General features: G+C 46.0%; 1 protein-coding gene across 1 annotated transcript; it reads right to left on the bottom strand.

Annotated features, from left to right (window-relative positions):
- Positions 1–12,217: 12,217 nt before the first annotated feature.
- On the bottom strand, positions 12,218–35,456 carry LOC142465248 (uncharacterized). Its single transcript, XM_075569248.1, is given in 6 exon segments — positions 12,218–13,475; positions 13,477–15,041; positions 30,370–30,493; positions 31,111–31,314; positions 32,747–32,948; positions 35,376–35,456. Coding segments are annotated over 5 exon segments (2,049 nt in total). The 5' UTR covers positions 32,828–32,948; positions 35,376–35,456; the 3' UTR covers positions 12,218–13,400.
- Positions 35,457–67,806: the final 32,350 nt, after the last annotated feature.

Here is a 67,806-nt window from a genome sequence, read left to right as displayed (position 1 = left end):
GTTAGAGCACACCCCACAAAGTAATCATTGAATGCATTTGCAATGTCAGTGGGGTTTGTTAGAGTAATATCCTCCTTAGTGATATTACTTGGTTGTTGATGGCTAGAAGCTGGAATATATTGTTGATAACCTTCCAGAAGTTAGCTGGGTTTGATGTATTCTGGAGGAGATTGTCAAAGTAATATTGTGCTTTTGCGTGCCTTGTTTGCCTTGTGCACATATTCCGCAGGCATCTGTAGTTATTAAGATCCTTGGTAGTGCCAGTTACTTTTTAGCTTTCCCACAAGGCATCCCTGAAATGGTAGAGGGCTATAAGGTCAGTTGTAACCCATGGAAGGTTGGCCCCCTATACTCTTATTTTGCACAGTAGGGCATGGGTATCACAGCATTTTAAGAACTCAAATTGGAAATAGTCGAGCGCAGAATCAGGGTCGGGAAATAAGTTGATTCTGTTCCAAGGGCAGTTTGTAAGGTCAGCCAGAAACTGTTGTGGGTTAAAGTTTCTAAATGTTCTAGTGAGGAGAACTTTCGGGCTTGATTGGGGTGGTTTAATTTTCCTTACACAGTACACTATTGCATGGTCACTGAAAATATCAGGAAGGATGCCAGAGGATTGGATTCTGCTGGAACTAGAGGATAAAATCCAGTCTATCAAGGAATGGTTGTGCGATTTCAGGTTTGTCCTGATATGGGAGACATCAGAAATTGATGGACATGGGACAGAGAACTCTGACACGTTTCGGGCCTGTCTGGCCCTTTGTTAATCCATAGATTAAGATCTGTTCAAATTTGGACACATACAGCGAGCAAGCCGTCATATAAATGTCTCAACACAATTTGCTAAGAGGCTCATTGACGCAACCTTATCTCAAAATATCTTGCGACCATGAGATTTATTAAATGACTTTTTAGGATAATATACATTGTGGCTATTTTTAGTTTCCTATTAATTGGATTTGGTGAATTTGGTGTCATAATTTTAAATATTTACTGGATATAAAATGTATTTGTAGTATATAATATTTCTATATTGCCCCCTTTTGTCCGTGGGCTTAATGATAATATACTGTAATTTCATTTTTAATGTCTTATGTATGCTTGGTATTCACTGTCTGACACATGTCTGCAATGTTAATTTAAAAGAAAAAAGTTTTAGGTTATCAGTGACTACATCAAATAATATTTTAACTAGAAATAGGCAAAACAGTGTGTGAGATACTAGAACCCACCAGAAACGTACATTCCAAGACTAAAATCAAACTAATCTAACCCCTTATGATTTTTGGAACCAAAACCAGAACACTAGGCCAAGTGCCGTCTCTAGGTGTTTCTCAATATATGCTTTGAAATTATTTTATGTTTTCCATGTATATTAATTAGTTCCTAATTGTTTCTTAGGATTCTATGCTTATTTTAATGTTGTTCCTGCTTTTAATAGTTTTCAATAATCTGTAAAAATTAAAACAAATCAAGATTTGGAAAAAACATTCATACTTTAATACTTTTCCAGTTACTAATATGTACTGCCCTGGCTCTGTTACTGCCTGCGGAGGGGATACAGTATGTATCACTCCACTCCCTTCTTTTAGAGGGAGTTATATCCTGTATGTATATATGTATATACAGTGGTCGACAAATCACCAAAAAATCTACTTGCCGAACAAAAAAATCTACTCGCCACCTAGTACCACACGTGTGCTGCTTGGGCCAATAGGAGCTCGCCACGATGTTAAATCCACTTGCCCGTGGCGTGCAAATGTATAGGTTTGTCAAACACTGTGTATATGTATGTATATATGTATATGTGTGCAGTGGAAAGGAAGTGTAGGTCAGGGAAGTGGAAGTGGTCTGTGCCTGGTCAAAATATTTGCTAATATAATTCACTAGTATCAAATATCATTAACATGAACAAGAAATATTAACAGTCCATATTTACTATAATATTGTGTTACCTAACATTTCCATGTTTTGCTTTTATTTTAACTTCCTGCGGCATTGTCAAAATGTACAAATTGCTGTTTTCTTCAATGATTCAGTTCCATATAGTGCCAGATTAATCACTAGGCATGTGCCTAGGTGTCCCCACATTTAGGTGCCAATCGTAGGTTGCCGGGGCACTCCAACTCCCCATATAGCACTCCGGCGGTCACTGTCTGCCATACTCTCCCTCCTCCTGTTGGCGCCGGTCAGCTCAACTGGAAGGAAGTGTAGATTCCCTGAACCGGAGGTAAGGCAAGTGTGTAAGAGGGAGAGCTGTGTCTCTTAACTTCTCCCGGGAAGCCCTTCTCTGGCAGCATCACATTGTCATAGCGGCCCGACGTCAACTGGTAATGCATTGTCATAACATAGCAACATAGCAACCTAATAACACTGCAATGCTGCAGGAGGGCTGCCTTGAGGAAACCGTTCCTGTAACACTATTATAACTTACTGGAGCGCTGTATGATTCAGTTCCATGTGTTACAGTAATCACAGCCAGCAGTAACAGTTCCTGTAACACTATTATAACTTACTGGCGCGCTGTATGATTCAGTTCCATGTGTTATAGTAATCACAGCCAGCAGTAACAGTTCCTGTAACACTGTTATAACTTACTGGCGCGCTGTATGATTCAGTTCCATGTGTTATAGTAATCACAGCCAGCAGTAACAGTTCCTGTAACACTATTATAACTTACTGGCGCGCTGTATGATTCAGTTCCATGTATTATAGTAATCACAGCCAGCAGTGACAGTTCCTGTAACACTATTATAACTTACCGGAGAGCTGTATGATTCAGTTCCATGTGTTACAGTAATCACAGCCAGCAGTAACAGTTCCTGTAACACTATTATAACTTACCGGAGCGCTGCTGAGTTGTGACGAAAAAATCTAAAAGCAAAAAACATGAATGCTATTGTCACGTTAGACCAGGTCTCATCAACAAATTAATACCGGGATTCTGGATTGAGCAGTACAAGGAGGGTAAAATAAATTGTAATTTATTTCCTTTTAAGACAAACACACAATACTTCACAATTACACTGGATAAACACTTACTGGGATGGGGAAACTAAATAAAATGTCCACAGAACGAAACAGTCTCTGGGCACCCCTGCATGCATGCAAGTGGGTGCGCGATGTGAGCTGTGTGACAGTCCTTGGCTAGGGGCGCAACTTGGGAATCCTTAGCTCAAACGAATTCTAGAAGAGGGGCACGATCTTTGGTTACGATGTTGTTAACCCCCTCACACTCCGGAACCGCTGACGCTGGTATTTCGACGTTTCTTGGTAAAATCTTAATGAATCTCACTGGGACTGGGCTGCAGGCATCTTTATAGGGTTAAGGGTCCTATTCCTAACATACACACCCAATCCGCTCATGGGAAGAACTTTTCCCACCTATCCCCGACTTGCCAGGAGTTCCTAGAACGGGCAGAAGTTGCTTCCCGGTCTTCTACGAGCATGCGCTAACCTCACATCTGAGCTGCTTAGCATACCGGGCCCAACCTCTTACCTGGCGACAGCAAGTCTGGGGTTTGGCTACCAAGTGTGAAGCGCCCATACTTCACACCGGCATCTGGTACTTGGTAATAATCCGGCCACCCTGTCATGGGAGAGGGGGTTTGGCCCGGTATTAAAGTGGTTACACCCCATTTGGCCACCCCCTGCTCTCACTTGGGAAGCAAGGGGTTAACTGGACTGTGGTCCAGTAATGTGTTTTTACCTTGCTTCAGCATCCCAATGTATATTCCCCTGGAAAAATGTATTGTTTCTGTTCCAGTGTTTGCACCAACACATACACTGGGATTGATGCGGGAGGGAAAGGGTTACGGTTAACTTAGTGTTTATAGCTCTTTGTTCCATGTTCCCGCCTTTTCAGGCACCATTTTGCAGAGTCCCATAGGTCGCCATTGGAGCTCCATTCATTTCAATGGCGGATCTAGCGGTTTTGGACCTGTTCCAGCGACGACCAGCAGGTGGCATTCGAGAGGAGGAGCGGCAGTTTCCCATTGTAAGTCAATGGGGCCATTGACTTCAATGGGGATTCCTCGACGTCGACCTCCAGGAACAGGTTGGCAGCCATCCAAACCTCAAAACCGCAGAAGCGGATTCAATGTCTTTGAAAAGAGTTTTATCACTTGTTTCAAGTTCAACGACAAGTGGCGTGGGAATCTTAGGTTCTAGGGCACCTGGGAATAAAATAATTTTTTCCCCTAGCCCCTAGGAACCCTCCCACACGACCCCCATCGGGTCCGGGAATGAGGGACCCTCGTAAAGGGTCGCACTCATGAACCAGGGTTTCGCCATTGACTTTAATGGCGGAGCGGAGGTTCCATTGAATCCAATGGCGGCGCTCGCCCATGCATTGTCTATGGAGGCGCCGGCCATTGATTCCAATGGGGAAAAGCCGCGTGGCGTTAAAACGGCTAAGTCCGAAATGGTAAAAAGTGTAAACCCATATCTCCAGTTCTGCAGGGACCAGAGGGCTGGGAATTGGGTCGCATGCAGCCACCAGACGGAGTGTGGGCAAATGTAAAGATTTTTGGTTTTTCCATAGACTTCAATGGCGGCGTTTCCCCATTGAAAGTCTATGGCGGGGGACCCCATTGACTTCAACGGCGGAGTCGCTCCATTGAACGCCTATGGCGGCGGAGCCCGTTGATTTCAATGGGGAAAGAGTGAAAGGCAGAGATTCATTTTTAAAGGGAAGAACCCTGTATTTTAAATGTTTTTTAACCTGCATTTGTGTATCTCCGGTTCTGGGGGTTGCACAGGGCTGAAACTTGGCCACCATGAAGAGTCACTTCCGGTGGGAAAAACTGGCAAGTATCAGCCCACTGGGAACAACAGAACCGATTATTTTAATATGTGAAGATATTAAACTGTGAATGGTATTTTGGGTCTGGTATGAGAACGCAGAGCCCATCTGCTATGTTAATAGGTCAGGAGGGCAGACAAATGGTCTAGCATAAGCCCTCTGATCAAAGGTTGACCTCTCTGATTGTATACAATAGGGCGGAGGAACAAAGGGCCTGAGTGGTCTGTAAGTGTCATAGTTCACACTTGCAGATAAGGGAGATTCTACTTCAAAGGAATCTGCTAGCCAGCCAGGTGCCCCAAGGTTAAGGAATAGGACTGAGATTGTATATAAATGAGGCTCAGCCTATACCCATTGTCTTTTGTGCTTTTCGTGATGACTACATCTGAACATGTATTATGGAAGAAATTGTCAATCCTGTATCCTGATGGCTTTCTTATCCAAACCCCTTAAGTAAGTGTATATTTTGTCTGTTATTTGTATATCTTGTGTGTTCACCTTCATTAAGGAATAAATGATATTTTATCATATCTAGTCGTGTTCAGTTCAACCCAGGTATTTTTACTTTATTTACTAATATTATATCTTGTCATAAGTTACCGTGGCACACCCTAACACCTAGGGTCTCTGAGGCTTTTCAACTCCGGACTTCTCTAGACACTGGGGCACCATCTCAGCAGGGTGCCCTTTGAAGTACGGAGATGAAAAATCCCTCAGCTCATTCATCCATAACATATGGGCATGTTAATGGATTCATTGCCGGACTGGCAGGAAAGGGTTCCTGCCTTTACATTTAAAACACCATTTGAATAGTTTATTTATAAATGTATGTTCTGCATGTGCAAAAAATTTAAAAACCAATATGTATTTTCATGGTACATTTTTAACTAGCTGCACTCCAAAAATTAGAGTGCTAGCTCTTTCCTAGCACAAGTTATCTACTTAATTGAATGGGCTTTGATTGGTAACTGCAGACACACGCCATCAATTCACATTAAGTGGATAATGAGACCGGTATGCACTTCAGCTAGACCACAGACCACTTCTTCAATTGACTTTGTGGTTCAGACGTCTGCGGTTTAGAAAGTGATCCCCATCTTCAAAGCGGCCACTTAATCGCAGGCACGCTTCTTCACTTACCGCTTGGTTCAGTGCTAGAAGCTCCCCTTGTGTTGCAAATACAGTTAGCACATTTCTCATTCATTCATTTAACTGCAGCTAGCTTCTGAGCTGCAAAACAGGAACAATAACGGTAGTGTATGGGTCAAACATGGTGTTATGGTGACAATACATTTTAACCCCTTCAGCCACAACATGGTTTAGGGTTAACGTGCCGGGCATAATTCCTTTATTATTGGCCTGGTTAACTCCTTCACCGCCACAGCTATGTCTATACAGTATATTATATACACACAAAGCTCAATTCTTAATGATAAAAATTCAAAGCACCAATCTTATTGATAGGAATCTGGTAGAGATTCAGTACCATTGATTTATTTTAGAACCATATAATCAGAGAAAGAAAATAAGAAAATAACATTGAGCAGTATGTCTATTACAGAATAACGTTTTGTGGCGATTTCCTGAGTTTACTTAGTGTGTGTGAGTGTGAGTGTGTGTGTGTGTGTGAGAGTGTGTGAGTGTGTATATATATATATATATATATAAAGCCGAGTCATTGGTGAGTCTGGTGGGGGTCTACTAGCGTCTTCTTCCACTCATCAAATCCCTTGTGCTCGTGTTTCTCGTGTCTTAGCCACACACCTCAATGACATCAAAGAATCTCAACAGATACTCAGGTTAGCGTCCCCGAGTGCTGCAGTCATCTTTTAGGCTCCACCCAATGCATTTCGCAATGACCTCCGGTTGCTTCCGCAGGGGTATTGGCCTAAATGAGCTACCGAGCCCTCTTAAATACCCTCCATTGTTAATAGTTAAACCTCTTTACTCCTGATAATATATACAAATGTTGCAGTTTGTATCAAACAGCCATAATGATACATAACAATAGTATGCATAACTACATACAATAACAAATAAAAAATGAAAACTAGAAATTAGGGCAGACAGAGAAAAACCTCTTTAAAAAAAGTGTGAATAAGGCTTGAATCAAAAAAATTAAAGCAACAATGTGCTTCAAAAAGGTTAATCTTATAAAAGATACAAAAAGGGTCTTGAAATATTTTTCTTAGCAATATTGTTGCTAAATATACTACGTCATTTTTTATTAACAATATTTTTATTACAATTTTTTTTTTAAATCCATAAATAATTTCTTAGAGAGATAACAAACAAACACATACAGATGTAACTGCCTGAACAAAAAAATGATAAACAGCACTCACTAAAAAAGCAGTAACAGAGCAGGGTGCCAGGAACTGAAGAGGACCCAATTCCTCTAACAATAATACATACAAATCCAAAAACCTGTCCAGCACTCACTGTCTATAGAAACCAGAATGCAAGAGCGGGATAATACCAAAAAAGTATAATTTAATATATTACACAAAAAGAACCAATAACAGAACCGCATACCCTACATCCAATAAAGTGAAAATAGCAATAAATAAATCAAAATATAATAATGGGAAAATAGGGGGGGGGATTGGAAAACAAATAAAGGGGACAAGACAACACACAGGTGGGTACACTTAAAGGGAAACAGCAGGGGGGCAACGTTTCAGGGAACACCCCTTCGTCACAGACACCCTTAGCACTTGAAAGGAACAGGACTACAGAAACTCTATACAGATTGTCTGTGGTTTGCATTTTTTGCATTTACATTTCTATCCTGCTCCCTCTGGGAATTTTCTATTTTGCCATATAGCAAAGTGTACTGGTTCTATTATTTGTGTGGGGGCTGTTCAGTTTCTTTTTGGGGCCTGACATTATTTCTGTGGGTTTTGGGGACAGGGAAGTACTCCTCTGTTCCGTTGGAGCGAGGGGGAACAGGCCTGACGAAGGGGTGTTCCCCGAAATGTTGCCCCTTGCTGTTTCCCCTTAAGTGTACCCACCTGTGTGCTGTCTTGTCCCCTTTATTTGTTTTCCAATTCCCCCCCCCCCAATTTTCCCATTATTATATTTTGATTTATTTATTTATTGCTATTTTCACTTTATTGGATGTAGGGTATGCGGTTCTGTTATTGGTTCTTTTGGGTAATATATTAGATGTAGCTGCCTGTTCTGTACTGCATCACGGGGAAAAAGCATGGCCAATTCACCGAAAACTCAGCGAGATGGTCCACAGCAGGCTGTAATGGCCCATCGGATTAACACAGTGGGGGTCCATGCGTTTAAATGGGACTCACGCTGTGTGAATCCTACCGGGTTTCACCTGTCTGTAAGAGACGCACAGTAAGAGAAGACTGAAGCAGTCACTCTACCTGTGGGCCTCTAACAGAGGATTGCTGGCTTTTATTTTATTTTAATAATACAGTATTGTAGCAGGGGGTCTCCGGAGCTGAACCACATTGATTTCAGGTCCAGTGAGCCCCTGCTTCCTGAGTTATAGGCCTCGTTATGGGGTGCCGGTATCCCGACGGCCATGTTTAAATTCTCCTGCGTCACGGCTCTCATGATTGGGGGATTTAAACAAACCAGAGTGATCGTGCAGGATGCCCATTGACTGTCAGTGTCAAACCATGCCCATAGGGCATTGGTGTGACACTGTCAATCAATGGGTAGAGGAGGTGGGGGAAGTTACACAGGGAGAGTGGTTAGGCCTCCCAGGTGGGTAGCGGGAGAGGTGTTAACCACCTAATTACGAGGACAGCCTTCATCGTGGCAGGGGTAAGTAGAACTTTAATTTACTATATGCTGGCTGGTTAATGTTTTATTTTTTAATGGGGGGTTGATCAATGTATTGATGCTTGTATTGTAATGTTTATTGGGGCAGAGGAGGTGGGTGGAGGGGGTAATTGCCCCAGGGTGGGTGGTTAGGCCTCTCGGGTGGGAAGTGGGAGGGGGTTAACCCTTTAATTACCAGAGAGGTTACTACCCCTTCATTGTCTTGGCGGTTAGCCGCTAATGTTATGAAGCTGCTTTTATTTTATTTTAATAATACAGTATTGCAGCAGGGGGTCTCCGGAGCTGAATTGCATTGCTTTCAGGTCCAGGGACCCCCCGCTTCCTGAATTACAGGCCGGTTATGGGGTGCCTGTATCCCCCTCTGGTTTGTTTAAATCCCCTGATCACGTGGGCCGTGATGCGGGAGAATTTAAACAGGTCTGCCGGGATACCGGCACCCCATAATGGGGCCTGTAACTTGGGAAGCAGGGGGTCCGAGACCTGAAATCATTTCAATTCAGTTTCAGAGACCCCCTGCTACAATACTGTATTATTAAAATAAAATCCCCATGATCGCCTGTTAGAGGCGTGCAGGTAGAGTACTGATTCAGTCTCTCTTACTGCGCGTCTCTTACAGACAGGTGAAACCCGGTAGGATTCACACAGCAGGGACCCCAGCTGTGTGTTAATCCGATGGGCTATTAGTCTGGCCGCTGGAATCTCGCGGCTAGAGGTTGTCGTGCAAAACACACACAGCAAGCGTTAGAGAACAGGTAGCTACATCTGTAGCTAGATCTCACTTTGCAAATCAAACAATGAAACATATAGTAGATCTGAAATCTAGAATATTCAAACATCTATTATGAATACATTACTCCAAAATGAAAATAAAGTTTTTCATCACACAGAAAGGAGCCTGGGACACAGTCTATATTAAAACCCCCAGGAGTGAGTGTTTAAGATGGGAAATCAAATAAGATTATCTTGAAATGTGTGATTTGATTAGCTCCCCTCCAATGTACTTTCTACTCCTACACATTTTAACCCTTTCAGGTCTTGTCCATGTACTAATCTAAAGTGATTAGTAACAGTGTGTTGTTAATCATTTCTTAATGTTATAAATGTGTTCTGCAAAACATTCTTTTAACAGGTGTACTGCTCCTCCCTACATATCGGAGTACACACTTATACTCAAATAAGTAGACTACAAATCTACTCCTAAACAATAAAAGTGTTGATCGTGTATTTCTTCTTTGTGATGTCGGATTTGAATGTGTTCCAACATTTACTGTACTTGCATCACAAAAGGTATGTTTCTTCTTCTTCTTTTTCATGTTTTGTGACCCTACCTTGAATATTAGCACCAAGGAATATAGTCAAAACCTTTGATGATATTTAGATCGATATCTATTAAGGCAGGGTTTCCCAAACTTTTTTTTTTCCGTGACCCGGTTATTTTTGAACTTCTCCTTCGTGACCCACTAAAAATGTTATCGCCTATACTGGCCTATAGGGCCTGCACAGACACACACACAGCCACTGATACACACACACATGCAGCCACTGATACACACACACACACACACACACACACGCGCAGCCACTGACAGACACACAGCCACTGACAGACACGCAGCCACTGACAGACACGCACTGATACACACACGCAGCCACTGACACACACGCAGCCACTGACACACACGCAGCCACACAGAGACACTGCTACACACACACACACACACACACACACACACACACACACACACACACAGACACAGACACAGACACTGATACACACACACAGACACTGATACACACACACAGACACAGACACTGATACACACAGACACAGACACTGATACACACACATACAGACACTAATACACACACACACACACACACACACACACACACAGACACTGATACACACACACACACACACACACACACACACACACACACAGACACTGATACACACACACACACAGACACTGATACACACACACACACAGCCACTGATACAGATACACACACACTGATACTGATACACACACACTGATACTGATACACACACACTGATACTGATACACACACTGATACTGATACACACACACGGATACTGATACACACACACTGATACACACACACACAGATACAGATACACACACACTGATACACACACACACACACACACACACAGATACACACACACTCGCTCTCCCCTATACGCACACAGACACAAACAGTGAATTACAGGCAATGACGGATGTGGGTGGGCGGGAGGAGGGGGCCAGGGACTGGGAGGCCAGGGACTGGGAGGAGGGGGCCAGGGACTGGGTGGGCAGCAGGAGGGGGCCAGGGACTGGGAGGAGGGGGCCAGGGACTGGGTGGGAGGGACACTTGGAGGGGGCCAGGGACTGGGTGGGTGGAAGGAGGGGGCCAGGGACACTTGGTAGGAGGGGGCCAGGGACTTGGGAGGGGGCCAGGGACTTGGAGGGGGCCAGGGACTTGGGTGGGAGGGAGGAGGGGGCCAGGGACTTTTGGGAGGGAGGAGGGGGCCAGGGACTGGGTGGGTGACAGTGACTGGGTGGGAGACAGTGACTGGGTGGGGTGACTTACCTTGCCGCCGGACGCTTTCCCCTGCTGCCCACGATATCCCCTGCTGCCCCCGATATCCCCTGCTGCCCGGGACGGGAGGTGGGCTTGGGGGCACGGGAGATGGGCTCGGAGGGGGTGCCATGGGAGGTGAGCTCTGGAAGCTGGCCGCGGGGGGAAGCAGGCCGCAGTAGGAGCTTGTACTTCCCCCTCCGTCCCACATAACGTGCTGGCCGCAGAGGAGCTGGTACTTCCTCCTCCGTCCGACGTTGGGAACGGGGGGGGGGGCAAAGGGAGCGAGGGGGGGAAGGGAGCGAGGGGGGGAAGGGAGCGGGGGGGAAGGGAGCGGGGGGGGGGAGGGAGCGGGCCCTGCGCATGCGCGCGGGGGGAATCGCCGCCATTTTTTTTACTTGAGCGGGGGGGGGGGGGGGGGGGGGAGGGGGGGGAGACACCACGCGGCCAGCCTCGCTGCGACCCGGCAATTTTGGTGCCGTGGCCCGGTGCCGGGTCGCGACCCACCATTTGGGAAACGCTGTACTATGGGATACTATTTAATACATCACCTTCCAGAACTGGAACATACCTTACAACCCATTCATGTGAATTGCACCACTCAAATAAGGGAGCCAAGAGAAGGGGCCAAAAGAAAAGAGGGAGAAGGGGGCCTCAGACAGCAGGCAGAGACTGGACGCCAGAATACAAAAACAGCAGGTCAATGGTACACTGAGTCTATCCAGACTCCGCCTGCCGGCAAAGTGCCTTGTTCCTACTGACCGCGAGGTATTCCCACCTGGGCTAGGGCAAAAAAACAGACACTGACCCAGTTGTACACTGACTAATCCTATCCTACACTACTAGGATGGTAGAGCCACTACCCAGGACCACTAGGGGGAACCACCCAAGAGCTATGCTCTTAAACCTGGGGTACGTCCCACCCACTCCTGGGAACCACAGGCTTTCAGTGGGAAACAAAAGCTTACTACTATGCCTTTGTGGTTTCTGTGGGCAATGGGACCTCCCCAAATGCAAGGGGTCTCAGGGCTCCCAGAAGCAACCCAGAAAAACTAGGCAAAAACACAGTGCATACAAAGTAACAATCGTAGTCTAAACTCATTAGGAAGTTGACACTGATCAGGCTATGAGGGGCAACCCACCCAAGAGCAACGCTCTTATATAGGGGCACACTCCCAACCACTCCTCATAATCACTGACTCACACAAGGAGTCAGTCCTACTTCAAAGATTAGCATCAGTCTATATTATCCTTCAGTGGTTACAGAGGACAATGGCACTCAAGCGACAGCCAAGGTTACAGAGCTCCAAGAAAGGACAATAGCAAGTGCCACACAATACATTATACGACAGGATAACCAAGTACTAAGAATCACATGGGCCAATACCAAGGCATGAGAATAAATTTAATAGAGGTACAGTACACAAAGGTTTAACATACAATTCAGCAGCAAGCAGTAGTAAAATAAATTGGAGGGTAGTAAACGTTCATACATATTACAGTATGAGAGGTTGTAGCCGGTATGGACAAAAGGCTGGGTGCTGAGGCAGGGGGTTACTACATGGTCCAGCGTGTCCAAGGAGGGACAACACAGCACATAAATGGCTTCCCCACGTGAGTCTTTAAGCAAAACTGCCAGGAAGGGAATTGTAAAGATTTTGTTCCTAATTGTTCCCTACAGTATAGGCTTTTTTGACCTACAGGGACATCTAGGGCAGTTGCCTGCACATAACAGAAATGTGAAAATAAAAGGGAATCCAGACAGGAAAGGGATAACAATCCCCTAAACAAGGGTGCCACTTTGCCCCAGATCTAGGATGCATCAAAGGCCCCATCTCAGCAGGGGTCATGCAGGAAATGGCAGCAGCCAGGCACAGGACACGGGAAACACTGCAGCGGGCCTTTGCTGGATTTGAGTGGGGGGAGGGTATACAGTGTACCAAAAAGAAAACCCTATGTTAAATACATTTTTACTTCTATTTCTCTCCAAAATGAAGGTACCTAATGGGCAAATTGGCTGCAGGCTCTGCATAACTTTAATTTAAGGGCCTCTTCACTCACATAAGGCCCTTAATGTCTTGAACTTTCCATGATACTCACAGTGACATTTTTAATGTTATATATTTAAACTCTGGTGTCTCTGATCATTATCAAGCTTCAAAATGTGGGTAAAACATTTTCTATATTATGAGCAATCACGTTTCTTTCATGTGTGTGAATTTTCGATGTTTAATTTATGGAAAAAATATTTTCCACATTCAGAGCAAACAAATAGTCTCGGTCTCTCCTGCGTGCATTCTATGATGTGTAATAAGACTTGAGAGCTGAGAAAAAGATTTCCCACATTCAGAACAAACATATGGCTTCTCTCCTGTGTGAATTCTCTGATGTGCAACAAGATGCGTGTTATGGATAAAACATTTCCCACATTCAGAGCAAACAAATGGTCTCTCTCCTGTGTGAACTCTCTGATGTCTAATAAGATGTGAGCTCTGACAAAAAGATTTCCCACATTCAGAGCAAACATATGGCTTCTCTCCTGTATGAATTCTCTGATGTGCAACAAGATATGAGCCCGTAGAAAAACATTTCCCACATTCAGAGCAAGCAAATGGTCTCTCTCCTGTGTGAATTCTCTGATGTGAAACAAGAGATGTGCTCTCAGAAAAAGATTTCCCACATTCAGAGCAAACATATGGTCTCTCTCCTGTGTGAATTTTCTGATGTTGAACAAGATGTGACTTACGGGAAAATGATTTCCCACATTGACCGCAAACAAATAGTTTCTCTCCGGTATGAAATCTCTGATGTACAACAAGACTTGTGTTCTCAGAAAAAGTTTTTCCACATTCAGAGCAAACATATATCTCTCCAGTGTGAATTTTCTGATGTCTAGCAAGATCTGGCTTACGGGAAAAAGATTTCCCACATTCAGCACAAAGAAATGGTCTCTCTCCTGTGTGAAATCTCTGATGTGCAACAAGATGCGAGTTATAGAAAAAACATTTCCCACATTCAGAGCAAACATATGGTCTATCTCCAGTGTGAATTCTCTGATGTGCAAGAAGATTTGAGTTATAGGAAAAACATTTCCCACATTCAGAGCAAACAAATGGTTTCTCTCCTGTGTGAGATTCTTGATGTTTAACAAGTTTTGAGTTAAAGGGAAAACATTTCCCACATTCAGAGCAAACAAATGGTCTCTCTCCTGTGTGAGATTTTTGATGTTTAACAAGATGTGAGTTCTTGGAAAAACATTTTGCACAATTAGAGCAAGAAAATTGTTTATCTGCTCTGTGAATTCTCTGGTGTCTAAAAAGAAATGATTTACTAGAGAAGTGTTTCCCACATTCAGAGCAAGGAAAGAACTTCACTCCCTCATGAATTATCTGATGTTTAACAAGAGCTGAATTACTAGTAAAGCATTTCCGACATTCAGTGCAATTATACAGCCTTTCTGTAGTGTGTGTTCTTTGGTGAATTGTATAATCTGATTGATTATTGAAGTCTTTACCACATTCACTGCACTTATACTTCATTACTGACATGTTTTTGGGAATTTCCTGAGCATTGGTGTTTCCTTTGTCCCACTTCTTAATATGAGCAGATGCATTTTCATGTTCTTTCAGTGTATAAATGTGGGAGGCTGTGGGATTTTCTTCTTCACGTGAGCCTGATTCCTTAGCCATAATTCTCACAGCTTTTCTCTGTATCTTACTTGGGTCATTTTGCCTCAAGTAATTTGCTCCTTGATCACTTTTAATAACACGGTTATCTTCATTCACACGATCTGGTGAGCAAAGAGGAGTGTGCCATCCTGCAGGTGTACTTCTGCTTATGGGTTTATCTGTTGGAAATAAACGCACAATGTGAAAAGAAGTTAATTAATAGCATAAACATCATTTAACATTACTGGTTGAACATTTCAATTAGTATAAAGCACGTCCCAAATTGCAATTGAAATATACTGCAAGCTAAAGAAGTACCGTGGCAAAATTGAAAGCAAATCAGGGGTTCATTTACTTTTTATATAGGTACCTTCTACAAATCTATTGAAATAGGTTTTGATAACTAAAATGTTCTAGTCCTTCCTGGATCACAGTGGGTTAAGTTAGCTGAGCAAACAAAATGTCACAGATGTATAACTGCCCCTCAGAAATGTCACCTGGAAGCCCACATCCAATACCAGGAACCAGAGTAAATGCATAACAGAATGGATGTCCTGACTCATTATGGTGGGAATCAGATAAAAGGTATTCTGTGAGAGAACCCCTGACAATGCATTTGTGTGCTGTAAATGCCACTGGAGCTAAACTTTTCAGAAACCTACTGTTATGTGAAATATATATATATATATATATATATATATATATATATATATATATATATATATATATATATATATATTATGACAAACAGCTTACTACGGGGCTCCGCCGTTTGTCCAGGACTGTTAGAACACGGTCTTTTAGGGTAGGTTAAATGATGAGGCGTCACGTGCTGTTCCTTTAAACAGGCTATTCCTGGTTTATTCAGTCCCAGGCACTGAGACTGCCACAGTGCATACAACAGAAACACATCAAAACAAAAAGCTGCTCACCTGAGCGATAACTTAACTTAGATTTTCCCTAACGCAGGGTGGAAGTGGCTTTTCCACTTCCAACAACAAAACAAGGTACTTTTCAGTTTTAGACAAAAAGGAACAGAATAATTTAACCTGTTTGGGGAGAGGCTTTTCCCCTCTCGGCCAAACAGGATAGAAACTGTTCAGTATCCTGGGAGCCCTATATATGGAATTTATTACCATCCCCTGGTTTCTGTCACAATATATATACATATATATATATATATATATATATATATATATGTATATATATATATATACATTCTTTGTTTTGTATGTTTATATCCTGATATAAATGGGTAATTAAGAGTATTTCAATATCTCCTTTACAGTATCATCTAATTCCCTTCAATGCGATATAGTGGTAAAAGAAACAAATATCTGGTATGTGGAACGACTCCAGAAGTATTCTGATTACATTGAGGGACAGATTAGAGGAACCCAGACAGTTATTGGGATCCTTCAAAACAGTGTTTCTCAGCAGGGGTTTAGCACCCCCGGGGAGTCGTGGGAGGATGAAATGGATGAGGAGCATTGAGAAAGCAGGGCAGTTGACAGGGGGTTGGGCAGTTTCCTTCATTCTGATTGACTGCATTACCAAGGAGCAGCCAATCAGGAGCATGTGTTCCCTCACTAACTCCGATTCTCTTAGACAGAACACCAGACTTGTGCTAAAAGGAACCCCCTCTAAGGGAGTCTCTCCAATGTGCCTTCACTGCTCCGGTCTGTCACGGGAGACCAGAACTTTTAACATTCTTCCACCGGGATCACCATCACCAGACCGGACACGGGAGTTGAATAAATGAAAGTTTATTCTGGCAAGCCATCAAACACACAAATCACACAATCATAGTATAACACTCAGCAACTGGGGCCTGAGGGGCAAAATTTAGCCTCAACTAGGTGCAGGAGCCTGCTTCAGAAGGCTTGTCCTGAACAACGTATTCCCTGGCTTCTCAGTGCCATTCTGCAAGCAGCACTTTCAAAATAGCCCACCAGCCATGACGTCACGGTCTCCAATCCACTGTGAGGATCGTGCGCAGGCTCCACCCTGTGAGGTCAGCATTGGGTGTAGGCTCCGCCCCCCGAGTTTGATTCAGACCTTCCTGCAGCGGGTGCCTCATCAGTGCCTGTTGTGCAGACTCTGACCACCAACAAATCAGGGCTCTGATTGTAGTATCAGCTTCTGCAGCTATATTTAGTTATTGGCTGTTCATCCTTTATAAGCTCAGTGTTTGCCTATGCAAATTGGCTGAGCATAACAGTGTTACTTGTGACATTGTACTGGTCGCAAGCACTCTGTTGTACCTTGTCTTGTTTTGTTTTGCTGTGCCTTGCAGTTCACCTTAGTGACCTTGACTACCCTCCTGTCTCCTACCCTCAACCACGGCGCGTATACCTCCAACTCTACTTATCCTAACTCTGACCCAGCTACACGACAACGAACCTGCATACTGGATGTAAACTCGCGGCTTTTGGTCAGTGTTTACTCATCCCCACCTCGGCCTCTCGGTCCCGTCCTATTTATGGCGAGCACTCATTACATCCAAACTTGTCTAGCACTCTGATCATCCATGCTACTTACATAGCCCTCGCGCTTCTATCTTTTTGTTGGAGCAGAAGCTGCCGGCCAATCAGAGCACAGACCGTGACAGTGCACGAGGACGAGGGCTCATCCGGCTGCACCAATCAGAGAAGGGGGCCGGCTTAGGGACTCTGGACCAACCATCGGGGAGTGAGCTTCTGGCAACTGGGAGATTTGAACTGGCCAATTGGAATCATGCATGTGTGCCTGAGACTCTGCAACGGTTCCCCTAGTCAGCCAGATAACCCCTGTGGGGTATGCCCCTCAGCATCTCAGAAAACAAAAGCTCTTCATCGCCGAGAACCAGCTCCTGGACCTGAATTACAGTCCTTCCACACTCACCATTGTCCAGATACTCACAGTGCTCCCAATCTCTGTCACGAACTGTCATTTCTCCATATGCAACCCAGCTAAGTGAATTACTGTGTCTGCATAAAAAGAAATTCTAACAACACAAAGGACAATGCTGGCTTACTAACTGTGTGGGGAAAACACGGACACAGGGACTAAAAGTGCTTTTTACAATCCCGGTTCCCCAGGACACACAGTTCCCCCATCTAGATATCACACAGTAATAAAACTCTTCTGGAAGAGGGTACACAAAATACATTACATACAGGCCGAAATAAGCCTCACAGAGGCCATCTCCCTGTGCCTCAGGCACCAAAAACAAGGATTGTAATCGGGGATTGAGGACGTCACGACGGTGATGTCCTTAAGTGAGGCAACGCCATCTTGGTGCAGCAGCAGCAGATTAACTACACGGCTTGTATATTGGTATTTTGCCATTAGTGCCGTCAGCTTACATGATACACTTACTACACGCTACTTGTAGATACCATAGATACTATCCAGCACTGGATTATTGTCCTTTATATCCTTATTACTATCTACAGAATTTTCTAAATTCAGTTAAACTAAACAGCCACTATATACATCATGCATAGGTTTATGTTTTTTACCATCTACTCACAGGGACCACGGTATCGTGGCTTGCTCATTATACCTATGTATTAAATCTCATTCAGTAGTTCCTATTATACTGATTTGGATTGTCAGTTGTGGCAGTGTCCACATCTCTATTACGGGGATCACTCAGGCAGGATATGTGAGATATTCTTCTTGGGTATATACACACACATGCCGCTTTGACCTATTACTACTGAACTAGCATATGCATCTCTACTGTGGTAAAATATACTGATTACGAACTTGATCTAATTGAGATATCTGCTTTACACAGTAGGCTTTGCTTTAATTATATGTTTTTTCCTATGCTTAGTATACACCTTATATAGGACTTTTTAGCCTTTGTGCTATCAACTGTGCTGCTGCACCTTTTTATTAGTGTTGGTGTGTTCCCTATATATACACACATCATACCGCTGTTCCTCCTACCATACCATATATACCATAGAGTACATGGTGATTTCACTATATGGAATACAGGTACATGTGATTTTCTATCTAATATATACATCTAGGCGTCATGAAGATTTTAGTTACACTTTGTATATGTTCACTTGTTTATATGTATATTATTATTAAAATGTTATTGTTATGAATTTTAGTCCTATGTGAACATTTATATTATATATGTCAATATATGGTCAGCCTCTGGTCAACTGACCCCCTTGTGAGATATCGGTTATCCACTTACCCTTTTCTACAGAATGCTATACTGTATATAGGATCTTTTCAGGTTCCTTTCAGAACCTATAAAGTGGGTAAAGAGACCCACTCAAAAGATCCTCATTGGTTGCACACTAGGCTAGGGATAATATAAGGTGTCAATACCTATATACAATGGTGGTTCAGTCAACCTTTACAGGGAAGTTAGATAAGTAAGAAAAATAGGGTGCTCAAACCCAGGGTGACTCCATCCAGTTCAGTGGATAATAAACATTAACCCTGGAGATACCAGTGGGAGTGGGTGGGTGAAATATAGACTTGTAAGTACTAGATGACAGTCGTCAGACTTAACCATAAGAGTCTAATACCCATGAAAAAACCACTCACGTCATCTCCAGGGGTGATATACAGGCGTGCCAGCCACGAGGGATCCAGAATCCAGGTACAGGCAGAAGAAAAAACGAATGGCGCACAGCCAGGGAGCCAGGTGTGAAGTAAAACTGCTGTTCTTTATTCGTGCATGCAGAAAGACATGTATACCCCCTTGGGGGACAAAGACAGGAACCGCCTACGCGTTTCGGACCTGGGGATGTGCTAGGATAAGGCACCTTATATACCTAGATAATAATAGGTAAATTGGGAAAATCTGCGTGAAATTACACCGTCCGCCCAGTGCGCATGCACGTGACGTCACTCGTGGCGCCGCACCAACGACCCAGAGGATTGTGGGTATGGACCGCCCCCAGTCACTGTCCGCGCATGCTCAGACTGGAGCGTGAGGCTAACAGGGCTCATCTAGTCTGCGTCTCTACTCCTGCCCATAGTAACGTCACCGCGGGTCTCCAATAGGCCGGTACATGTCGCTGCATCACCAATGAGAGTGCTGAACAGCCGACATTGCACCAATCATACCGGGTCCCCCGCGCTCACACTAAAGGCCATCGCAGTACACAGAGACTAGAACTAACAGGACAAAAAACTTACTAACAGCACACAACAAGAACAAATCAATATAGAATCAAATTATTAGATATACTTGTTGTGAGTGGTGAAACTTATCCATGCCAATCCCACATATAAAAAGACATACAGTGTAACACATATAACACCCTAATAAAAAACAATATCCCCATTATGCAATGTGCATTGTGAAACATTGTTCATAACATATACATACAAAGAGATTAAATTAAAAACAAAATATACAATTAACAAGACTTTTTTTGATATGTCTTCTCTTCAATGTCCCCAAGGTTGAGGAAGAACAAATGTATGGTACTCTTATACCAACAGTTTTTCATTTTGAACCTCTAATTTACCAGTCAACAATCCAAATAATTGATGTAACGAAAAAGAGTTGTATTTCTGACTGATGGCAACTCAAGGTACTTATTTTTATAATTTTAACAACTACCATATGGTTTGTAAATTTTAAAGGGCTCCCAAATTGTTTGGAGGTAGAGTGCAAACTTAGTCAAAACAAGACCACCATGGAATATCTCATACAGAGAAGACAGTAGTGTATTAGGAAGATAATGCTGTTATTTTCTATCATTACTATTAGACTATTACGATATAATTAGTCAATCATTTATGCAAAAAATGGGACAGGTTCCATTCTACGTTTAGACCACAGGGAGTTCTGGTCTGAAGCATAAATATCCAGTAAGCCTCCCTGCGGTCTAGGAGGTTGAGTAAATCCCCTCCTCTTTCTTTGGAGAAGATTTTCTCAATTCCCTGGACTTTTAGTCCGTTGATGTTACCTTTGGGGCATTGTGTAAAATGTTTTGAGACAGGGTGGGATGTGTCCCCTTTCTTGATTAGTCTGATGTGTTCGAGTATTCTGTTTTTTAGGGGTCTGATGGTCCTCCCTACGTAATTAATTCCACAACCGCAAGTCAGTAGGTAGATCACATATTGAGTGTCACAATTTATAAACGACTTGATCGGGAAATCCTGATTAGATCTACAACCTCTGAATTGTTGTGAGGGTGTCATAAACCGGCAAATCTTACATCTCCCACATCTGTATGATACATCTGTATGATCCCTTTGTTACAAATTTTCTGATGGAAGGAGGGGAGGACGCCACATAGCTAGGTGATATATAAGTAGCAATGGTTTTTACCTTGCGATAAACAAAACGGGGGCCCTTTTCCACGCAGTCTTTCAGGCTCCCATCCATTTGGAGGATGTTCCAATGATTACGAATGATTTTCTGAATTTGATTACTACATCTGTTGTATTGTGTAATCATAAGTGGAACATCCTCCCTCATGAAATTGGTGCCTCTATTAGTTTTGTTCTTACTAAAGGTTAATGGGTCCTTGGTTGGATCCCCCTGTCTGTTTTTTAATAGATCCTCTCTACTAGTTTATGCAACTTCTTTACGAATATTGGTCAGACGCTCTAGGTTGTAACCTCTCTGATGAAAGCGATGGCATAATTCCTCAGACTGACGAGAAAAGGCCTCTTCTGTGGAGCAATTCCTCCTCAGTCTAAGGAACTGGCCCTTGGGGATACCTCTGATCACGGCAGGTGGATGACAGCTGTCGGCTCTTAATAGCATGTTTCTTGCATTAGGCTTTCTAAATGTCTCCGTTTGTATTTGGCCTTTGATATCAGTGATTCCCACCACCCCATAAACAAATTCGCATACACCGGTGCAAAACTCGTGCCCATTGCCGTACCCCTCTGTTGTAAGTAAAATGTGCGGTCAAATAAAAAGTAATTATGAGCTGTGGTTGGTCACTACCTTAAGGGTCTCCCATACACGTAGGGCTATAGTTTTTTGACCACCCAGACAATAGCCAGACACTCGTTTTCTATGGTAGCATAGGCAGCCTCCCGATCAACTTGTGGCTAAGGTAGACAATGGCATGTTCGCCCCAGTCATCGCCACCCTGGCTAAGAACAGCACTGATGCAGAAGTTGGAGGCATTAGTCTGTACAAGGAGCTGCTTTCTGTAGTCGGGGGCCAGGATTGGAGCGCTAGCTAGGGCATATTTGATGTCTCGCACGCAAGAGACCAGTTCACGGTACAGGGAAGTCTTTTTTTTGTCAAGTCCGTCCGGGTTTGGCTGGGGCGCTATACCTGGGAACAAACGGTAGTAGCCGGCGGTACCCAGAAATTCTAACACCGGTTTCTGGATCCTGGCCACTGCACAATAGCCTCCTCCTTGGTTGGCTTAGATTTGCGGTTCCCGCCCTCTACCCAATGCCCCAGGTACAGGATCTCCGCCATCCTGATCTGGCATTTGACTGGCTTCAAAGTCAACCTTGCCTCCCTGATATGGATGCCTCTCAAGTGTCTGAATACTGCTAGGGCATCCAAGTACGCCCGGACATACCCCTGCATCCCTTCCAGCAAGCGCTTGGCCAGGAGCTGGAAGGTGGCTGGTGCATTCTTCATCGGCATGACTGAAAATTCGTACAAACCACTCGGGATGAAGGCCGACTTCTCCCGCACCCCCTGGATCATTGGGATCTGCCAGTAAACCCTACTGAGAGTCTTGGTTGTCAGAAACCTTGCCCCTGAGAGTTCATCTAACAGCTCATACATGTGGGGCATGGGGTAGGCATCCGACACGGTCTGGGCATTGAGATGGTAGTCTACACGGAACCGGGTGGGCACATCATTTTTAAGCACTAAGACTACCGATGAGGTTCAAGGATTTTGGGATGGGGAGAATAGCCCTAGGACCTGCATCTTCTCTATTTCTCACACAATGCTCTGCTTCACTTCCGTGGAGACACAGTAGGAATTCTTGCAGAGTGCCTCTGATCTCCGCTGTTGACCGGGGGATCTGGGAGACGTCTTGCCCGGGTTGTCTGTGAACAGCCAATCATACCTCCCTAACAGTTCTCTCACCTGCTCCAGTTGGGGGAGGCAAGTTGGGGACCGATCCCCACCTGCTCCACGGAGCCTCCCTGCCAAGCTTCCCCAAGGAGGTCAGGCAGCGCCTGGCTTGCCTGATCTCCCAGTGGTGGGTTACATACAAACATCAATGCTGGCCTACTTAAATGATACTCTTTGAGTATATGTATGTGGTAGGTTTTCTGCCTCTCTAAATCCCTGTTGAATGCTACCGTGTAATTAGTATCATTCATCTGCCTGAGTACCATGTACAAGCAAGGAGCTTGTTCTGTCGAGTAGGCTTCAAAACCAGAACCTTTTGCCACCAGGAACTCAACAGCCATTGTTGCAACCTGCTGAGCCATTGCTGGTTTGAGGTCCATGACCATTTCCCTCAACTCGTGATACATTTGAGTAAAAATTGCTCTTTCACGAGTAGGTCAAGGAGCACGTTGAAGGTATTCACTGCACACCAGATTACCCACTTCTTGGCGTGATTGACTAACTGGGCCATGAAATAGGTGTGCGAGTCCTGGGAACCCTTATTCTGGACCCTGTTCTGTGTCCTGCACGTCTCGGGTGCGATCTCATACAGCATTAGGAGCAGTGCTTTTACCACCGGGTAGTCACCGGCATCCTCCCGATCCATCCCTCGGTAGGCTTTTGCATTTTTCCTACTCAGCTGGGGGAGAGGCATTTGACCCAATCTTCCTCCGGGAGATGGTAGAGAAAGCATTGTTGCTCAAATTACTTCAGGTACCTGTCGATGTCGTCAGTCATCTAATCAAACCAGGCAAAAGTATTGTATATGAGCCGGGGGGAGATGTCGGACCTGGAGCTCCAGCTACTGCTTGTGGACTGGGGTCTAATCGCTTCAAGCATGATCGTCTACAACTCTGGTGTGGCTTTCGGACTGAGTGCGGAGCACCATGATCTCAGTGGCCAGCGTGTTCCCAACTACTGGTAGCATGGGTTCACTATCTAAACTGGACTCTTTAGACTCCAAGATGGGCGCTGGGACTGTACCTCATTTAGGTCCACAACCATGTCTTCGGGGCACTGCGCGAATGGCTCTCGTAGTTGACAATATCATCCACCAGTACTGATTTTCTATGCCTCTCTGTTGGCAGACCGTACTCCCTCACATGCTTTCCTTGGTCCAGGTCCTGAACTTGGACACCATCCTCTAGCTCGATTGTCGGTCGATAGCTACTGGGACAGTGAGGTAAACTGCACCAAGTATTGTGCCTACAACCTCTTGTCCTGAGGTCTCAAAAATCGAAGTCTAGTAGTCCCCCCCCACTGCCACCAGAAAAGAGCCTGTCAAAGGAGACCAGGACATTTAACACTGGGATCACACACACCAGACCGAGCAAGAGGTTAAATAAAACAAGTTTATTTCAACCGAAGTCAACAGGCGCAGCACTACAGACAGTGGGGCACAACCTCACTCAAAAGAGGGACTACAAAGGGGCGGGATCCTAACTCAACTAGGTTTCAGGCACAGCTTCCAAAGCTTAGCCAAGCAGCATGCATTCTCCATCCGCTTTGTTTACCACCAGGGCCGCCGACAGGGGAAGAGATTTGGGAAGTGTCCCAGGCCCGGTAGCTGTGGGGGGCACTGTCAGCCAGAACTGAAATTTGGGCCTGGCCAGAGGCGGGGGGAGGTTTGTGGTGTCTGCAAATGGGGGGGAGGGGTAGTGGTGTCTGTATCTGGGGGTTGCCAACTGGTGTCGGTATCTGGGTGGGTGAAGTAGACTCTTCGGACTCCGAGGTGGGCACGGGAGGAGGGGTTGGCGTGGCAACAACACAAGGCCTTGGGTACCACGATAGTCCAGGGATGCTATTTGCACTCTAGCGGGTTCAAATAGGCCGCTCGTTTCCACAATGAGCCTCGTTTTAGTTTCTCCGACACAAACTTCGGATGACACCTACTATGTTACGACCTGAATAATCTGTGGAACTGACCAATCATCATACAGATGCAGCGAACGGACCAATCGCAGAGCTGAGGCTCATCTGTGAAGGGCCAATTCAGGACTTGGGAGCTGAACGTTCCCCTAAGCAGTCAACAGAGGTGGGCTTGCCGAGGAGTGGGAACTTCAAACTAGCCAATGGGAATCATGCCTATGGGACTCCTACCCAGCCCAATATCTCTTGCAGAGATAGGCCCCGCAGAGTTTGGGCTGAACAAAGCCTCTGCTGGGAGAGGCATTGTTCCCCAGAGCTGAGTCAGCACCCTTCCCCAATCCTAACAATGGCTGGAGCACTTCACCCCCCACATTTTCGATAGCAGAACCTTATCTCTGTGTGCAGGCTGGTTGAGTGAATTACCAGCCCTGCACACAAAGAGGACAGAAAATATATTCATCCTAAACTAAACAGTGACATACATAAACCAAATCACATTATACAGAGGGATACTATGTTAACTCCTGATTATCCTGTATGATGGGTATGGGCAATGCCAGGGTAGGGGCAATGGCCAGACTTAACCTTTAATATTATGAGCTGCATTGCCTCTTCTGTCACAGTGTGTGCCTCTGTTCTCCTGTAGTGTGTGTATGTCTGTCTGTCCTTTGTGTATATGTTTTCCTATGTCTGTGTCTTTCCTGTGTGCATCTGTTCTCCTGAGTGTGTGTCTGCCTGACCTGTGTGCATCTGTTCTTATGTGTGTCTGTCTTGCCTCTGTGTATGTGTGTATATCTGATCTGTGGTCAATATCTTTGTCCTATGATTTTCTGTTCTCCAATGTGTAATCCTCTGTGTTTCTCTGTTCTCCTGTAGTGTGTGTATGTCTGTCTGTCATTTCTATATATGTTTTCCTTTATCTGCGTTTGTCCTGTGTGTACCTGATCTCATGTGCGTGTGTCTGTCCTTTGTGTATCTGTTCTCCTATGGTGTGTGCATCCGTTCTGTGTGTACTTTATGTGTATCTGACCTGTGTCTCATATGTATTTTTTATCCTGTGTGTGTCTGTCTTTTCTCCTGTGATGTGTGTATCTTTCTGTCCTGTTTGTATCTGTTCTTCTGTGTTATATGTCTGTCCTGTACATATATCTGTTCGCCTGTGGTGTGTGTATGTATGTATTCTCCCGTGTGTCTTTACTATTTGTATCTGTTCTACTATGGTGTGTGTCTGTCCTGCTCACGTTTTCTTGTGACACTGTCCTGTCTATTTTTGCTGTGACTGTCTTTTTTGTCTGTAAACGGTCTATTGTATGTAGTGATCTGTGTGCGTGTGCAGCAATCTGTCCCGCGTGTATGTGTGTGAAGTGGCATGTCCCATGTGTGTCCTGTTCGCACTATTGAAAAGGCATCGGCAACTGAGCATTATGAATACAGAGCCTTGAGAGAAAAAAGGTTGGGATCCTCTGCTCTAAAATATCCCGTCCTGAGTGACAGAGATGAGCCTCTGTTTGCCCGGCTCTGTATCTTGTTTCTTGTTCCTGATAAACCTCACAACAAAAACACAAAGTGTAATTTGAGCTCCTGTTTGCTGGATCCAAATGTAATGGATTTTCTGACCTGGCCTGACCCACCCAATCTCACATTGGCCCCTGTGGTCTAACCAGTCCCCATTACAGTGTAGTGTCTGGTGGTGCACCTGTTGGCAACAGGACTCCTGAGTCTCCCGCATGATGTTGTGTGGGGATTGCCAACCCAGACAGGCAGCTGAGGTAGTGTGCATGAGTCCTACCTATATACAGTGCAGCCCTCTCAGCCCGGCTGCACCGAGTTAAATTAGCATTCCCTGCCCTCCCTGGCAACACCCATGACAGGGGCTCGTCTGGGTCCACGGGGTCTGTCAGTATACTGGGACCCTTGGGCTCTATACTGCCGTGACAGATTTGAAACCACCGCTCCTGCATCTCCTTTTGCCGTTTCTCCGGCGTAAATTCCCCCTTAGCCCACCAGTAATCTACTACATCCTCCCTGTGTAGTAGAAACCGAGTGCGGTCCATCCATCCCACATAACCCTCGAATAATGGGGCCCACCACCGGGTCTCCCTAACCTTCTTGGGCTCTGACTCTAGGGATTCTCCCTCCTCTGTGTCCCCCCAGGAAGACACTCCCGATGTCCCAGTAGATCGGGACTTAGGCCACCCCACACGTTTTGGCCTCTCCTCTAATTTGACGATAGCCACGCTAGGGCTCCAACTAGAGGTAGATGCCTCCCCCGAATAGCCTCCACCCACCGACCCATCATCGGACATATAACTCGCCAGTCTCTCCCCAGTCCGTTCCTCACCGGTTCCTCCTGACATTCCCAAACTGGACGTGGACCCCCGGGAAAAGGTGACTGGAACAGGGGCTTTATCTAGGGCATGGGTTTGGGCATATGGACGGGTAAATGGTATCCGCGGGGTTCCAACCCGCTCTCTACCCTTAGATTGTCCAGTATCACTGCGAGGACTCTCCGCTGGCTGAGCCTCACCCTTCTCGACTCTCCTCGCAGCCTGCCAGCTCTTTGTTGTCACAGGTGATCGGGAAGCACTGCCCGATCGCCGAGGCGTTGTTGTCATCTCTCCGGTCGTTCCGCTACCTCCGCCGGAAGTGACGTCATCACCGGAACCGGAAACTCCGCCATCTTGAGATGGATCCCCATGCGGGATCTCTTCTTCCAGGACGACGTCCGGAAGTTCCACTGCCTTCTCCTGCGCCGCCTGGGCCTCACACCGCCTCTCCTCCACGGATGCCGTCACCGGAGCCTGGTGAGAACAAGGGCTGCTCTTACCGCTCTGCAGGGTGGGCGTGGATCGCCCGTCACCGCTGGACCCGCCGGTCCCAGGAATGGAAGGACTTCGCCTCTCGGCCTTCCGCTCCACTGGCGACACCCGACTCCTCTCACCGATACTCCCTGTAAGTGGTAGTTTCCTCCCGTTTTCTCCACAGGATACTGCCACAGGCCGGATCACTGCACCGGACGACACTCTGGGTTCCTCATCGGAGGAATCCTCTTCCACTCTGCTCGGGGTCACCGTTCGTGGCGACCGCCTTTTTGTCTCTCGGTCGGTACGCTGACCGACTGCTCCTTTCTCGTCGGTCTCGGCCTTAACAACCGGCCCCGATCCCCATTCTCCGGGATCCGCACTTTCCTTCCACAGTGCACCGGGGGACCCGGAGGACAGCCTAGCCGAATCCCCCGCGGGTTCGATAGTCTGGATGGGCACAAATGTAGGCATAGGCCACAAGTACTGTGTGCCACATTGCGGACAGCGTGCCGCTGTGCCCACGGTACCGCCGGGTAGCCTGCATTGTAGACAGAGACACACCATAGTCTCGGTGCCCGCCACCCGAATCACCAGTAAGCCTCCTGGTGCTGAATAGGGTTGAGTGGAGACCATCGTAGTCGCTTCTTGTGGACAGGCCATTGTCTTAGTAGGAGTTACTTGCAGCAACGGTCTGTTCTGTACACTGGCTCCGCGCGACTGACAAGCAGGGGTTGAGTTGCCAGTCACTCCCTTGACCAGCTCCACCCTCATCTGAAAAAGCTGGAAACCACCCCCACTAGTAGCAATTATGGGCGGGTCCCACAGCTCGATAGGATGTCGTTTAATTGAGGCCGCACCTTTCACAGTCCTGGAGGGCGCGGCCACAGCTTTCGCGCCATTACCCCCAACAGGGTGGTGTTCTTTCTTTGGCGCCAATCCCGGCCAACTGTCTGCAACCTTTGCAACTGCAGAATTCTCTGCAACGAGCCCACGCGGTCTCCCAGGGAAGCGGGAGCCGCCATCTTGGTTTGCTTTTCCAATCACTTTAGCTACTGAGGTAGCTTTTTGTATAGCGCTCACCGGCTGGCAAGCAGATCCTTCTTTTCCACCTCCCACAATCACAATGTCCTCCTCGCTATCATCCGGAGTAATACTCCGCGGCCCTAGGCAGGACCAAAACGGTGCGGCCACAGCCTTAGCACCACTCCACAGCAGGCTCGTGAAAGTCATTTCCGTAGCATGCTCTTCACCCGCACACACGCCATGTGCGCTCTCTCCATTATCCTCCGTCCGCCATCTTGGACCTTCCGCACCGCGCGGATCCTCCATTCTTGTGGTCGCCATTCTTTCACTGTACTTAGAATTATTGTACATGGAGCTCCTCTCTGCGGGGCAGCTACCACACCGGTACAATAAAGATTACCTTGATGCACCACCTTGTGTACCTAATGTAGGCTGGACTCGTGTTTGCACTACCTCAGGCTAGGCTCACTCTCTCTGTGTCTGCTGTATCTCCTTCCTCCCAGTCTGTGCTCCCTTCGGTAAGTGGTCTGGAATGGGCTAGAGTACTCTGGCTCTTCCATGCAGTACTTGGGCGTCTACCTACTGTTGGCTAGCCTAGCGCAGACCCTCTCCAGAATTCCTGACCACGTTAACAGGCTATCCCTTTAGGCATCCTACCAACTAGCACTGCCTCAAGGTGACTAGGACAGCTATAGCCCGGCTCCAAACCCCCAACTCCTTTCAGGCCCCTAGGTCGTCCCTGCGAACTGACAAACTCCATCAGCCCCCTGACTACCCCTAGGTCCGTCACAACGCAGCACAAAGTGGCAGCAGACACTCTCCCTGTTTCCAAGTGACCTAGCAAAAGCCTGTCCTGTTGACAGGTCTCTCTCAGCAAATGTAACGGATTTTCTGACCTGGCCTGACCCATCCAATCTCACATTGGCCCCTGTGGTCTAACCAGTCCCCATTACAGTGTAGTGTCTGGTGGTGCACCCGCCGGCAACAGGACTCCCGAGTCTCCCGCATGATGTTGTGTGGGGATTGCCAACCCAGACAGGCAGCTGAGATAGTGTGCATGAGTCCTACCTATATCCAGTGCAGCGCCTCCACCTCATTAGGATCCCAGCGTCCGCTTGTGGATAGTCCTGGTGAGGAACTCCTCTGTGGTGCACTCCTCTGTGTAATCACTCCACACTTACACACGAGGGTATGATTTAACAAGATCATCTTTATTGACTTGCGGCGGGCCAGCTGCCCCTCACAGCAGTTGTACTCAGCCGCTCATGTTCACCGCACTTCCCTTTGAAAGGTGTCCTTTCCCAAATTGGTGGATTCCCTATCTCCCCTCAGAGAGATATTCCCTATGCCAGGTCCCTGGTCACAGTCTTATGAGCTGTCTCCTCCCAAGTCTTTACTCAGACTTGCTCCTTGTTTCATCATCTACTACCAACTCCTCCAACACTCAGCAACAACCTATGAACCACACTAACTTTTGAGCAGTGCTGTGCCTTATGTATCCTCTGGGGGCTGGCACAACTCTGACATCACTAATCATGGATTCAGAGCATGTGACCACTCCCATCCATACATAGGTCACCTCACCAGGGTGTGAGGGCAAACCTCCATAATTACTGCTGGCATGCCCATAACTTACCAGGCCTTACTGTCAGCAGGAGAGATGACTGTAATCCATTTTACAGCATGGTTACACAAACATGACTGACATCTCTATTAGAATAACAGAAGACCTACTCTTACCCAGTGAGCTGAGGTTCTGGTGTTTCTCCATCATCACGTCCTTGTAACGCTCCTTGTGTCCTTCTAAATACTCCCACTCCTCCATGGAGAAATACACAGCAACATCATCACACTTTATAGGTACCTGAAACACAGAGAATCCCCCACTCAGTATCCAGATATAATAATTGGTCTTGTAAGAATCTTTTCCTTATGGAAAGCCAGGTGAGCAGAGAGGAAAATACAGATACATAGAACAAAGATTGCTCAAGAAAAGGCTGAATGAAGACAGAAAGGTGTAATATCCAATACTGCCCAGCAGCCCTCATGTCATGTTCTAAGCCTGCTGTACCCATGCTTGGCCACCGGAATTGCTGCCGCTCCCTCAATGTCTTGTTCTAGCCTGTAGTGTCTATACTTGTCCACCAGGATTGCTGCTGCTCTGCTAAGGAACATTCCAGACCATGAAACCTGACACCTCTGCACCTGTGCTCTACCTCTCAGCCTGTCTATATAAACTTCCCCTTCCTGTCTCCCAGTACCTGTTTACACTGGTTCCTCAGCTCTTGCTAGGTTTTTGTGTTTACTGCTGTGCTATTGCTATTGTCCTGTTCCTGTCTTCTCGTTGCTGGCCTCTGCTTGTGACCCTGACTACGCTATCTGCCACCTGCCTCTGACCTCTGCTTGTGACCCCTACCGCTCTCCCTGCTGTTCCTGCCACTGGTATCCACTCCAGCCGAAGACCAAAACTTGATACCTCACCTCTCCAGTCAGCAGGTGAATGATGATGTTGGTGTGTTCCAGGATCTTCTCAGACATCCGCTTATTTTCATTGTTTCTCTCATGTATCAGGGAGTTAGTTGGATTCTCCATGATGGGTGTCTGGGTCCTGCAGAATATTTCTGTCCCACAGAGACTGCTGCTGTCTGTGACATGCTCACCGTGCTTTTTCACAATAATATAATCCTACATAATGAGAGGGACCGTCATAAATATTACTGTGCAGAGCAAGAGACAACAATTGATATGTCTAATGATCCTGCAGATCTGTTGCTTTGCAGTAAGAGGGACGCGTCTCTTGTTAACAGCTCTAATCTATTCAGTGCCCTCACCACCAATTCTGTCAATTGTATCACTGACATGTCTGCACCAAACTCACTGACTCCCCTGTGCTATAATGCACCCTTTCCTCTGTTGCTCGACTGCTAAAACTCTGACTCAGGCCTTCATTCTCTCCTGTCTCGATTACTGTAACCTCCTGCTGTCCGGCCTTCCTGCCTCTCACCTGTCTCCCCTACAATCTATCCTAAATTCTGCTGCCAGAATCAGTCTACTCTTTCCTAAATCTGTCTCAGCATCTCCCCTCCTGAAATCCCTCTCCTGGCTTCCTATCAAATCCCGCATCTCACACTCAATTCTCCTCCTCACTTTTAAATCTTTACACTATTCTGCCCCTCCTTACATCTCAGCCCTAATTTCTCGCTATGCACCATCCCGACTCTTGCGTTCTGCTCAAGGATGTCTTCTCTCTACCCCCTTTGTATCTAAAACCCTCTCCCACCTTAAACCTTTCTCACTGACTGCCATACACCTCTGGAATTCCCTTCCCTCAATACCCGACTAGCACCTTCTCTATCCACCTTTAAGACCCACCTTAAGACACACCTGCTTAAAGCATATGAGTAGCACAGTGGCTAATAATATACATGATACATAACTCTTGGCCCCTGCAGACTCACTTACCAGAATGCCCTCCTACTGTGTCTGTATGTTTTTCCAACCTACAAATTAGAGATTGTAAGCTCTTCGGAGCAGGGACTCCTCTTCCTAAAAGTAGCATTTATGTCTGAAGCACTTATTCCCATGATCTGTTATTTGTATGATTTGTTATTTATGATTGTCACATGTATTACTACTGTGAAGCGCTATGTACATTAATGGCTCTATATAAATAAAGACATACATACAAAGATCATGGATTGTACAAACATCCCATTAAAAAGTATATGTAAACATCACAGGACTTCAGACACTGTGGAAATTGCAAAATAATGTAGCACACAAACACACGCACATATATATTAGTGTCCAGGTTCTCCCTGAGCACAAACATGTCTCTTCCTGGATCCAAGTACATTCAATCACTGTGCCAGTCCCCTCTGCAAAACTACATCCTTCTCTGACCCTATGCTCTCCTGCTGCCAATCGTGTCCTTATGTGGTCCTGGGTTCTCCATATGACCAAACATCTTGCCTGCCCTTGGGTTCTTGCTTTCTCTAATTACATGTGTCCCTGGATATTGCTTCTCAAGTACCTCCCATATTAACGCTCTGCATGTCCCTGTTGTAGTGAGGGAGATAAGAGGGGTGTCATTATGACTTTCTCCAGCAGCCCTCACCTCTCCAGTCAGCAGGTAGATAATCTCCAGGGTGTGATTCAAGATACTCTCAGTCATCTGCTTCTTGTCCTTGTTCATCATCAGTGAGTTAGTCTGATGCACCAACAATCGTCTCTGGTTCTTATGGAAGTGTTTCACCGCGTGGTGACCTCTGCAGTTAGTGATATACAGTATATTGTACTTGCTTCACAGTAATATCTTCCTACACATGGGGAGAGAGAGGAATGTATATCTGACCTTGCAGTGACAGAAAAGGATAAAATTAAATGCATATCCCTCCTGTCTGTCACCCTGCAGTGAGAGGGACAGATGTGAGGGACTGTGTGTCCTGTGTCTGATGAAAGGCCCATGACACCTGAAACGTTGTCTTTCCATTGTTCTTGGCTGTCACATTAAATGGAGAATTGCATTATAAACTTGTGAGTAGAGCTATACTTTGTATCTCTGTTTTAGAGGAGACCTGTACTTTAAAGAATTTGTTTGTCTATGTTGTGTTGGCTGCACGGGTAGGATTCTCCTCGCCTGCAACTGTTTCCCTGCACTTTGGAATGGTCCTTTCTGTCATTGTAACCCTGCAGTGGGAGGGACAGATGTGAGGGGCTGTGGGTCCTTTCTGGCTGTAAAGCAAACCAATGTTTCGACTGCCACACAGTCTTTGTCAAGGTGAGGGCTGACATACAAATCAAAAGCATGCATACATATATATATATACACATACAGTGTTTGACAAGCCTGTTCCCCCACTCGCACCTGGCGAGTGGAAATTGGCTCGTGGCCAGTAGCTTTCCCCTGCTGTGCAAAAAAAAAATCCCCTGCTGTGCAAAAAAAAAATCCCCTGCACAAAAAAATAAAATAATAATCACCCAGTATCTATCTCTGTCTCTCACTCACTCTGTCTCTCACTCACTCTGTCTCTCACTCACACGCTCTTTCTGTCTCTCGCTCTCGCTCTCTCACGCTCTCTCTTTCTGTCTAGGTTATTTTGTCAGTTTTTTATTACCAAGGGGCATAGTCAGATGTGAGTCACTGCTACCCGATGGTTGGCTCCAACCCCGTATACAGCGCTTTGTTGCTATGACTAGAGCTGAGTTCCGCATTCTGGTAGCCATGCCAACAAAGGGGGAAGCAGCTCCGGGTTTGCCATTGCGTGCAACCGCTAGGCGGTGTGCCGCATGCATATGCCGGGTTCTCATAGATGTGTACTTGATGGAGCGCATGCGTGGACCTCCGTCGCGGGCCGTGTCGTCACAGGCGGACCCGTTTCGTGCCGTTTTCCAGCTGCAAAGACTAGACTATTGACTAGATAGGTAAGCATAGGGGTGTGTGTGTGTATATATATACACACACACACACACACATATATACACACACAAACTTTTGATTTGTATGTCAGCCCTCACCTTGACAAAGACTGCATGGCAGTCGAAAGGTTGGTTTGCTTTGCTGCTGAATAAATCTCCAAAAGAGAAGACCGTGTGTTGTCTATCCTTGAACCAGTATTAAATCCAGGTGCAAATATTTTCACTGGGTACAATTTGCTTTATTTTGTACACTAACCTGGTGTGTGGAACCGTATGAAACGCCTTTGCAAAATCTAAGTAGAGTGCATCAATTAACTTAACCTAGTCTAAATTCCTACTTACCTGCTCAAAGAAACTAATAAGGTTAGTTTGGCATGATCTATCCTTCATAAATCCATGCTGTATTACTAATAATTTTGTTTTTCATTACGTATTCCTGAATATAATCCTGTAGTAAACCTTCAAGTAGTTTCCCCACTATTGATGTCAGGCTTACAGGTCTGTAATTTCCTGGTTGTGATTTAGCTTCCTTTTTAAATATAGCACTACACCTGCTTTACACCAATCTTGTGGTACTGAGCCTGTGGAAATTGTGAAATCTATTGTATTACAATATTTGCAGTATGTAAGTGTTACAGTGTGTCTGTGTATTACAATAGCTGCTGTATGTCAGTGTTACAGTGTGTCTGTGTATTACAATAGCTGTGTGTGTCAGTGTTAGTGTGTCTGTGTATTACAATAGCTGCTGTATGTCAGTGTCACAGTGTGTGCCTGTGTATTACAATAGCTGCTGTGTCAGTGTTACAGTGTGTCTGTGTATTACAATAGGTGTGTGTGTCAGTGTTAGTGTCTGTGTATTACAATAGCTGTGTGTGTCAGTGTTACAGTGTGCCTGTGTATTACAATAGCTGTGTGTGTCAGTGTTACAGTGTGCCTGTGTATTACAATAGCTGCTGTGTCAGTGTTACAGTGTGCCTGTGTATTACAATAGCTGTGTGTGTCAGTGTTACAGTGTGTCTGTGTATTACAATAGCTGCTGTATGTCAGTGTTACAGTGTGTCTGTGTATTACAATAGCTGTGTGTGTCAGTGTTACAGTGTGACTGTGTATTACAATAGCTGTGTGTGTATGTCAGTGTTACAGTGTGTGTCTGTGTATTACAATAGCTGTGTGTCAGTGTTACAGTGTGTCTGTGTATTACAATAGCTGTGTGTGCCAGTGTTACAGTGTCTGTGTATTACAATAGCTGTGTGTGTCAGTGTTACAGTGTCTGTGTATTACAATAGCTGTGTGTATATAATGTGAATAATAACAGAGAAGATCATTACCTTGCTGCAGCCATGTGTGGGAGGGGGAGGGGTGTGGTTAGAAAAACTCTGCACTGATTGGCTTATCCATTTCTTTATCTCAATGCATTCTGGGAATTGTAGTTCATCTACCTCTAAATACTATAATATTGGAAGAGCAGGACTACAGCTCCCAGAAGCCCTTTGGCAGGGAGGGAGAGATCACATGGCAAGCAGTGACCAATCAGTGTGCAGCTGTAGAGGAGGCGGAGATAGAGACAGAGGAGAAGGAAGAGGCGGGAGAGGGGGCGGGGCCTCTGGCTGCAGTCACAGGATCTTCATATCATTTCCTGCAGATTTATATCAGTGATTGTGAGATAAATAATAATATAAAGTGAAACATTTCTAATAATCCCTCAGTATAATGAGTCTCTCTAATGACAGATATTAGTCACATCCACAAGCAGTTTCTCATCCATATTCCCAGTAACTCTCTCTCAGGGATAAATAAAGCCTGGGATCCTTGCAGCGGTTGCTGAGCCTTGTGAATAAGGAGATGGGACTTTGTCTCAGAGCTGATAGCACAGAATAGTTATAATAATCAGGATCAAAAGAGATATTGCAATAGGAATTCTAGTAGTTTAAAGCCCCAGATTCATTTAACGGGTTAAAAAAAATTGTTTTCCTTTAAGAAAAAAGTTTAATCTCGCCCCCCCCCCCCTCCGGCTTCCCCCCAAATTCTGCATCACATACACAGCTCCTTTTCTCACTGTAAGAGACCTTGCGCAGAAACACAGAAATACAAACGAAACAAACACCTATCCCCGTGTAAGGGCAAACTTACTTCCCAGGCCCTATCTGCAAGGCTGGGGGGGAAACCCCTTACCCACCTGTAACACAGTTTGCCCCCCCAATAGCAGATAGGGACCCTGTGTGGCACAGGGGTGATCTCCCTACGGGGAGAGGGGATCCCACTCCAATTAGGAGGGCAGTACCTGGCAAAGGGACAGCACGGAGAAATGTGCGGCTAGAGCTGAAAGCTGCATGGGGCAGTCTACTACCTCCAGATCATCAATAAAGATGCCCTTGTTAAAGATACCCCCACTGTGTGAGTGTGAGATTACTCTACAGTGGCAGTCACCACCGAGAAGGAGTTCCTCACAAGGACCATCTCCCTGCGGAAGCATAGATCCTGATGAGGTGGAGGCGCTGCACATGATGTAAGTTGGACTTGCACCCACTACCTCAGCTACCTGTCCTGATGACATCCCCTAATACCATCAAGCGGGAGACTCAGGAGTCCTGTTACTTGCAGGTGCCCCACCATACACGATCACGTAATGGGGACTGGTTAGACCACACGGGCCAATGTGAGATTGGGTGGGTCAGACAGGAGGGAACACCCGTTACATACATATAGAAGTTCACCACCCACATATCAACATAGGTGTCCCCAAAGTACCTGGGTGCTGGGCACCAATTCCCTGATGTCCCTTATGTCCAAGCCCACCCAAAGTGTTGGAGATAGCGCTATCCCGTGGAGTGTTAGTGCACTACTATAGGTACCTGCACGGTGCTCCGGCACCCGGGTACCGCAGTATAACAGAATGGGATCCGCCTGATCCGACGTGCCGTCCGCCTACGCGTGGGGTGAATTTCGGCGTGGATAATATCACCGTACACCGTACCGTTTATACCTTGGGGCTGGTCCGTCTCCAGTCCGCAGTCCCTGCGTGGCGGAGTCCTCCGTGAAGATAGTCTCTAACTAGAGGGGGTCTGCTCCCAGACCCAGTGATCAGGCCGCGCAGCAGATGCGCGGTTCCTTGGTCTTATCAAACAGCTAAAGGGGCAGATTCCTTACTTAAGGCCTGTCCTTAAAGTACCACAAGCTGGGGCAAGGATAATAGTTACCTGGGACTTAGGGGGTAACTAAGCCTAGTGCCAGGGGCTACTGCTCCCTGCACACACACCCTAACTCACCCAGCTCCAACTGACACTCTTCAAAAACACTGTCTTAACTGTCATCATCTCACAGCTTCACTGGTTGCCTAGCAACATGTAAACTGCAGCCTCTGAAGCTGCTATACTCCTATCTATCTAATTGCAGCCACCCTATTGGCTAAGCTGCAGCATGTGACAATCCCCTGAGGGATACTAGGGCTACACACTCCCCCTGGTAAAATCACAACGACCTCGCTTGGGACAGCATAACTTATAACTATATACACAAGAGTTATATAATAAAAATGCGGTACAAGTATATAACTTAACACCTTGCAATGCTCTATATGAGATTATACAATTGAGTGAACATTACAATAACAGAATGTATCTTGGCCCGAGACCACTGCTGAGCCTCATAGTGGGGTGCCCCAAAGGAATCGTAGGCTACCCGGTTGGGAGGGTACCTCATTCTTTGACTTCTGCCAAGCTCTGGCTCTACTCCTTCTGGAGAGTAATGCGCATAATCCTGAAGCTCAGCCTCTCCCATTGAGGGTTTAAATGTCGCTGAAAAGTCTCTTTAAGGCATGAAGCATGAGCTTCTAGGGTCCAGGGGAGGACTCATTGGAATCCCCCTATTAGAGGTTGTTTGTTGTGGCCCTTTACCCGTAGCTCCTCCGGGAGGTGACGCAGAGTGTTGAGGTCCCCTTTGAGAGGGGCCCTCCCTTCGGGACGGACTAGTTCTCTCGTTATCTTCCACTTGTTCTGACTCTCCATCCAATGGTGTAGTCGGGATTCCTGGATCGCCTTCCTCCAGTTGCGGAATAGGAAGGAGGTGATTACGGTGCCAGCTTTTTACCCTGCCCTCACTGTCTCTTATACGATAGACTGGGAGACCCGGCATCTGTGATTCGACTTCATAGACTCCGTCACGCCAGCAGTCAGCCAATTTGTGTTTGCCGGGGACTCCTAGATTGCGGAGTAGAACGGCATCACCAGGACAAATCTCCCGATGACGGACCTTATGATCATAACGTCTTTTATTATCAGCGTTCAAATGGGCAGAAGCTTTCTCGGCTAACTGGTAAGCGTTTTGCAGACTGTCTTGTAGCTGTTGGACGTATCTGAAGTGCGTCATGTTGGGTACCCCATCGGTAGATACCCTCATACGCAGTGTTCGACAAATCACCCAAAAATCTACTCGCCCAACCAAAAAATCTACTCGCCACCTAGTCCCGCCCCCAACCCCGCCCCTAGTCCCGCCCCCGCTTTAAAATAAAATAGATAAATAAAATACATTTAATAAATTCCTAGTCAGAACAACATTAGTTTTTGACATAAATGTATTTATCGTATTACATTATACTACAATTAGTCCTTGTTACGTGTGTGTGTGTGTGTGTGTAAGTAAATGTTGGATCTAGAAATAAAAGCCAGATGTGAATGACAGAGAGAGTGTGGGTGAGAGACAGAGAGAGTGTGGGTGAGAGACAGAGAGAGTGTGGGTGAGAGACAGAGAGAGTGTGGGTGAGACACAGAGAGAGTGTGGGGGGGAGAGAGACAGGTAGGAGAGAGAGACAGGGAGATACCCTCATACGCAGTGTTCGACAAATCACCCAAAAATCTACTCGCCCAACCAAAAAATCTACTCGCCACCTAGTCCCGCCCCCAACCCCGCCCCTAGTCCCGCCCCCGCTTTAAAATAAAATAGATAAATAAAATACATTTAATAAATTCCTAGTCAGAACAACATTAGTTTTTGACATAAATGTATTTATCGTATTACATTATACTACAATTAGTCCTTGTTACGTGTGTGTGTGTGTGTGTGTAAGTAAATGTTGGATCTAGAAATAAAAGCCAGATGTGAATGACAGAGAGAGTGTGGGTGAGAGACAGAGAGAGTGTGGGTGAGAGACAGAGAGAGTGTGGGTGAGACACAGAGAGAGTGTGGGGGGGAGAGAGACAGGTAGGAGAGAGAGACAGGGAGATACCCTCATACGCAGTGTTCGACAAATCACCCAAAAATCTACTCGCCCAACCAAAAAATCTACTCGCCACCTAGTCCCGCCCCCAACCCCGCCCCTAGTCCCGCCCCCGCTTTAAAATAAAATAGATAAATAAAATACATTTAATAAATTCCTAGTCAGAACAACATTCGTTTTTGACATAAATGTATTTATCGTATTACATTATACTACAATTAGTCCTTGTTACGTGTGTGTGTGTAAGTAAATGTTGGATCTAGAAATAAAAGCCAGATGTGAATGACTAGTTTCCTGAACCCCTTAACCAGTGTCTGGACGTCCCCGCTTCACAATATCTAAAGCAGCAATCCCGCCTGGGATCTTACCTGATCCGCAGTCCCTCAATGTCCAGGTACCTGCATTCCCGCAATGTTATACATTGGAGGGGATGTGTTCCCTACCTGTCTTCTGGGTTAGGGGGGATTCCGATGTCTTCCGTGTGAAGCTTGAGTCAGATCTGGAAGAAAGCAGTATAAGTTATGTCGGTGTAGTATAGGGCAGTTAAGATATATAGGGTAAATAAGATATCCAGATCCAGAGAGTGTGGGTGAGAGACAGAGAGAGTGTGGGTGAGAGACAGAGAGAGTGTGGGTGAGAGACAGAGAGAGTGTGGGGGGAGAGAGAGACAGGTAGGAGAGAGAGACAGGGAGGAGAGAGAGACAGAGAGGAGAGAGAGACAGGGAAGAGATGGGGAGGGGGGGGGGGGCGGCTGATGGGGGGGAACTGGGTGGGGAGATGGTGACTGACTGGGTGACTTTGACTGACTAGGTGGGGGAGGGTGACTGATTGGGGGGTACCTCTGGTGTCCTACACACACACACACACACACACACACACACACACACACACACACACACACACACACACACACACACACACACACACACACACACACACACTCCCCCATATATACACACACACACACTCCCCCATATATACACACACACACACACACACACACCCATATATACACACACACTCCCCCATATATACACACACACACACACACACACACACACACACACACACACACACACACACACACACACACACACACTCCCCCATATACATACACACACACACACACACACACACACACACACACACTCCCCCATATACACACACATACACACACACTCCCCCATACACACACACACACACACACACACTCCCCCATATACACCCACGTACCCCCATATACACACACACACACTCCCCCATATACACACACACACTCCCCCCCCCCACACACACACTCCCACACACACACACTCCCATATACACACACCCACACTCCCATATACACACACGCCCACACTCCCATATACACACACACCCACACTCCCATATACACACACGCCCACACCCACACACCCACACTCCCATATAAACACAACCTCACACTCCCATATACACACACCCACCCACACTCCCATATACACACACACACCCACACTCCCATATACACACACCCACACTCCCATATACACACACCCACACTCCCATATACACACACCCACACTCCCATATACACACACCCACACTCCCATATACACACACCCATACTCCCATATACACACACCCACACTGCCATATACACACACCCACACTCCCATATACACACACCCACACTCCCATATACACACACCCACACTCCCATAGACACACACCCACACTCCCATACACACACACCCACACTCCCATACACACACACCCATATACACACACACACTTTCTTTCCCATATATATATATATATACACACACACTCATACATACATCACACACTCTCTCACTCTACACACACGGGGGGGGGGGTCGGAAGAGAGGAAAGGCCGCGACCAGCACCACCACCCCGCTCCCCCTCCTCCTCCAGCGCTAATCTCCTGCCCTGCGCAGGCAGCGGGAGCGCCGGGCCTTGTCTTCCCGCCCCCCACCACCACCACCGTACGGCAGGCAGCGGGACCGCCGGGGACGTGGGGAGAACAAACCCCCCCAACCCCTCACTACCACCTCCATGCAAGCAGCGGTACCACCGGGGATGTGGGGGGGATCGGGGTGAAGCGGGGACCTGAGGGACATCCCCGCTCCAATCTCCTGGCCCCGCAGGCTGACACGGGGATCGGGGTGAAGCGGGGACCTGAGGGACATCCCCGCTCCAATCTCTTGGCCCCGCGGGCTGACACGGGGATCGGGGTGAAGCGGGGACCTGAGGGACATCCCCGCTCAAATCTCCTGGCCCCGCAGGCTGACACGGGGGGAAGCGGGGACAGGAGAACACCCCCGCTACCACCTCCATAACTGCGGGCCGAGGGAGCGCCAGGGACAGGGGGAAGGCACAGATGGTACTTACTGTGTCCTCCATGGGAAAAGAATGGCCGCTCGTTGGGGGCGGGCTCATATAGAGCCTGGCCGCACGCCCACAAAGTCTGGGAGCGCGCGCCAATCAGCTGTCAGGTAGGGGGAGTTTTTTTTTTTTTCGGCGGGAGCAGGGAAATTTCAGCGCGAGCAGGGAAATTTCAAAAAACAAACACGTGTGCTGCTTGGGCCAATATTTACTCACCCGGAGGTTAAATCCACCCGCCCCGGGCGTGTAAATGTACAGTATAGGATTGTCGAACACTGCTCATACGTATATCCACCGGAAGTCTCGCTTCTCGCCCGAACATTAAGAAATAAGGAGTGAACCCTGTGGACTCATGGCGTGTGCAACTGTAGGCATGCACCAAAGATTCTACATGCTTACTCCATTCGCTCTTCTGAGATCCTTTTAACGTGCCGAGCATGTCCCGGAGGGTCCTGTTGAATCTCTCCAGTAAGGCGTCTCCCTCTGGGTGGTATAGGGTGGTTTGAGACTTAGTAATATTCAGTAGTTTGAGCAGCTCCTTAATGAGATTACTTTCGAAGTCCCGACCTTGGTCCGAATGCAGACGGTTTGGCAGTCTGTAATGGATAAAGTATCGTTCCCATAGTACTTTAGCTACTGTGATTTCTGGTCCTTGCTGGGGACAAAGTGCTTTGACAGCGCGAAACGCGTTAGAGAACCTCTCTTTCTGTAGCCCGGTCTACTCATGCAATAGATTAAAGCATTTTTAACCTGCCACAAGCCTCCAGTCCTTCATTTTTTCTAGCAGTGCTCCACCATTCTTCTCTACTTGGTGGGGAAGGCCTGAGCGTAGCGAGTATAATGATCCGTGATGACCAACATGTTACCGATGCCTCTGGTATCCGGTTCAATACACAGAAAATCCATACACACCAAAGTCCATGGGACCCTGAGCTTTTCAGATGAGCCATGGTGGCCGCTCTGGTAGGGAGGGTATTGCGTTGGGTGCATCAGGAGAACCGACGACAGTGTCGTTCCACTGATTCACGCATCCGAGGCCAGAAGAACCGATCTTGTACCAACCCAAAAGTCTTGTCTACGCCCAGATGGCCATGTTCAGGAACAAATATTGTAAGTTTCGGGGTAGGACCAATTGTTTCCTCTGGATGGTCATGGTATTGTACCACCCGGTAGAGTAGACCGTTGTCCAGCTGGAATTTGTCAGCTTCTCGCATGAGTATCGCCACAATGTCGCTGGGAGCACGCTTCAGCATGTCAAGTTTGTTTTTCTGCACCACCTGGCGGATAAGGCCCGCTACAGGATCCTTTACCTGATATTGTATCACATCTTTCCACGAGATAATTTTATCAGGGGTGACGTTCATCCCATCGGGGCTACAGTAGGCAGCAGGTAGAGCCTTGGATTGACATCCCAAGGAATCCACGACACGTAATTCAGAGAAGGCTACATTATTCCCTACAATAGCTGCTGTGTTGCACATGGCTCGCATTCCTGTCCCAGGAATCTCTTCCCAAATGTCATCATCCGGAGTGGCCTCTAGTCCTGGTCTTCTGGATAGGGCATCAGCTCTGATGTTTAGAGGCCCATGATTGTACTTCAAGGTGAACATGTAGTTTGAGAGGGCTGCTAGCCATCGATGGCCGGTAGCGTTCAGTTTGGCGGTCGTCGTTATGTATGTCAACGGATTATTGTCTGTACGCACTTCAAAGGTGACCCCATACAGGTAGTCGTGGAGTTTATCCACAATTGCCCACTTAAGGGCGAGGAATTCCAGCTTATGGATGGGATAGTTCAATTCGCTGGGGGTTAAACTGAAGCCAACATAGGCCACTGGTCGGAGACCGGCCGGATATTTCTGGTGGAGTACTGCTCCTAGCCCGTTGAGGCTTGCATCCACATGAAGGACGTAGGGTCGTTCGGGATCGGCGTAAGCGAGAACGGGTGTTTCTGTTAAACATTTCTTCAGATCAAGGAATACTTGTTCACAAGTGTCTGTCCACTTGTCGTCGAACGGCAATCGCGCAGAGGTGGCAGGTCGCCCCGTATCTTCTGGGTATATCTTGAAAAGATTGTTAAGAACTTTGGTTCTGCTGGAATACCCTTCTACAAAACAGCGGTAGTGTCTGCAGAATCCTAGGAATGAGCGTAGCTCCATGATATTTCGGGGTCTTGGCCATTCCATCACTGATTCAATTTTGGCGGGATCCGTGGCTATCCCCTTGGCGGATACTATATGTCCCACGTAGGTCACTGAGGTACGGCAGTATCAACATTTATCCAAGGATAACGTCAGACCTTCTTGCCCCAGTCGATCCAACATCTTCATTAGCCGTGCCTCATGTTCTTCCAAAGTCTTGACAAAGACAATGATATCATCCAGTTAAACGAGACATTCCCGGGGGTTCATGTCTCCGATTGTCTTTTCCATCAACCACTGGAAAGTTGCTGGAGCTCCACAAATGCCTTGGGGCATGCGAGTGAATTGGTAGAAGCCAAGGGGGCATACGAAAGCCGTCTTCTCCTGGTCTTCTGCACTCATAGGCACCTGGTAGTATCCAGACCTCAAGTTCAATACACTGAACCACTGACTTCCAGACAGCGCATTGAGAATTTCTTCAATTCGTGGCAGGGTATACTGATCAGGTATGGTACGGTTGTTCAGAGTCTGGTAATCGACACACAATTGCACCGACCAGTTCTTCTTCAGCACCACCACAATCGGCGATGCGTAGGGGCTACGGGATTCGGTCACGATGCCCGCCGGTTCCATCTCTCGTAACATGTCTCTCACATCCTCCACATCTCGAGGGGTGATACGACGGGCTCATTCCCGAAACGGGGTGGTGTCACTTAGCCGGATAGTGTGTTGGGCGTTTTGGCTACAGCCCACATCCATTTCACTAGTGTAGAATACGTCCTTTCGTTCTTCCAACTTGGCAGTCAAATGAGCCCTCAATGCAGCCAGGGGACAAGGCGGATTCCCCGAAGTCAAAGGCCATCTCCGTGGGCTGCTTCGGCGGTGCTGCATCATCTACTTGGGTGGACATCATATCGACAGAGGTAACAGGGTATATTCGACCCAATCGTTGTCTCTGGTCTAAGGGCATGGGATAGGGAGAGATGTTGTGAACATATACCTTGACGTTCATAGGCATTCTGCCCTTCCACTCTCGAATTTCAGGCACAAGTCGGTAGCCGAGATAGGCATCCTCTTCGGGCGCACTTTCTAAGGAGAAGAGCTGATCGGCTTCGTCTCGCTCTGGGTAACAGCATTCCGGGTACATGACTTCTACTCCCCCTGGTGGAATCACTGTCACTCCTTCGTGAGTATTGAATAAGTCCGCGTATTCTTCTTCTTCCGTCATACTGGCTTGGATGGGTAGAGCCGATAGGGGTAGTTCACAGGCCTCTTTCAGGTAGGCTCGGAATACTGCACGTACCACGTCGGTATTTGTTCCCAGGATGATCGGAGCGCTGGGATGTTCTTGAGGCTCGGGGCATATCAACATCTCCACGTCCATTGGGTGGGACTTGCCAGTATTCAACTGTAGTATGGCCAGCCGAAGCTTCACCACGCCGTCGATGGGGTAGTCCTCATGACTGAGTCGCCACAGTCTCATGGTGTCCGCAGTTTGCAATGGCAGGTGACTCAGATGTTGATCATAGAACGAGCGATACACAATGGTCACCTGAGACCCAGTGTCTAATAACGCGGTTGTGTATATGCCTTCTACGAGGATGTGTATGATGACAGCGGGCCCCACACGAATGTAAGCGTCTGTGGTTACAGCTTCTCCAGTGCTTGGCGGAGTGGAGCCCTCGGAAGCAGAAGAGGGGATTTCTTCAGTCTGCGCCATGCAGGTCATGGCTTTAGGTGGGTCGGATCTGACCTTTCTGGTCCCCTGGCAAGCGTTAGAGAAGTGCTAGAGAAGTGCCCTTTTTGACCGCACCTGAAGCAGACTGGACCACTCTGAGGGGTCTCAGCCCTGGAGGCCGCCGACTCCCTCTTGGGGAAGTGGGGTGTAGCAGTAGGATTTTTGTGAGCAGAGGAATCCTCGTCGCCTTCGATTTCCTTGGCTTTTGCGATTGCTGCTCTTTTTAGTTCCTCTTGATGATATCCCTTGGCAGAAGTAGACGTTTTCTCTCGTTTCGTAGAGTCACTCGGGTTTTGAACCGTAGATTACTCTCTTGAGCTAGTACTTTATCCATTAAATCTTTGAACTCTAGAGACTGGTCTGGAGAGAGCGTACTGCTCCGGCAGCTTTTATTCGAAGTAATCACCGGCTTGTACCTGGCATGTTCCTGGAATGCCACACTGTTCACCCGGAGCATGCCGGGCTCCCAGCCAGGCGCATGCCCGGCTGACGCGCGGTTGATGTGTTAATTGATAATGGTTCAGGATTTACTAGGCTGCAATGCTTCGCGTGTCCGCCAGATGGCATAAATTCATGAATTGTAATGCAGTATATATATATACAGTATATATATATACTGTATAACAACAACCCCTATAATCCCTAACATACAGTACTGTACACATACAGTACTGTATATGCACATCAATGATACTATAGGCCGGCGGGGCCGAGATGTGTTTGCAGCAGAGAGAGAACCGCTGCTCTCTCTGCGCAAACATCGGCACATTAAAAATTATTTAAAATACATTTTTATTCATAGTGTACATGTGCAGGGGGTCTCCGGAGCTGAACCGCGTTGGTTTCAGGTCCGGGGACCCCCTGCTCCCCGAGATACAGCCCCCTTTATGAGGTGCCGTATCCCTCTGCATTTCAAGGTCCCGATCACGTGACCGCGACATGTAAACAAAGCAGAGGGATACCGGCACCCCCCAAAGGGCGCTGTATCTCGGGAAGCAGGGGGTCCCCGGACCTAAAACCACAGCGGTTCAGCTCCGGAGACCCTCTGCACATCTACAGTATAAATAAAACACACACATCAATAAAGAATCGTTCTTTACCTTTGCGGCTATGTGCTATGGTAATGAAGCAGCATTTCTGTATTTTTAATAATATTGTACAGTGAGCAGGGGGTTCCCTGAGCCAGAAATTAATGCTCAGGGACCCCCCCTGCTCCTGCTCAATATTATTAAAAATACAGAAATGCTGCTTCATTACCATAGCGGATAGCCGCTAAGGCAATGAAGGGGTTAACCCACCGTGCCCGCTTTATTGTGTGTAGTGGGGATGGGTGAGGGGGGTATTTGGCCCTTGGTGTGAGTTTAGGACTTGAGGGGGGGTTGCGGGTGCACTTAACCCCTTCACGACCGTAGCAGTTAATACCGCTACGGTCATGAAGGGGTTAAGCCCTCCCGCTACCCCCCCGCAAGCCCTAAACAAGCCCCGTTGGGGCTAATACCCCATTCACCCAACCCCGCTACCCACAATAAAAAAAATACACACACACAGCAGCCGCCAAAAAAATAAAAAAAAAATCTAAATAAATAAATAAATAAGTAAATGACAATAAATACATTTGAAATACATTTTTATTGATAGTGTAGATGTGCAGGGGGTCTCCGGAGCTGAACCGCATTGGTTTCAGGTCTGGGGACCCCCTGCTCCCCGAGATACAGCCCCCTTTAGGGGGTGCCGGTATCCCTCTGCTTGGTTTAAAGGGCCCGACCACGTGATCGCGGCCTGTAAACCAAGCAGAGCAGAGGGATACCGGCACCCCCTAAAGGGGCCTGTATCTCGGGGAGCAGGGGGTCCCCAGACCTGGAACCAGTGCGGTTCTGCTCTGGAGACCCTCTGCACATGTACAGTATCAATAAAACACATACAGTATACAGTATAAATAAACACTCGTTCTTTACCTTAGCGGCTATGCGCTATGGTAAAGAAGCATCATTTCTGTATTTTAATAATATTGTACAGTGAACAGGGGGTTCCCTGAGCCAGAAATTAATGCTCAGGGACCCCCCCTGCTCCTGCTCAATATTATTAAAAATACAGAAATGCTGCTTCATTACCATAGCTGATAGCCGCTAAGGCAATGAAGGGGTTAACCCACCGTGCCCGCTTTATTGTGGGTAGCGGGGGTGGGTGAAGGGGATATTTGGCCCTTGGTGTGAGTTTAGGACTTGCGGGGGGGTTGCGGGTGCACTTAACCCCTTCACGACCGTAGCAGTTAATACCGCTACGGTCATGAAGGGGTTAACCCCTCCCGCTACCCCCCCCCGCAAGCCCTAAACAACCATCGTTGGGGCTAATACCCCCTTCACCCACCCCCACTACCCACAATAAAAAAAACTCACACACAGCAGCCGCCCAAAAAATAAATAAATAAATCTAAATAAATAAATGAATATAAATAAATACATTTAAAATAAATTTTTATTCATAGTGTAGATGTGCAGGGGGTCTCCAGAGCTGAACCGCGTTGGTTTCAGGTCCGGGGACCCCTGCTACCCGAGATACAGACCCCTTTATGAGGTGCCGGTATCCCTCTGCATTTAAAGGTCCCGATCACGTGACCGCGGCATGTAAACCAAGCAGAGGGATACCGGCACCCCCTAAAGGGGCCTGTATCTTGGGAAGCAGGGGGTCCCCGGACCTAAAACCAAAACGTTTCTGCTCCGGAGACCCTCTGCACATCTACACTATGAATAAAAATGTATTTTAAATGTATTTATTTATATTCATTTATTTATTTATTTAGATTTATTTATTAATTGTGCTGCTGCTGTGTGTGAATTTTTTTTATTGTGGGTAGTGGGGGTGGGTGAAGGGGGTATTAGCCCCAACGGTGGTTGTTTAGGGCTTTCGGGGGGGTAGCGGGTGCACTTAACCCCTTCATGACCGTAGCGGTATTAACTGCTACGGTCGTGAAGGGGTCAAGTGCACCCGCAACCCCCCCACAAGTCCTAAACTCACACCAAGGGCCAAACACCCCCTTCACCCACCCCCGCTACCCACAATAAAATAAATTCACGCACAGCAGCCCCACAATTAATAAATAAATCTAAATAAATAAATACATGAAGAAAAATAAATATATATATATATATATATACTGTATATATACAGTATATATATAATAACAATCCCTATACATATATATATACTGTATATATATATATATATATATATATATATATATATATATACTGTATATATATATATATATATATATATATATATATATATATATGTATATATATATATATATATATATATATATATATATATACTGTATATATATATATATATATATATATACTGTATATATGTATATATATATACAGTGTTCGACAAACCTATACATTTGCTCGCCCCGGGCGAGTGGATTTAACCCCCGGGCGAGTAAATATTGGCCCAAGCAGCACACGTTTGGTACTAGGTGGCGAGTAGATTTTTTTGTGTGGCGAGTAGATTTTTTGGTGATTTGTCAACCACTGTGTGTGTGTATATATATATATATATATATATATATATATATATATATATATATATATACACAGTATATACACACACATGATGAACCAATATACAAATAAATGTAGAAGGGTTATCAAAACCATACTGTCCTACAAATAACACTTCTCCATACAGACACACTACATTACAATGAATTTCCTTTAATAATCCTAACTGATCTTACAATCTAAATCATCAAATGACAAAGAAAAACCTCACATTCCAATCCATACATTGCATTTACATTGTATTTATGATGCATAAAATCTATGCACCATATACATTCTGCAAATGAATGTGAACAATATCATTGCAAGCAAAGTACAGATAACTCCAAACAAGTCAACTATTTTAACCAATCAAGTAAACAAAAATCAATATATAAGTACCAACCAGAAAACACAATTTAAAACCAAAGCTAACCCTTACAATACCAAGGATTACATCTATCTAATTGTAAAAAAACATTATACATTATACACACATTGAAGCATTGCAATAAACAACATACAGTACAGTACATCCCCTGTATCTCCCTGCCTTGAGTGTAATCTGTGTAAAGCCCCCTCCCCCCTAATGTTTCTGTTAAATCTCTCTGCCTTGAGGGTAATCTGTTTAAAGCCCCCTCCCCCCTAATGTTTCTGTTAAATCTCTCTGCCTTCTGTGTAATCTGTTTAAAGCCCCCTCCCCCCTAATGTTTCTGTTAAATCTCTCTGCCTTGAGTGTAATCTGTTTAAAGCCCCCTTTCCCTGAATGTTTCTGTTAAATCTCTCTGCCTGTGTTGCTGTGAGTGCAGTTTATGTAAATGTGGGGAGGGGGAGTGGGTTATAACCCCACCTCCTTGACTGTGAGCTGTATAAAGCCCCCTCCCCCTAATGTTTCTGTTAAATCTCCCTGCCTGTATTGCTGTGAGTACAGTGTATGTAAATGTGGGATGGGGAGGGGACCCGATGTGCATACTGTGAGGTCTAACCACCCTCACCCCCTACCCACATACCGTTACCCCCCCCATCCTGGCCATGGCCCCTCTGCTTCTGCAAAACAGACACAAAAATTAAAACATCCAAAGTAATGTCCCCTAACCCCTTAATCACCATAGCGGTTATTAACCGCTACAGTCATTAAGGGGTTAACCCACCCTCACCCACCACTCGGGATGCCTACATACCCTCCCACACTAACCCCCCCCCGTGAGGCCTAACCACCCTCACCCAGTACCCACAAGGGAGGCCTACCCACATACCGTTGGGGAAACACCCCCCCCACCCCCAGTACCCACAATAAAAACAACAGTGACCCACAATAAACATCATTCTATTTATTAAATACATTACCCACCCCCTGTGCCCCCCATAAATACATGATTTATTATTTTACAAACAGGGTTCATAACGCAGCCCCACGCGAGTCCCCAGTGGGCTGGCGGGGCACCTGGACAGACCTACAGGGTACCAGCAGCCCTTTTCAAACAGGTTCTGGAGGCCTGCTGGTGGATCTCGCCAGCACCATGGCCCCCAGGTGGTCTCCTTGGGTCACCGTGGGCCACAATTGGGTCCCCACGGTAGGCGCAAGGATGTCTGGGAGCCCAGGGTCAGACCCACAGGTGTCTGTGGGGCCTCGGGTGGTTCCCATGGGGGTCTGGGGAACTCACAGGTGCTCACTATGGGTCCGCGGTGCCCCCACAGAAGTGGGACCACACAGTTTCATCCCTGCAGACTACGGGTCGGCGGTGCCCCCACAGAAGTGGGACCACACAGCTTCATCCCCGCATGTGTCACCCGTGGAACCAGAAGCCTGGTACCCGTGAGATACCCGAGGAAACCACAGGTGGTCTCCAGAGGTCTCACACGGAACCACGGAACAAACCCTGAATGTAAAAAAAATTAACCTGGCCTATACATTCAATACATACATTCCCCCCCCACCCCAACACCTACAGTACAATAATGTGCAAAATAACTATTATCCAGATATGGATAATAGATTAATTGCCCATTATTAAAACCATTAACTAGCATACAGTATTCAAATAAAAAAAAGTACTACTGACCTCATCAATACGAAGTGTCCGTCGCCAGCAACATCCTTGTCTTGTCCACAAAATACATTGCCAAAACAAAGCCAATACATTGCAATTACATTCAGATATCAATTAACCCCTTAAACACCTTATCGGATATTAACCGCAAAGGTAATTAAGGGGTTAAGCCACACTGGCCCGATACCCACCCTTCACCCATGAATTTGTACAGTGGCTTCATCATGCAACTACAGTATATATACAGTATATATATATATATATATATATATATATATATATACGTGAGGTGCGGGACGGTGCTGAAGTGGTGCAGGCTGCCAACACCATGCTCTTCCGCCCACAGGACACGCCACCCACCAGTGACATGCTCCACCACCCACAGAACACGATGCCCTGATGTAGGTAGGAAGTGGTAGCGGGGTGCACCTGCCAGGGGGGGGGGGTGTTGTACTTGTGCTGCCTGTCCTGGCACTCCCTTCCCCCGGTCCCTTTGATGCAGGAGATGGGCGCGGGGGTGGGAGATGGCCCAGGGGATGGGCAGTGGTGGCTGCGTGGTCGCTGGCGGGCTGTGGGAGGCGGGGAGCCCCCTGCTCAGATCGCGGCCTTTCCTCTCTCCCCTTCCCCCTCCAGTCACTCACATCTGTCGCAGCCTCTGTAATCCAATGTGTGTGTATCTGTGTGTGTGTGTGTGTGTATCTGTATCTGCATCTGTGTGTGTGTATCTGTATCTGCGTGTGTGTATCTGTATCTGCGTGTGTGTATCTGTATCTGTGTGTGTGTGTGTGTATCTGTATCTCTGTGTGTGTGTGTATCTGTATCTGTGTGTGTGTGTGTGTATATCTGTATCTGTGTGTATTTGTATCTGTGTGTGTGTGTGTGTGTGTGTGTGTGTGTGTGTGTGTGTGTGTGTGTGTGTGTGTGTGTGTGTGTGTGTGTGTGTGTGTGTGTGTGTGTGTGTGTGTGTGTGTGTGTGTGTGTAGGGGAGAGTGTGTGTGTCTGTGTATACGGGAGTGTGTGTGTGTGTGTGTGTTTGTATCTGTCTGTATGTATCAGTGTGTGTGTGTGTATAGGGGAGAGTGTGTGTGTGTCTGTGTTATCAGTGGTTGTGTGTGTGTGTCTGTGCAGGCCAGCAGTGGCTGTTTCTGTTCAGGTCTAACTGTGTGGGTGTCTGTGCGTGGTCAGTGTCTGTGTAGGTCGTGACTGTGTGCGTCTGTGCAGGTCAGAGAGAGAATGGGGGGGGGGAAGAGAGAGAATAGAGGGGATTGGGAGAATATATGAAATCTGTATGGACATTCATAACTGTTTTATTTTACCTATAGGCAATAACATTTTTAGTGGGTCACGAAGGAGATGTTCAAAAATAACCGGGTCACGGAAAAAAAAGTTTGGGAAACCCTGACCTAGGCAGTTCAGAAAAAATGACCGGACATCCCGGTAAGGTTCCCGGAAAGTGTAGAGCGGCAGGGGTGATATTCTCCCTTACTTCATAACGGGTTGCTATAAGGAGCATGTACCAGCGGTATGTGGGGTTCCATTTCCGCCAAATTTGACGGGGTTGAGCGAACCCAGGAAGGGATCTGACCCGATTAATGACCTCCTGAGAGGAAATGCCTGAGGGCACACCCCCCACCGTGAGCACATGGTGGGGGGACTCGTCTAGTTCCAGCACCCAACCGCGCACTTGTTGCTTAGATGGGGAGAACATGTTGGTGAATGCAACAGCTAAATTTGGACGGTAATAGAGCACCCCAGGTCTGAGATCTCAGCAGCGCCCCCAAATGTAGCACAGTTTGCCCCCCCCCAATAGCAGATAGGGACCCTGTGTGGAAATACACCTGTGTTACCGTGTGTGGTGCGTTACCTGATAGGCTCACAGAAGGCCTGAACCTCCACCGCTGGGAGCCTGGGGCTACCTGATTCTTCGGATACAACGCCTCCACCTGTAAGGGTTCCCAACGGGTGGGATGGTCCTCTTACAGGAACAATAATAATAATGCATGCACACAATATATGCTAGCAACCGTTTTACTGTAACTAATAACCTTGGTACACTGTACCACACAGTAATAGGCATATAACTATACATATAGAAGTTCACCACCTACATATCAACATAGGTGTCCCCAAAGTACCTGGGTGCTGGGCACCAATTCCCTGATGTCCCTTATGTGCAAGCCCACCCAAAGTGTTGGAGATAGCGCTCTCCTGTAGAGTGTTAGTGCACTACTATACGTACCTGCCCTGTGCTCCGGCACCCGGGTACCGCAGTATAACAGAATGGGATCTGTCTGATCCGACGTGCGGGCCGCCTACGCGTGGGGTGAATTCCGGCGTGGATAATATCACCGTACACCGTACCGTCTATACCTTGGGGCTGGTCTGTCTCCAGTCCGCAGGCCGCAGTCCCTGCGTGGCGGAGTCCTCCGTGAAGATAGTCTCTAACTAGAGGGGGTCTGCTCCCAGACCCAGTGATCAGGCAGCGCAGCAGATGAGCGGTTCCTTGGTCTAATCAAACAGCAGATTCCTTACTTAAAGCCTGTCCCTAAAGTACCACAAGCTGGGGCAAGGATAATAGTTATCTGGGACTTAGGGGGTAACTAGGCCTAGTGCCAGGGGCTACTGCTCCCTGCACACACCCTAACTCACCCAGCTCCCAGCTCCAACTGACACTCTTCAAAAACACTGTTTTAACTGTCATCATCTCACAGCTTCACTGGTTGCCTTGCAACATGTAAACTGCAGCCTCTGAAGCTGCTATACTCCTATCTATCTAATTGCAGCCGCCCTATTGGCTAAGCTGCAGCATGTGACAATCCCCTAAGGGATACCGGGGCTACACACCTATCACCCCACGGTCTCAAGCGGTACCTGTAAGCAGGGGCTTTTTGTGGCAATCTCTGAGTCTAGGTGGGTGTCTGCTGAGGGCCAGCTTCTGGCAGGTTCCTGGGTCCTCTGTGTGCAGGAAAAGAGGTCTGGTGGCTTGTTATCAGCACAGCTTTGTGCTCGTAACTTCATCTCCCTAAGGCCCGTTCTATACTGCATGCGGCCGTGCGAACGCGCGTGCCGCATGCTTTTCCCTGTTATAGAGCCGGGAGCTACAGGTACTGTATATGTGTGTGTGTATATATGTGTGAGTATATGTGTGTGCATGGGTTGTGTGAGTGAAAAAAGTCCTAAATAAGATTTTTTAAAGAAAAAAAAAAAAGTTTAATAAAGATTTTTTTTATTTGTGCACTCATTGACACACACACACACACACACACACACACACACACACACACACACACACACACACACACACACACACACACATTTGAGCACTGGTAACGGCGCAAAATCATCCTTCCCACTGTCTTGGCGCTGTCTGTCGGCTCCCCGCCGTTTATGCGCGCACGCGCGGCCCTTGTATAGAAGGGCTGTCAGACCTCAGCCATCTATAACTAGGTGTAGCACTCCCCCGTACTATAGAACCAGCCTAAGACTAGGTCCACGTTGCCTGCTGCAGCGCCCACCATAGCGGACGCTGCAGGGACAAGACCCGCGACCCCCGTCTTTCCCCCTGCAGCTCACCGCAGACCGGGGATCTCAGCTGCATGCACCGCCAGCTTTGCAGGCGCACATGTAGCACTGACACTGGGGCCTCAGCCTAAGCAGCACAGTTGTGACTGTGCTCGGGAGTCCCTTTGTCTGTCCCCAGCAGGGTTTTTTTACCCTCCCCTGATTACCAGGTGGAGCTGGTTAATTGAATAGCTGCAATTAACCATCTCTCTGCCAGATTTCTCAGACCACAAGAGACAGCTTTATTTAAACAGGGATAAGTCCCTGTTACACGCACCAATGTTCCCCCCTATATCTCCTCTCTGTCCCCCGTGCTCTGCTCTGTACCATAATGCGGTGGAGGATCGGTCAAACACGAATAAAGAAATATAATAACGCACTGTAAGGATCTGTGAGAGACCCGCCCGCACACCCCGCAGCACAGGCACCCTTATCGAGCTGCAGACGTCCCGTGGCTCCACGGATGTTCTCCGCCCTGCTCGTCCCACATGTGTACGCCGCACTGCTTGAGAAACCAGCGTCGCTGACCCCGTCTCCTCTCTCCGCCCCGTTGGAGCATCAGTGACGCGTGGCGCGCTTGGACTGTGTGCGGGCGGCGCCCACATGCAGCAAAGCAGAGACTGACTTCTCTGTATCAGGCTCCAGCTGCTGCTGATTCCGCCTCAACCTATCACAGGATCACCTATTGCTGACTCCTCCTCCTCCCTACAGGCATCCCATTGGTTCCTGCTAGTATATATGGTCAGCCAGCCCCATGGTGTAAGGAATCCGCTCCTGGCATTGAATATAGCATTGCAGACCTCTGCAGTTACAAAGGCTTCCTCTGGCAATCAATGGCACATGTGCTGCCTCTCATTGCAGCTTCTGCCCTGTGCTCCATCATTGAAGGAATGCTCACACACCCTCCCCCCGTGATTGGATCTCTGCCCTTTATATGTTGGGCTTTGGCTCTGAATGAGAGCCAAGCATAATCCTTCTCTGGACGTTACTGTCTCTGCCACAAGCCACCTGGCTTGTCTCCTTGTGTACTAATCTCTCTAGTTCTTATCTCTAGTTCTTGAGTATCCAGAGACCTGCTGCTATTCGCCACGCAGAGGTCTGTGTTCCGGAGTATCCTGAGGCCTGCTGGTACACTTCATGCAGAGGCCTGTATTTCCGTGTATCCTGAGGCCTGCTGCTATTCTCCACGCAGAGGCCTGTTCCTAACTCCTGTGCTTAAGTGTTGTTTAGCCAGCACAGGTTCCTGGTACCTGCTGCATTCTCCCCTAGCAGAGGTTACCATTCGTTTCCTGAGGCCTGCTGCTATTCTCCACGCAGAGGCCTGCTTTGGACTTCTGTGCTGAAGCGTTGGTTTTCCCCGACGCTGCCCCGCGGTGTACTTCGGCCAGCCTGCTGTCTCCCCCTGCCGAGACCGGCGTCATGAGCCGAGCCCGCTCCTCACGCAGAGGCCACTCCCGCGCTCACGCTCCTAAGCTGAAGCGGTGAACTCCTGACTACCTGTTGCCGAACTCCTGCTTGAATAACAACGATGCTGCCTTCTCCAATCCTGACCCTGCTATGTACGACTACGAACTGCGCACTCCGGATCAGTCTGCGCGGACTAAGGTCGGTGATTATATAACCCCACCTCAGCCCCGCAGTCCGGTCCCGGTTTGTGGCGAGCACAAACATAACAACATGGCAAGATGGCTGAGCATAAGACTTCATTCAGTACGAAGTGCTTACTGCATCCCTGCCTCCCTGTCTGTACCCTGTATCTTAGTTCCTGTGTTTCTCCATGTTTGACCTTGGCTAGTACCTGGGCTCCGCACCTCTCTGCTCCTGAGCCTGGCTATACCAACGACGATCCGCACCTTTCCAATCCTAACCTCGGCTTTACCAACGACGATCCGAACCTCTCCAACCCTGATCACGGCAAGTACCTTCTACGACTGACCTCTATGACCCTGACCCGGCTACCCACAACCAATCTACACTCTGGACACGTCCTCGTGGATGGAGGTTGGTGTCTTCACAATCCTCACCTCGGCCCCGCAGTCACGCCTTGTTTATGGTGAGCACTCCGTTGCAGTATGCTCAGCCCCACAAACATGGACCCTGCCGAGGTGGAGCGAGTCTTGAGCACGCACACCAGCATGTTTTCCTTATATGCTCAGCCGTTTCACTGATTCATCGGCTGAGCATAAACCTTCCTATTAGCGAAGTGTTCACTGCTGTCTTGCCTCCACAGTCTTGCTTTCAGATCCTTGCTCCTGACCTTGCTTTTCCTCCGGACTCCACTCTCTGTTCTTCTTACCTGGGCTATGTAGGACCATCTGCACCTCTCCATCCTGACCCCAGCTAACTCCTTGACGAGCCGCACCTCTCCAATACTGACCTCTGCAAAGTACCATGACGATCCGCCTCTCTCCAATCCAGACCACGGCTAAGTGCCTCCTATGATCCGCTACTCTCCAACACCAACCTCGGCAAGTATTCCTGACCATCCTGACCTCTCCTAACCCGACCTGGCTACCTCGACCAATCTACAATCCAGACTCGCCCACGCGGCTGTGGGTTGGTGTTTTATAAAATCCCCACCTCGGCCTCGCGGTCACGCCTTGTTTGTGGTGAGCACTCTGTTGCAGTATGCTCAGCCCCACAAACATGGACCCCACCGAGGTGGGGTGAGTCTTCAGCACGCACACCAGCATGGTTTCCAAGATAGAGAAATATATAGAATAAAACTATCAGCGCACGGACTTGCTGCAACAGACCGTCCAATCTCTTAGCCCGGGCTCTTCCGGAATGGCTGCCTTGGTTCTCACCCCGGTTTCCATGACCACGACTGCCTACGCCCAATCGCTATGGTGGTGACCCTAATGGGTGTCGCGTTTTTTTGAACCAGTGTTTTATACAATTCGAATTAATGCCCTCTCGATTCATCTCTCAAAGATCTGGGGTGGCATATTATCTCCCTACTTACAGATGATGCTCTGGCCTGGGCTTCACTCATCTGGGAAATGAGATCTGATCTCGCCAGCGATATTGCACGTTTCACCCGTGAGTTCCGCAGAGTGTTCGACATGCCTGGACGCAAGGTAACTGCTGCTTCTTCCTTGTTGCACATCTCCCAGGGTAACCGCCCCATCGCCCGATATGCTCTCGAGTGCTGCACCAAAGCAGCGAAGACCAGATTGACAAGGCGCTGTCAGCCGCCTTCTGGCAAGGTCTTTCGGAGTCCCTAAAAGACAAACTTGCCGCACAGGAACGCCCCACGGATCTCAAGGAACTCATCGCTCTATGTAACCGGGTGGACCAGCAATTGCAGGAGAGGAGATCATGGTGTAGCCTTGTGTGTGTAATGTGCAAATAAAGTTTTTTCAACCTACCCGGAAGTGGCCTGGATGCTTGTCACTTGCAATGGCGCCGGATCTTCTTTCTTCCCACTGCAGGAGAGGAGATCTGAAAAAACCCGGCACCGGCAAAGTACTCCTAGAGTACTCCTAGATCCCACAGTTTCTACACTGGTACAGCCGAACCGCCGCCGCCAGATACCGAGGAACCCATGCGACTTGTGGCAACAAACTGTCCTCCAGCGAGAAACTACGCCGACGCAGTGCCGGACTTTGCCTGTACTGTGGCAATCCCGGACACCAGGTACTCAATTGTCCCCAGAAATCGGGAAATGCCAAGTCCCACTGAGGATCAGGGGAATCACACTGGGAACATTATCTACTTCCCCTACTAAAATAACGCCAACTAGGATTATAATCCCCGCTACGTTAACCGGCGAAAATTTCCACACCACTGCACAGGCCTTTCTGGATTCCGGGTCAGGGGGCAATTTCGTTGACCAGGCGTTCGCCGAGAGAAACAAAATCCCACTCATTCATAAGAAGCACCCTATTGGTCTGGAAGCCATTGATGGTCGGCTTCTACAACCAGCATTTATCTCCCTTCTTTTCCAATGGAAAGGGGGATTTGCGCGCAATGCTTCCGAATTTTCCCTGCAGCTCCTAGTCTCCTAGTCAGCTGGGCATACTCAAGACAAAAAAACACAAAAATAGGAGCGCATAGAAAGAAAGCCAGAAAACCGAAATTAGTACATAAATCTTTATCAAAGTAAAACAAAGAATGACACATAAAATACCACCTAAAATGTATCACAATGAGGGTCAAATGACACCACATAGATAATACGTGTATCTAAATACACCCAAGACACCCGCCCAGGATAAGGTACTAACACCTATGGCTCAGTATGAAGGTCCTGATAGATGGTAAAAAAGAGAGCACAAGGCTGCCACGTTGGTATAAAACAGACCTTATCGCTCTAAGGAACCTCCTGTCAGGAATCGGCGTTCTCCTCGCTCCCCACACAGAGCACTCCCTCCCCGCAGGGTGCCCCAGGACACACAAAACAATCCTGCCTTACCGGCCTCCATGGCTCCCTGCCCGTCACGGGATCACTCCCCTCGGCGATTCCTCTGCTCAGCGCCGGGCGCGCCCACGCCCTCCTGCACGCACACCTGCACCATCCACTGGCTCGGTTGACGTCAGCAAGTTCGGGGTAGCAGTAGTCTTTTATACCTTGTGGAGTCTTCGCTCTTTAACCTTTACATTGCTGGATTTGCTCTGACTGTATAGCAGTCCATTTTCAACCGGTTGCATACTAATACATCAGTTTATAACAATTTAATTTTGGTGTTGCACATAACAGTGTTTTAAAAACAGGTGGCATATTTAGAAAACCTTTATTGATCATATGTCTCCTGTGAGTGTTTAAAAGGAAGTCTAAAAATAAGGATCAAATGAGCAGTTGAGATAGAGGGTAATAGACCTATTATATTGATTAAAATGGTCTTGTTTATATTTCTTAATTCAATTGGAAGTCTTCAATGAGGGATTTATTAAGCACATATTATTAAGAATGTGAGTGGATAGCTAATTTAAGTATTAAAATCATGAATTTCTGAAGATGCCGTCTGTTTCACAACTAATTATAACACGACATAAGCAAATAAATAACTTAGAATGACTATTATTATTTTCACATGCTAAATGACTAAAACAAAACGTGCGTATTGAGTCAGAGTTGTTTGAAAGGATCTTTTAACATTAAGGGAGAAATGCAGTGATTTCCATATCCAAGTTTAACCCCTTAGGTGCCAGGGATTGGAGTGTGAAAATCCAGAAGGATTCTCTTCTATTGATTTTCTTGATGTAGTCTCCTCCCCTCCAATCTGGCTTAACAATTTCAATCCCAAAGAATTTTAGACAAGATGGGTTTTTGTTATGTTTAATTTTGTAGTGGTTTGAAACACTATGCGTCTCTAAACCATTGCATATATTTCTAATATGTTCTCCCAATCTTGTTTTGAGTTTCCTTATTGTTCTACCCACATACTGTAGGTTGCAACCACATTGTAGCACATAGATCACCCCTTTACTGTCACAGGTGATATGTGATTTAATAGTATAGGATAAATTGGACACGATACTATTAAAGGATGTTGTCCTAGTGTCAGTTAATGTATTATTCCGACAGGCCTTGCAGTTTAGGCATTTTTTGAAGCCCTTTGATAGTTGATCTAACCAACAGCTTTTGGTTTTTGGAGGTAGAAAGCTGGGCACCAATTTCTGTTTGATATTTGGTGCTCTTGAATAAATGACAGTAGGCTTATCTCCGATTATTTCTTTTAAAATATCGTCTTGTTTTAAAATAGGCCAATGTTTCTTTAAAATCACTTCAATTTCTTTTGAACCAAAAAACATTATGATGTAAAATAAAGCTAATCCCTTCTGTTAAAAAGCTTTTTTGTGTATCTTCCAGTTCTAAGTATTTATCTAGACAATACCTTGTGGCATCACACCCCTGCACATGATCTATGCATGTGTAGAGTGATGTGACGTCACAGGTAGCAAGTATATAGTCAGACTGCCATTGAATCTTCTCTAGTGATTGTATCACCTGTGTTGTATCTTTAATGTGTGAAGGCAACTTTTTAACTGCAGGTTGCAGGATGGTATCTATATAGGCAGAGAAGTTCTGGGTTAAGGAGCCGATCCCCGATATTATAGGTCTTCCTGGGGGGTTTGTTAAAGATTTATGCATCTTTGGCAGGTAATAGAAGACCGGTGTTCTCGGATTCTGAGTTATTATAAAGTCATGTTCTTTTTTTAATAGAATCCCTTTCTGGAGGCCATCGTTTAGGAGTTCTGAGAGTTCTTTTGTATAAGATATAATTGGATTTGATCTTAGTTTCACATATGTATTAGTATCCCCCATAAGTCTTTCTGCCTCCTTTATGTAATCTGGAGTGTCTAAAATCACCACTCCACCTCCTTTATCGGCTGGTTTGATTACCAGGTCTTTGTTATCGGCTAAGTTATCCAAGACTTCTCGTTCCTTTTTAGTAAGGTTTGGTCTTGTTTTACCTTTTTTGGTTCCTATTTTTCTTATATCCTCTTCCACCAGCTTTTGAAAGGTTTCCAAATATGGGCCCATGCAAAAGCTTGGGTAGAATGTGGAGGTTTTTTTTAATGCCGTATGAGTAAAGAGATTATTTGTATCTCCTCCACTCGGCAGGCCTGTATCTCCCTGATCAGTCTTAGTTTTTTCAAAGTACCTTTTAAGGGTCAGTCTTCTTATATATTTTTGAGCATCCATGAATGTTTGAAATACTGACGCTCTATTAGATGGGGCGAAATTGAGCCCTCTACTTAGAATACCCTCTTCTTCTTTATTCAAAATGTGTTTACTAAGATTGAATATTCCTGAATTGTTGTTAGCTTTCTCTATCTTCGTTGCTCTCTTCTTCCCCCCTCTACAGCCTCTCTTCTTCCTCCATCTCTTCTTTCCCTGGACGTTATGTCCGAGGTTGCTCTCCACATCCGTGGGTAGTATCCCTCTGGTTCTATGTCTCGTTCCCACCCTCTCCTTTGATCTAGAAAAGGGAGGTCTCTATTCTGATATTGATTGTCACTCCTCCATGGTGATCTCATCCTTTCACCCTCTCTTCTTTCTCTTTGATTGCCTCCTTCATAGCCCTTATCCCTTCTATATTGATACTCTCTAGAGGTTGTATCTTTATTCTCTCTACCTTGATATTCTCTGTCTTTATATGCTCTGGAGTTTCCGTCATCTTTTCTATTATTATTAGTGGCTTTCCAATTTGTGTATTTACTTTGTTTAGAGTTATCCCTAAAATAATCTCTATTCTCCTTACGATTATTGGGCTGTGTGTATCTATGCCTATCTCTCCCTTTCTCTTTTTCTTTTTCTCTTTGCTCTGGTTTTTGTTTTCTAGCTGACTTACTTCTTTCTCTTTTTTCTCTTTTATCAATTGTCCTTGAGCTACTTCTTTCCTTTTGTGTTGCTGCTACCCCATTGCTCTTATCTTTGGTTTTGTAATCTCGATATTTATTTTCTTCATAATCTATTCTATCCCTTTTAAATTTAGTCCTCTTATTGTCTTTTGTTGTTTCTTCTAGTTTATCTAGTCTATCTTTAATTTCTATTTCACAGTGGTTAAACTCCTCATGTTCTTCGTATGCTTCTAAATTACGTTGTGTTTCAATAATTTCTTTATCGATCCTTTTTAGGCCTAAAGACCACCTTCATCTCTGCACCCATCCTCGTACACCCGGATCCCAACTTGCCTTTCACACTAGAAGTGGACGCATCCGACGTCGGGGCCAGAGCGATCTTGTCACAGAGGAAGACCCCGCAAGCCAGGCTTCATCCATGCGCATTTTCTTCCACGGAACGGAACCATGACGTAGGTAACCGGGAACTCCTAGCCATCAAGTTGGCATTAGAAGAGTGGAGACACCTCCTCGAAGGTATGGAGAACCCAGTTACTAGATTAACAGACCACAAAAATCTGCTGTACATTGAAGGCGCTAGATGCCTAGGGGCTCGACAAGCCCGATGGTCTCTTTTTTCCCCATTTTAACTTTATAATTTCAAACCTACCCGGATCAAAGAATGTAAAAGTTGATGCTCTCTCCCGTCAGTTCCTGGTGGAGGACAAGATGGAGGATCAACAGGAAACTGTACTTCCCCCAGAATGCGTAATCTCCGCCAACACTTTTGTGTTGTCAATAAGGTTCTCTTCGTCATTTAAATGTACAGCATTGGAACACATTCTCATTCCTAACAGAGGCGGCAATAGAGCAAGGACATTATATCAGAGAGAGGCATTTTTGATTTTCACTCTGGGTACACTCCAATCCCATGGTCTTAACTCAGTGGGATCTGGGTTGCTTCCTCTGATATATTGGCTTTCTCTCGACTCTGTTGCATAAGATTTATAATAAGATCAATGTTACTCTTTGTTGCAGTTTTCTAAATCATAAACAAACACAAACAGAGCCCAGTGCTATATCCAATGGCACAAATACACAGTGAAATACCTATATATTCTCTTGTATAGTGTAGGGTCATTTAGTTTAACACTTTGGCCAAAGCGTCTTAAGCCTGCTGCCACTTACAAGGCATGACCATAGCAGAGCCTAACACTGATTAAAATTCTTAATAACCTATACAATACTAGGAAGAATTATCATATTTGATCTGTCATAATCAGCTGCATGATTCTAAATCTGATTGAAATTCTTATTTACTTGGAGATTATCAGGCAGAATACTCTGTATTATATCTGTCGCAATCAGCTGCATGCAAAGACCTGTGCATATGGAAAGTGGGATGGGACGAGCTTTAAACCTGGAAGGGAGGGGCCAACCTCCAAACCAGCTGGACAAAGTTAACAAAAACACAGAAATACCCAGTAAGCTCATTTAAGCCCCAAAAGTTACCACAAAATATATATATATGTGTATATATGTCAAAGGCCCTGCTATGGTCATAATATTGTTTATAATCACGTTGCACTGCATCCTATAGCACTGTTTGTAATACCATGTTTTAGCTGCGCACTGATCACCCCTTTTTGTTCATTTCCTGCTATGGTCATGCCTTGTACAGTAAGTGGCAGCAGTCTTAAGACGCTTTGGCCAAAGGGTTAAACTAAATGACCCTTTTTTACAAGAGAATATATAAGTATTTCACTGTGTATTTGTGCCATTGGATGTAGCACTGGGCCCTGTTTGTGTTTGTTTATAGTATATATTGCCATGCCCAGTAGCACTCCTTTTTGACATTTATACACATATATATATTTTGTGGTTTTCTACATCACAATTAACACTATCATTACATTAACTATATATATATTATGGGATTTATAATTTCTCTCCTTTAAATTCTTTGTATTAAACAATATATATGTTGAGTACAACCCTCCATTGTAGGCTTTCCTTACCTCCATTATCCCATTCTCAGTCCCCCGGAGCTTAATTCCATTCACACACCTATGGGATTTTTTTCGTGTCCGAATTGGAGAACAGTCACAGTACTAAAATCTCCTGGACTATATACTTTCCCCGATGGACCTCCTATTATTCCTCCCCCCGATCCATATACGCTGTCCTTCATTGGAATCAGTACACACCAAAGCACACGACAGCGCCATTTTCTATTAAAAAAAAATGTATTAACAATATTTATGTTACAATTTTTTTTTAAATCCATAATTTCTTAGAGAGAAAATAAACAAACATATCTAGCTCTCAATGTTCAAATCAAACAATGAAACGTATAGTAGATCTGAAATCTAGAATATTCAAACATCTATTATGAATGCATTTAAAAAAATTAATGAAAAAATAAAATTTCATCTCGCAGAAAGGAGCCTGGGTCACAGTCTACATTGACCCCCATGATTGAGTGTTTAAGAAGGCAAATCCAATAAGATTCCCTTCTTGAAATGTATGTAATTCTATTACCTCCCCTCCAATGTACTTTCTGTTCCCACAAATTGTAACCCTTTTAGGTCTTGTCCACTGACTAATCTAAAGTGGTTAGAAACGCTGTTTTATTAATCCTTTCTTAATGTTACAAATGTGTTCCACAAAACCTTCTTTTAACAGGTCTACTGGTCCTCCCTACATATTATAGTCCACTCTTATACTCCAATAAGCAGACTACAAGTCTACTACTACATAATAGTGTTGATTGTGTATTTCTTCTTTGTGATGTTCGATTTGAATGTGTTCCAACTTTTATTGTACTTACATCACAAAAGGTATGTATTTTCTTATCTCTTCCATGTTTTGTGACCCTCCTACCTTGAATATTTACATGACGGAATGTAGTAAAAACCTTTGAAGATATTTAGATCAATATCTACTAGGTGGTACAATTTAATAAATCACCTTCCAGCACTGGAACATACCTTACAACCCATCCATGTGAAAGTGACACTGACACAGTTGTATACTGACTAATCCTAGCGAACTGTACTAGGATGGTACAGCCACTACCCAGGACCACTAGGGCGGACTACCCAAGAGCTATGCTCTTATACCTGGGATACGTCGCACTACTTATGCCCTTGTGGTTTCTGTGGGCAATGGGAACCTCCCCAAATGCAAGGGGTCTCAGGGCTCCCAGAAGCAACACAGAAAAACTAGGCAAAAACACAGTGCATACAAAGTAATTATCCTAGTCTAAACTCATTAGGAGGTTCACACTAATCAGGCAATGAGGAAGAACCCGGGGAGCGATTGTACCTTAAAATAAAAACAGAATCTGCATAGTGTGATACTGTAAAGCACAATAAAGTGGTTTCTAAGAAGCTTAGAAATATGGGAAGGCTATAGCACATACAACCACCCAACAAATATATAGACACCAAACTTAGAAATCTATATGGGAAGGCTATAGCACATATAACCACCCAACAATGGTATAAACACCAAGAGGAGTTAAGACCTTAAGTAGAGACAAACACAGGGATAAGCAAAACACTTTTATCCATAAATAAATGAATTGGAGGCTTACAGAATCCAAAAGGATTAACAGCATAGGGAGTAGGTAATCTTTCGATCATCCGGTCACTGCTACTGCTGCACTGCTGCACGCCACCCGACTGTGTCTCGAACAGCCGTCACGTCACTTCCGGAATCCCGGCCGGTTGGAGATGACGTCACAGGCTCCGTGTTCTCTCTCACTCAGTCTCAGGGTCACACTCAACGCGTTTCGACGCACTAGAATGACGTCTTCATCAGGAGTGTTTGTGACCTGTCCTAAGAGGCTTTTTATACCCACTCAAACATATGTTAACCCCTCCTCCAAAAGGTTAATCATTTAAATATGCTATCATCTGGGCAGCAATAGTATCTATCCCAGTTGTCTAGGTATACATTATGGACAAAATTTTATACAATACATAAAATAACCATAGCAGAAAGATTCTCTCTTTACATATTTAAGAGGAGAATCATATTAAAATTATACATACAACTTTATTATATATAAAAATCAATAAAACATTATAGCATTAGAACTCACTATAACTAATTACTAACACTAAGGGACGACGATAGATGTATCTTAAAAGACATAAAACAAAAGAATGTTAAGGAAAATTAAGGAAACAGGAATTTCATATCTCATACATCAAAAGAAACTGTGCACATATACAAAGCAGATGTTATAAAATCTATAAAAATTAATAAAAATTATTAAAATTTATTAAAATGTATTCAAATGTCAATAAAAGAGGGGCTTTTAAAATTGAATTATCTTATAAAAAGGCACCCAATTCAAAATCCACATTTAGGCCCTGGGGAACTAAAGTTTTCAACATAAAAATCCAAAAGCTTTCTCTTTTTTTCAGTGCTGTGCTTCTATCCCCACCTCTCCAATGGGGCAGTACATGCTCAAGGACAGTAAACCTCAGGCCTGATGCGTCGCCATTGTGTTTTAAAATAAAATGATGGGATAAAAAATGGGTCGTTACCCCCCTTCTAATATTACCCACATGTTCTAAAACACGTGTCCTTATGGGCCGTGTGGTTTGACCCACATATTGTAGCCCACAAGGACATTGTATCAGATATATAACATGATCAGATTTACATGTGGTATGTTGCTTTTTATGAAACTGTTGTTTCGAAATGTTTGATTTAAAACCGAATTTATCATCTGCTCTGTATTTACATGCAGTGCACGTTGTGCATCCAAAAAAGCCCTTAATTTGGGGCAACCACCTATTACTGTTATTCTTAACCTTAGGTAATGCACTTGGTGCGAGTTTGTCCTTTAAATTATTCGCTTTCTTAAAGATTACCATAGGCTGGTCTGGGACTAAGTCACCTAATATTGAGTCATTTTTAATGATGTGCCAATATTTCCGAATTATTTTAGTAATTCTGTCTGACTGTCTGTTATAGTTTGTTATGAACGTAAAATCAAAGTTTTTTTTAGGCCCAGTTTTTACATTTTCAAGCAGGAGGTTTTCTCTATCCAAAAATTCCACCTTTTCCACTGCATCTTTGATAGTCTTAGTTTCATAATTTTTTTCTCTAAATCTATCCTGCAGAAAAAGAGACTGTTCACGGAAGGTGTTATCGTTTGAACAGTTTCTTCTGATACGTCTCAGTTGTCCATATGGTACATTTTTTAACCATTTGGGATGGTGACAGCTAAGGGGAGATATATAATTATTTATATCCACCTCTTTAAAGAAAGTCTGAGTACTGATCAAACCACCATCAATGATGACTGTTATGTCGAGGAAATTAACCCTTTCCTGACTATATTCGCAGGTGAATTTTAAATTTAGGGTATTATCATTTAGATAGTGGATAAATCTGATCAGACTCTCCTCATCTCCTCTCCATATGAAGAAGATATCGTCGATGTAGCGCCGCCACAGGCACAGGTCCGCACCCAGCTCCGCAATGGACCAAATATAGTCCTCCTCCCATGCACCCATGAGAAGGTTTGCGTAGCTGGGTGCAAATTTCGTGCCCATGGCGGTGCCACACTTCTGAAGATAGTAAACTCCCTCAAATGAAAAATAATTGTGTTCAAGAATGTACTTGATGCCATCTAGGATAAAGTTGGCCTGTTCATGAGGCATATTTGAATCTCTCGACAGAGCTCTGTCAACAGCCTCATATCCATCTCTATGGTTAATGCACGTATATAGAGAGGTTACATCAGAGATCATTTGAGAGATTCAAATATGCCTCATGAACAGGCCAACTTTATCCTAGATGGCATCAAGTACAT

Source organism: Ascaphus truei, chromosome 13 (genome assembly GCF_040206685.1).
Source record: "Ascaphus truei isolate aAscTru1 chromosome 13, aAscTru1.hap1, whole genome shotgun sequence".
Classification (NCBI taxonomy): Eukaryota; Metazoa; Chordata; class Amphibia; order Anura; family Ascaphidae; genus Ascaphus; species Ascaphus truei.
Note: the sequence above shows the minus strand (reverse complement) of the source record. Positions and strands in the feature narration are given on the sequence as shown.